Here is a 71,622-nt window from a genome sequence, read left to right on the forward strand (position 1 = left end):
CCCTCTGGCTGCTGGATGGAAAAATCATTGCAGGGGTCAAAATTGGAAGCAGAGAGACCCAGGAGGAGAGGCAATATTTTTAATTTTTTGTCGGGGGGGGGAGGTCATTATTTATTTATTTTTCTAGTGGAGGTGCTGGGCAAGCACTCTACCACTAAGCTATACCCTCCCCCCCCCAAGAGGCTATTGTCCTGGGCAGGCAAGAGGTGACAGCAGCATGGATGCGGTGTGAGCAGTGGAAGGAGAGAGAGCAAAGGCTTTGCCTGGCAACACCCACATGAGAGGTTCTGGGCAAGAGGGAAGGAGAGGGTGAGGGTGCCACATTCAGTGACAGCCACTTCCGGTTTTGTCTCTGGGCTCTAGACATGTCAGTGTCACTCACGGAGACTCCCCAGGGACATTAGGAGGAGAAGGCAGCAATTCCCTCTTAAAGCATGCAAACTGAAACCTCCACCTTGACCACCAGGTCTACATTCCTGGCAATGGGCTGATTCCAGAGAAGGTGTTTATCCCCAGGGTCCCTCTGCTGCTCCCACAACTGCCCCTCTAACAGGTTGCTGGGTTTTTTGCCTTCCCTTTCTCTCTCAGAGGGCCTCTCCCCCCAGGAAGCTGCCTCAGTGAGTAAAAGAAGCTCAGTGTGGGGGTGGGAGGGAGGCTGCAGGGCTGGGTGACCTTAGGCAAATCACTGCCCCATTCTGGTCTTCAGCTTTTCCTTTCCTATAAGGCTGGCATGATGATAAAGGGAGATGGCAGCCTATAGGTACTAGGGGGCAAAGATGCTGTGTAAGGACGAGGCACTATTTGCGGGGGGAGCGGGTCGTAAGGCAGAAGGAAGGGCTTGAGTTCTGTCATTCTGGGAGTCTCTTGCCAGATGCCTGCTGTGTTGCCATAGGGAAAGAGATGGTTCACTATCAAGCCCTAGACATTTTGGGGATCAAGGTCTGTTACCTGCATATCAGGACTACCTGCTGTAGGCCCTCCCTGTGCTCAGGATGAGTCCTGGGGGGAAGTTGGATCCTAGAAGCTTGGCCATGTAGCTTCAACCTTGCATCATGGCTGCTCCCTGGCTCTGGAGGGATTTGGGACTGGAGCCAATGTCTTCCCCTTTTCCTTCTCCAGGTCTGTTTCTTCATCTGGAAACTGGGGAGAAGATGCCTGACCAGAAAAAAAAAAACTGGATCAAAGGGAAGAAGGAAGGAGGCCAGGCTTGGGCCAGAGTTGGGTGCGGAATACAGGTTGAGAGCCGGTGAAAGAGCTGGGGGGAGAATCACAGAAGAGAGGCTGATTCAGGGCAGGTGTGTTGGGTGGAGCTCGGGAAGGCCACTGAGACCATTGAGGTAGGTTCAGAAAATTGACTAGATGTTGAGCTGTGGGCCTGGAGCACAAGGAGCTCACAGACCCAGGAAGAAACAGAGCCAAGAGGGTGCATGGCTTTGCCCTGGGACTAGAGCAGAGGCCACTGTGACCCCAAAGGGTCTAGCATGGAGTGGTCACAGCTGACAGGAGGGCAACAGGGTAAAGCCAGGTAGAAAGCAATACTTTGGCAGTTGTCAAGACATCACTCCTGGTGCTGGCCAGATAAGGCCAGTTTGCCCTGCCAATGTGCACCATACAGAGGACAGAGGGATGGAGAGAGAAGAGCCTGGAACCCTGGGACAGGGCAATGGCAGGAGAGCCCTTTAGGACAAGGAACAATGGACATTTCAGGAAAGATGCCTTGGGGGAGTTGCTTAGCCTCTCTGGGCCTGTCTCCTCATCTGGGTGCCAGGCTGCTGCGAAGATCAGGCCTGGAACTGTCTGGCCCAGAGCCAGCACATGAAGACCTGATGCTCAGGGTCTTCCCCTTTCAGGCGCTGCCTCAGTCCACGCAGCGCCCTCCAAGCCCAGGCAGCTGCAAGCAGCCAGCTTACTGCTCTGCTTCCATTCAGTCGCTGGGTGGCTGCATTTTTTAAAATCTTTTATGTGTTTTACTTTCTTTCCTGTTGTCAATCAAAACCCTGCTGAAGCTCGCAGAGCCGGGCAGGCTAAGAACGTGGGTGTGCTTGGCAGGCCCGGCTCGGGAGGGCTCACGGGGCTGCTCATCCAGCCGAAGAGCTGAATCTGCAAGGCAGGGGCGGGGGCCAGGCATCCCACATCTGCTCCCCACACTGCCCATCCTGGCCCTGGCTGCTGCCCAGGAGGAAGAGACAACCCAGCCAGGGAGACGAAGAAGGACAAGAGAGTGAGTGACTCTAGGCAAACAAAAAAAGGGCCCAGAGCAAGAGTAGAGAGCAAGGGTGGGGTTTGACATGGCAGCAGCCAAAGCTCCCAACCACAGAGACACCTCAGTGAAGACAGGCAAAGGGAGAGAAAAGAAGGGCTGAGGGCCTAGAAAGATGGAGAGTAAGGAGGCAGGAGCCCTTAGAGAGCCCAGTGAGTTGGGCAGAGAGCCCAGAGGAGACCCTGAAAGATTCAGAGGGTGGGAGAGACAGAAACAAGGAATGAAAGACAAAGCCCGGGAGTCAGAAGCAGTACAAGAAATGAGGAAAAACCATGCGGGGTTGGGAAACTCCAGTTTTGCTTTGTGCACTCTTGCGCCTTGGCGAGTGGGTCTGCCCCATGAACCTGCGATTAGCGGCTCTGCTGTCCTGGGCCAGTCAGCACCTAATGGAAGCCACCTGGCTGGCCGCAGGCCCTGGCCCTGCCCCAGCCCTGGGCCCCAGGGGCTCCCACAGAACCAACTTTATTTGTACATTTACAGTTGGGGGGGGGCAACACTGAGATCAGAGACCAGGACAGTGCACCTTTGTCCTCTATGAAACCAAGTAGTACCTCCTGCAAAGAAATCTTCCTGGCACAATACCTATAGCACCGTCTTCCCAGTGCACCCACATCAGGATGTTTTATCTCTGTGTGAATAGTCCAGAAGGGCAGAGGGAGCCCAGGGCCCCTGGAGAGCCCCTTGGTGGGGATCCCATGGAAAGGAGTCTGGGATTCAAGAGTGGATCACCTCTCTTGCCTCTAAGTCCCTACCGGGACCTGCAATCCCATGATCCTCTGCCAGCAGGACCAGCCACAGGGGCAGGGCCTGCTCCGGCAACCACTGGTCTCTAGCCTGTTTCTCTTCCTTGCTGCGGTCCCGGGGCAGAGGCTCCAGCAGTGCTGGCAAGTAGGAGGTATGATTACCCTCATTTCACAAATAGCTTCAGGGAGGCAGAGAAAGAGAGGAAGTGTGCTATTCAGGATCACACAGCAAGTCAGGTGCGGGGACAAAGACATTTGGGAGGAGAGATGAGTAATCAGGGATTTGTCCTGGAAAAGCAGGAGAGAAGGAGAGGGTGAGCTGGCTGTAAGGTGTGTGTGTGTGGTGGAGCAGTGGAGGGCCAGGAAGGAACCACCCCACCCAGAAGCAGAGGAGAAAGAAGGAGAAGAGATGAGGGAAGAAGCCCCTGACAGATGCTGATGGAAAGAGGCAAGTCCGGAGGCTGGGAGGAGGGGGCCCAGGGGACAGTGCTGTTCTCAGAGGATCACAAGTGGGCCTGGTCAGGGCAGGCGACAGCCGGTCTGCACCAGGGAGGTTGAATCCCAGCTAGTCACAGGCTCCTTACCCTGTGTGGGAGAGAAATTGGCCTGAGAAAAGAGGGAGGTTTGGGTCTGGACATCCTTCCTTTGGGGAGTGCACATAAACCAAGACACACACAGACACAGACACACACAAATACTCTCAAACATGAAAATCTAGGCTAGATTCTAGGCTGACTTGGTCCAACATAGGAAGATCGTTTCCAGAGTGCAGTATTAAACCTGGAAGGAGCCAGGGATCCTCTGACACATATAGAGGCACCATGAAGGCCTTTGATGGATGAGGGATATGAGGGGAAGGGGCTGCTCAAGGTCACAGCAAGAGCACAAGGGAACCTGGAGGACCTGGGGCCAGAATCTGCTTCTCCTGTGGCTGGAGGGACCAGGGAGCTCCAGGACCAAGCAAGAAGGCATCAAGATGCAAATATGTGGGAGCAGTAGTGGGGGGTGAGGGGGGCACTAGAATCACCCACATTTATCGAGCATTTATTATATGCTGTCATGTGCCATGTAATTCTCAGGGTGTGCCTTGTCCCTGCTAAATTTCACATAAATCAGATGTGGCAAGAATTGGAGTTAGCCCCATTTTTATTGATAAGGAAACTGAGATTCAGAGAGGTGAAGGGACACTCAGCTAGTAAGTAGAAGATCCAGGTTTGTCAGAGCCCAAGTTCAGGGCTTCAACCCTAGTGGGGAGTGAACCCCCATGATGGCCAGAGGAGGGAGGCAGGGCGGATGGGCTGGGACATTGGGATAGTGTCCTTATCAGTGCTGCCAGGATCCCTACCCCTTGGCCCACTGAGGAGGAGAGCCTGGGGATCATCTTTCCTGCAGCCCTCTCCTGGAAGCAGGGCACCCTACTGGCCAGGGCTGCCCACCAGACTGTGAGGACAGGAAGTTGTCATTCCTTCTGCAAAACAAAGATCACTGACCTCACCCGCAACAAGGCTGCATCTGGGCTCATGAGGTGGGGGGGCAGTACAGAGACGTGGTAAGCAGTGCACTGAATCCTCGGAGTCCAGCCTTTCATTGCCAGCCCTGCTGAGTGACACAAGTTCCTTTCCTGCTCGGGGCCTCAGTGCCCCTATCTGCACCACGAGGGGTGAGCTTGAGTTGCCAGAGGACTCAGCCAGCCCTGACAGTCTGAAAATCTATGACATAAGCACATGGAAAGAGAACTCACCGTCTCAGGCAGGCCACGCCAGGCAGCAGATAAAGAGCACTAGTGGAGCTGGAGCTCACTGGAAGCGAAGTCACCATGGGTTGGGTAGCTGGTGAGGATAGACGGACTTTCATTCACTCCTCCAAATGAGTGAGCACGTGCTGAGTCCCTACCATATGCCGGGCAGTCTGCTGGGTGTTGGTGATGTAGCAGGAAGCCCCTTTCCTCAAGGAACGGAACGACCTACCAGGTCAGACACACTGCCTGAGGAAGCAATGGAGTAACAGACGCTATGCCTGCCCAGCCCTGCCCTCTCTGTTGCTGTTGTTGGGTCTCTGTCTCTGTCTCTCTTCCTTCTCCTTTCCCCTCTCTTCTGGGCTTTGTCTCTCCCCTTGTCTCTCTGCTTTACCCTTTCTGTATCTCTGTCTGCCCTCCCCTTCTCTGAGTCTCATCGGTGATGGGAGTAGGAGGTGGGGCTCCAAGGGGTGGGAATTCCCACTTGGGCCCCTCCACCAGCCTGGATGAAGACATTGAGAAACCAAGAAAGAAGTATATTAGATAAGAGGATTGGCCAATCCCTGGCCTGGCAATCATGGCTCCAGGGTCATGGGCAGGTACAGTTGCCAGGCAGGGCACAATCAATGGGAGAATGGTCCAGTGCTAGAACTGACTCCCCACTCCCCGATCAAAAGGTAGGGTAGGGGTAGGGCTACAGCAGGGAGGATCAATCCCCGGGGAAGGCTGAGGAGTACAGACTGGGAGAGTAGAACCAGGCATGGGCTTTTGGACAGATGCCACTTGTTATTTTCATGCCTGGAATTCCGATGGGGACTACAGTTGAGGTGTCTGAGAGGAGACGAAAAGAGAGCCCTGGGAATGGAATTAGCCAGATGACCTGGGTTCAAGGCCCTAACTGAGTAACCTCGCTGAGCCTCAGTTTCTTCAAGTGTGAAATAGAGATAATGCCAGTCACCTAGAATGGGATCTAAATGACCCCAGCGAAGTACTAGTGTTTTCCAAATGAGAAGGATTGGCCGATCCCTTCCAGAGGGCCAGGACAACAGGCCACAGGACTAGGGAATGGAGTCAGACTTCAGGGGGCACTTCCTGGACTGGGGAAGGTGGAATTGGGGAGGAAAAATTTTGTGGATGAGGGATGAGAAGGCAAGAATAGTGTGGGAGGGTCAGTGTGGCGTTGAAGTCAGGAAAGTCTGTGCTGTGGCCACTGACTGGCCAATGGAGGCATCGGGTTCTGTAGGCTGGTGTAAAGCATTATTTATTGGCAGGGGGTCCTGCCCAGCACACCTCACTGGACACAGAGATAGTGTCCTGGTGGCAGCAAGAGCACGTGCTTTGGAGGCAGAGGGTCCAGGGTTCAAATCTTGGTTCAGTCTCTTCTCTGCCTTGGACACATCAGTTACCCTCAGAGCCCTCAGTTTCTTCATCTGTCAAACAGGCTCATCAGGCCTGGCTTATCAGGTTTGCATGGCTCTTGGTGGGTGCTAAACATGTGAGTTGAACAAGCCCCCTCTCTCCGTAAGTAGCCTCGGTGTCCCCATTTTCAGAGAATGGGGGTTGGACTAAATAAATGATCTATCAGGTCCCATTCTGCGCTAACGTGCAGAAACAAGCCGTGATTATCATCTGTGTTTTCTGATCATGTCCTGTGAGTCAGTCCCCAACAAGAACGTGATTGAGTGGGTGCTCCCTTAGTTGCTGAAGGATGGGGAAGGAGGGTGTGACAGGAACAACAGAGAGGAAGGGCCCAGGGGCCCTGACCCTCAGAGAAGGCTGCCAGTCTGCTTTCTCCCGCAAGAGGACCTTGTTCCAGCCCAGAGATAGCCCCTGACCAAGCCTGGCGCCACTGCTGAAGACCCCATTGACTGGGTGAGGCTGGAGGCACATCTGGGGCCAGGACTGGGCCTCGGGAGCTTGGCTACAGCAGCTGGGAGCCGAGAAGCCCCACCCACTCAAGCCCATGTGTTTCCCTTCCTCAGGAAGCAAAAAGAAAGACTTAAAGGATTTAGACCTCAGGGGGAAAAAAGAGAAGAGAATTAGAACCCAAATCCACATCTGGCCTGACAATATGTCTAACTCTAAGCTCTCTGCCCACCGAGGTGGAGGTGGAGGTGCGGGTTAGGGGAGGAGGCGGGGGGGGGGGGGGGGGGGGGGGGGGCGGGGTTGCCTGGGAAGCGGCGGGGTGGGGGGTGCGGGAGAGCAGCTGGTTCTCCCTCCAAGCTGCCTTTCTGGTGACATCACTGACAACAGAGGTTCCCACGTGGGGCAGGGGTGACCACTCCCATCTGGATCCACCCAGAGCAAGGAAAGAGGAAGGATGGGGCTTCTGAAGGAAGCTGCAGTTCCTGCTTTGACTCAGCTGGGAACCTCTCAGGACTTCATTCTCCCCAACTACAAAATGGGACCCACCCTGCTCCCTTGCACACAGAGCGATATTGTGATTAAGCCTCCTCTGCAGGGAAAGGTGAGCAGTGGACACACCTGTGACCCCTTGGAGTAAATGCCATGCACGTGGATGGTCCCAGCAGTAGTGTCTCCAAGCCTGTCCCTAGGGGAGGGGCAGCGGTGGACAGTCCCTCCGTGCTCCCTCCAGCCATTCCTATTTCTGACAGAGACTGACAGAATCGACACTGCTGGGGCCCCTCACACCTGCCCTACAGGGGACATGACTGGCCAGGATCACCCAGTGACACTGGACCAGTGGCAGGACTTACCCTTGGGTCTCCCGCCTCCCAGTCCAGGCAGGGCCCTTTCACCAGCCCCTTATTGCCTCCTGAAGGGTGCAAGGGAATGGGTTCTTCAGAGATAAAGGAGAATTGTCCCTTTGCATTGGCGGGGCGCAGGAGGGGTGGTTCTCAGTCCTTGAAACTTACGGTGCTTACCCTGTCACAGTCTGAGTCTGCACCCCAGCTCCTAGAGCCTCAGGCTGCTCAAGGCTAGAGTGGCCAGATAAAATGCAAGGCACCCTGGGGGAGGGTATAGCTCAGTGGTCAGTGGTAGAGTGTGTGCTTAGCACGCACGAGGTCCTGGGTCCAATCCCCAGTGCTTCCATTAAAAACAAACACATTGATAAAAAAAAAAATACAAGATACCCAGTTAAATTTAAATTTGAGATAAACAACGAATAATTTTTTAGTATAAGTATTTCCCAAATATTGCAGGGGACATACTTGTACTGAAAAGAAAAAAAAAAGTGCTGTTTATCCGAAATTGAGATTTGAACCCAGTGTCCCATATTTTTATTGGCTAAATTTGGCAGGCTGCCTTAAGGAACAGGAGAAGATGGCCACCTTAAGGTCTCTGGCCCATGGGGCAGGGACTTCCCACTTTCAAATCTGATCAGCTGGAACGGCTCACTGGCTGAGAGAACATGTTTAATTTGGTCGCTCATTAATTTGCACAGACCTCTCCCTTCATCCTCCTGGGCCTGGTGCTGCTCTAATGAGTTGAGGCTGGTAATGAACAAGAATCCCTTCATGTGGAACATCCCAGGCCCCTGGGCACTGGGTGGGTCCTTTGCTGGCACCTCAGCTGACCCACCTCAAGATCAGGTCTATGGCTTTGGGGCCTTCTGAAGGGAGGCCCTGCCTCTCAGGATGGCCCCGGTGGGGAGGTCTGAAGGGGGTCTGGGCGGCCACCCACCCCCCGACCCCACACTGATGAATTCAGCGAGTGTGGGGAGGATATGAAGGCTGAGAGGAAAGAGAGTAGGCCACTGACCCAGGTGACAGGCTGGGTGGCAAAGTCCCAACCCTTTACACTGGGACTTAGGAAACTGGGCAAGTAGATTCCAGTCTGCCAGGGCCACAGAAGAAGGCTGAGTCCAGGGCCTGGCAAAGAACTCAAGGCTACATTCCCCAAAGTGAACACTCCTCGGAGACATTCTGTGAAAAAGGGCTTTTGTGATCAAATTTGTTTGGCAAACAGTAGCTCGACACACACTGTCAATGATTTGCTGGGATGGTAGCTTACTGAAGGCTCTGAGAAGTCCTGCCGTAAACAAACACAACTGTTTACATTGGTATAACTTGGTGTTTCCCATATGTACATGACATTGAATTTTTTTTTTTTTTATCATAATGCCTCTTACCTCCCCAGGCACTCACGCGCTCTGGGAAACACTGATACAAGATGTTCTGTGGGCTGTGCCTCTGTTAGGAAATTGGCCACTGCCAAGTAGCCAGGTTCTCTGGGTCCTGGAAGCCACGCCTGCTGGATCCCATCACCCTGGCCTGGTGTCCAGGCTTCAGCTCAGCCCTGTGCCCCCTTACTTCCTTCATTTCATGTGAATCTTTTTTTTAGACTCTATCTGTGGCTATGACAATGCACATCTGTGTGTGCATATTCCTACATGTATCTTGCATGGGTACATGGAGGGCCGCCAGTGGCATGCCTACAAGTGTGGGCTATTCCAAAGAGCCCAAGAATGTCAAAGTTGAGAGAGACTGAGACTGAGTTTGATAGATTTTCTTTCCCAGTCCACTTCCTTGGGTAACTTCTTCCACCATTCCAGCCACAAAGAAACATTCTAGAAGTCAGCTAATGACAAAGTCTACACTGGTCACACCATCTGCTCTGGCTTATGGGCTGCTTCCTTTTAAGATTGTGAAGAGAGGTCCTCAGAGGGTGTACCTGACAGGCCTGGCCCGCACCCACTGAGGAAAGAGTAGCGGAGAAAAGCAAAGGCTTCATTCCAGTGCCAGTTTGAACGCTTCTACTTCTGATTATTTGAGAAGATTCTAGAAATGGCAACAACACCTCTACTTTCATTCAGTTCAGAACTGAATCTCAGCTCTACAAGGGCAGGGACTATGTCTGGCTGATCATCCCTGTGTTCCTAGTGCCTAACGCAAGGCCTGCTGTATAATCTGTGTGTGTGTGTGTGTGTGTGTGTGTGTGTGTGTCTGCGTGTGCACGTATTTTTATTGAGCCTTTTTATGTGCCAGGCATTGTCCTAAGAACTTCACGCAGAATGACTTATTGAATCCTCACAATCACCCTCGGAGGTAAGTGCTATTATTATACCCATTTTACAAATGCAAACACTGAGGTACCAGGGGTAAGGCACTCCAGGTCACAAAGCCAATAAAAAGTACAGGTAGGATTTGATCCGGGAAGTTCGATTCCAGAGCTCAAGCTCTGAAACACTCTTCCATACTGGTGGCTCAGTGAATAGCCGTTGGATGAATGGATGGCTGCGTGCATGTGTGAATGAATGACTAAAAGAGACATCTGATGACGGGGGCCCACAAGCTCCCAGCAGCCTGATGCTAAGCATCCAGCCCTGCCAGGGCATCCTTCCAGAAGCAACGTAGCACAGGGAGCAAGCCCTGCCAGCCACCCACACCAACATCACCTCTTTCTTCCCTCTAGGCCTTTGCCATCTTTTCCAGTCACCCTCCACCTTCCCTTCTGCTCCTCCCCAGCCACTCCCCAGCCTACCAGCTCCTAGGTCTGCCTGCTTGCCAAAGTCCCCGTCTCCTCTTCCTTGCCTGCGTGCATGCTTACGTGTGCCCCAGGAAGCCCACGAGCTGTAAAACAAAGCAGAGAGCTGCCTCACCCATGTGCTGTGCCTTTGATGTCCCTTTCCTGGCAGCTGCGTGGCACTGAGCCACCCTTCACAGGCTTGGGTCCCTCAGGGCAGCTGCAAGTCAAGAAGCTGCACACATAAAGGCCCAGGCCAAGAGGAACATGGGACATCAGAAACCTGGCAAGCAGGAGACCTGGGAGGGACAGCCAGCCTGCTGGACGGTACCTGGGCATACCTGAATCCTCAGGATCCAGGGGTTTCTCACTCAGCAGCCTTGTGTCCAGGATGTCTCCAGGGACTAGCTGTTAAAATGATTCACGAATAACGACACCCTCCCCTCACATTGGTATAGCAATTTAAAGGTGATGAAACACTTTGGCATTCATTCACCTAAGCAATCCGCATTATGGCAGAGTTGGTAAAAGCTTTGGAGTCATGATGCCTGGGTTTGAATGCTGCTCCCTAGCAGAGACACATAGGGAAAGTCACTTTTACCCCCAGAACCTCAGTATCCACATCTTTAAAACAAGGATGATAATAACAATGCCCAGCTCCTAGGGCTACTGAGGGTGTAACTGAGCCAATCAGCGTGCTGTACACAGAGTGGTGGCTGCTAGGCGGACATGTGCCATTTATCTAGTTTGTATATTGTGCCAGACATAGTGCTGAGTTCTTTCAGTCACGTGGTCTTTTCAACAATTCCGTGAAGGAGAAGAGGAAACAGGATTATGAAGGAGAAGTCACCTGGCCAGAGTCATAGAAGAAGTGGTAACATTGGGATTTGAACCCAAGTACATCTGTTACCAAAGCCTATGCTCTTTTGGGGAATTGAAACTCCAAAAGAGATAGCACTCATCTGGGTTGGCAACCAGGCTAGTTCAACCTCCAATCTGTTTCACAACCCCTTCAACATTGCCTTTGTCTCCTGGGTGAGACAGATTCAGGCATCTCCCATCACCCCACCTTCCCATCCGGTGCTATCACACCCAAATGGCCTGGAGGGGAGGGTGTTCTTCAAAGAAGATGGGATGCAGCCAAGTTTGAAGCTGGGCTCTGAGCAGAGGGACCCTGTTCCACATATCCACGTATTGGAATGTGAGGTGCCCAAGCGGGCAGGTGCCAGGCATACCTGCCTGCCTGCAGATACTGGTTATGTCTGGTCCATGCCGCCACTGGCCCACCTTGTTGGCCCCACAGATGCTTTTCCCATGACACGGGTTGGCACCTGACCCTCAGGAGGTGGGCTCCTGTTCACCATTCCTGGCTTAATTACCATGTGTCCTTGACTGGAATCACAAAGGCTGGGGGGAACTGCTCTTAAAGGCAAAAGCTGTGGAAACCAGAGGAGGAGGAGGAAGCAAAGAGTGGCTCCTTGGCCCCTCACCCTTCTTCCCATGGCTTGGGCTCCTTCTCTTCCCCACTTCCTGTCCCCTCTCTTGGCACACACCAGCCCTGCCCAGAGCTAGCATCACCTCTGAGCTCCACTGACCCCGCTGAAAGGGCTGAGAGCAGAGGTCCCTGTGCCTCTGTTCCCTGAGGTCCTTCCACAAGCTGGGACAGACTGGCTGGGCCACAATGTTTAGGAAGGAGAACTTCTGAAGGGAGGAGGGAACACCGAGTGAGCCCTGATCATGCCCTGGGGGCTGGACACGTGGGCCTTGGTTTCCCCCATGTAATCCTCACAGCCCTGCAAGGCAGGTATCATCGTCAACATTTTACAGAGGAAACAGCTGAGGTTTGGAGAGGCTAGTGATTCGCCGAGGGTCCGATAGACAGTAAGTGGTGGAGCCCGTGTTAAACTCAGGACCTGCTCCCAAGCCAGCAGACGCTTCCCGCCGTGCAGCGGTTCTTGGTGGGATGGGGAACTCGGCCAACTTCAGCTTAGCCGAGCTTGAGGAATGAGGCACTCTGGACTTCAGGCTTTGCCTGAGAGCTGAGGTTTGATTCCCGTGAGTGTGCACTTTAAAAAAAAAAGATAACTCATTTTCAGTGGAAGTGTTTAGGAAACGTGTTCCTTATCTTCCTTGCCTCCCCCAACAGACTATAATCAAGCTCTTTCTGCAGCTTTGGGGAACGTCACCATTAATCTCCCGGCGTTATTAGCACAGTTTCTTTCCCCTGCACGAAATGGCCCCAGTATGTTTGCCATCTTTGAGCTCTTGTACTTGGTTTGGGGTTGTTTTGTGTTTTACTAGTTTTGCTGCCTACTCCCCTGCTGTCAGGCCATCAGCTCTCACTTCTTGACACTTTTAGTGTGCCTGCTTCCAGCGGCCCCTCTGCCCTCCTTTTGATTTACTGCTTGTAATTTGCTGTGGGCTTGGGAACCAGATAACCAAGCCCGTTAGAGTAAACAGGAGGGGAAACACGACAGAGGGTCCTCCTGCAGGTAACCGACCCAAGCTGTGGCACGGCAGCCAAGACCTCAAGGCATGGCCCCAGCGCTCAGCCCTAAAGCCGGCAGCCCCACATCAATACCATCAGGGGCCCCCTTATCCTGACTTGCACCAGGGGTGACCTCCAGATGGGGGTGAGTCCAAGTCCAGCCCTTACTTAGCCTTAAACGGACGGGTCTCCCTGACCCTGGCCACACAATTGAGAGGCACATTCAAGACAGGAGGACGGCCAAATATTGCTGAACAGCAAAGTGTGATGTAATGGAGGGCCGTCCTGGCCTAGAGGCAGAGGGATGGGCAGGCCGGCCTCTGGAGACTTCTAGTATTCCTTTTTCTTACCCCTCTTCCAGAGGCCCTGCAGAAAATTCTGGATTAAGGAGGCTTTCTCTTTCAACCTCGTCCCTAGTCCTGCCCCGAGGGTGGGAGGACTCATTCCAGCGTCCATCACAGCATGAGGGACCACTGGAAGCTTCTGAGCCTGAGTAGGCTGGGCCCATCTCTGCCTCCATTCAGGCCTGGTCTCTCATGCTCCTAGAGTTGCCCCCCACCCCCAAACTCTGGCAGGAAATGGGCCGAGCTGGTCTAGGCCTGGCTTGCCACCTCAGCAGTCCAAGGCCCTGCCTCTCTCCCGCCTCCCCAGCCTGGGGGAGGGAGGCGCCACCGAGGGGGAAAGCACAGAGGCAGATTTAGGACTTGGGTGGAGTTTGAAGCCCCCAAAAGCCATTTTTCAACCTGAAAACTGAACCAAGCTGGTCTGGAATTGTGGCTGGAGGATAAATGTGGACCCCATGGTGTCATTTTATGGTCAATTTTCAGAGTGTAACTGCACTTTAAGCACTAACGCTGAGTAGCAGGAAAAAACTTCTTAACCGTAAGATCTATTAAGAGTGCAGAGCTAGCTCCCAGGGGCGAGGTGGGAATGCATAGACGTGAATCATTGGAAACAGGTCTAGCCCAGGCGCTTAGGGAATAACACAGCCCGAACTGGGCTGCAGGGAGGGAGGGAGGGGGCAGTGCTGGAAGGGCAAGAGGGCGCCTCTAGCTCCTTGGGTCCTGAAGGTGGCAGCCTCCGGTCTCTTTTCCCAGAGGCCCGGAGTCCTGCCTGAGTCCCGGAAACTACCCTCTCCTGGGCTGGCCTCCCAAGCAGGAACCCGGAAAAGGCAACACCTGGTGTAGGGGGCGGGCCTGGTGGGCGTGGTAAGGCGAGAAGGTTGGCTGGCCCTTGAGCTGGACCAGAGGGAGGTCTCTGTTTCCCCGGTCATCTTATTCTATGTCAATCACCAGCCTAAGTGAACTTCTCCACCATACCTGGCTAGCCCCCAGGGAAACAGGCCAAGAGGCTGGGGAGGGTCCAGGTTATTCGGGGTTTAATGCCTGCAGGGGGAATCAGAGTCAAGGGCAAGGAGGTTGGGGGAGGTGGTCGAAGAGTCCAGAGATGGTGGCTGGTGATAGCAGATAGTAGATGGAAGGGGAGGCTGGAGAACCAAGTGTTCTACAAGGTAACTTCCAGCTGGAAAAACTCTCTGACTCCAAGGGTTATGTACAGGAGTGAGGATGTGAACTGACTGCCAGACAGGACCTTTAACAAACTGAAGGTGAGCCTCCTTAGCGTAGGTCTCAGGGCCATAGTCTACCCATTGGAACACTTGCCAAGATCCCATCTGAGATGGAAGATTCTGGGCCAGGGCTGGCAAGCACGAGTGCCAGAGGACACCCATCTGGAGAAAACAAAAAGTGAAGCTCAGGCCTGGCAGTGAAGAAACCTCAGCAGAGCCACGATTTGCTGTGTGATCTTGGGCAAGTCTCTTGTCCTGTCTGGGCTGAAATGTACCCACTTATATCACGGTGGGGGAGGGGTGGGGGGAGTGGGGCAGGGTGTGGAATTTGAACCCAACCAATTCCTTTTAGCCTTAGAATAAATGGGTCTTACCAGCTAGAACATTCCAGGATTCCTAGGTCGGGTGTGCTCTGGGACAAGATTTACTGGGGCTGAAAAATGGAAATAGAAAGAAAGAAGGAAAACCCTCACTAGGTGCCATGGAACAGTGTAAGTGCTTTTTACAAAGAGGAGCTCATTTAACCCTCACCACAGCTCTGCTGAGTGCTAACGCCTCCATTTTACAGATGAGGACATTGAGGACAGGTTAGCAGACAGACTCAAGCACTAAACTGACTATGAAACCAAAGACACTCACTCGGCCTTCTTTCTGGTTCCTTTCTCGAAATGGGGGACCCTGCCTCCCCCACCCCTTCCCAGGACTCTGTTCCCCTTAGTGGCTTTCTCACGCTGGGTGAAGGCTGCCCTGCCGAAGCCAGTCGGCCTCCTTGAAGTGCCCTTCACCTTCCTGCAATCCCTCCCTCCCCTCCCCTCCTCTCTAGGGGACCTGAGCCAGGCTCGGGTTTCTCCATTTCCAGGCTAAGGCTCCTGCCTTGCTCTGGGCTCACTGGAGAGATCTTGCTGACGTTGCACTTTCCGCCCACCCTGGGGCCCTGGGCTCTGAATGGACAGATGAGGAGTCCTGTCTGCCCTGCCATGGTGGGAAAGGCCGGGCTCTTGCCCTTGACCCCTTGTGAGAGAAAAGGCACCCCAGTCCCACTGAGCAGGCCTGACTTTGACCCCACAGCCCTCTCTAAGCAGATCTGCGGCAGGCACGTTACTGAGGGCACTGAAGGAGTCAGGGCTGAGATCTCAGTCCTCAGGGCTGTACGTACAAATCAACTCTCAAAATCACCATGGAGTACTGACTCTGCCTGGCATCAGGCTAGTTTCTTCTTCAAGCTCTGTGTTTAGGAATCATAAAATTGCAAAGTGTTACAGCTAGATAGGCTCTTAGAAATCATTGAGGCCAAGGCCTTTTGGTTTTAGATGGGGCGCCTGAGGCCCAGAGAGGGCAAGGAGATGCTCAAAATAGCACAGCAAGACAGCCATGGTTCCTAACTCTTCCAGGTGACTGCTTTTCCCAGCTCAGCTCCCTGCGGGTCCTCCAGGGCCAGCTGTCTACCACCCTCTTTGGGGTGGCCCTGCTGAAGGCCCCACCCCTTGCCATGCTCAAGATCACCCCCTAGACACACACACACACACACACACACACACACACACACACACACACACACACACACACTGCCCTAGGGATTTAGGCCCTTGGGAGTGAAGTGGGAGGCACCCAGAGGCCCGGATGAAAAGCAGAGGCCAGGATGATGTTGGGACTGAAACTGTGCCACTAGGGTGGGAGGAGCATTCCAAGGCATTAGTGTGCCCACTTTTCCCTGTCTTAGAGCCTCAAGCCTACCCCTTGTATGCTCTGCTTGAAAGGATGGGAGAGGCTGATGGAAAACCCTCAAGCTTAACTGTTTGGGTTTCTAACGATGCTCGAAGCACTCCAGCAAAGTCACTAGCCCATCCCCAGACTTCTAGGCCACACCTGTCTCCTTGGCGTGTCCAAAGCCCAACCAGGCACCCCCTCCCATCCAGTTTTCCAGACCACAGCGGCTACCTGGCGAGCCAGGCGTGGTGGCCACAAGGGGGCACTGGCGCTCCGCAGCTCGGCTGGGCTCCGAGGCGCGCGTTCTCCCTGGCTTGGGGTGGGGGGCAGCAGGAGTTTGCGCCGGGCTCCCCCCACTCCTGGTACCCTCCCATTTCCTCTTGGAAGCCTCCCTAATCCTCTTCTGCTGAGGGTCACATCCCTGGGCCCAGGGACGAGGTGTTTCATTTTCAATTCGCCCCCGCTGCCCCTTGGGAAGCTCCATGAACGTGGGGAGGGGAGACCCCTGGGCCGCAGCCCTCTCTTCTGCCCCTCTGCAGACCCAGTCTCCTTGCTGCTCCCTTTGGCTTCCCTTTTGGGGCGGGGGTGTGGTTCTCGCTCCTACCTGCCTGCCCTCCATTCTCTTCCTGGACTGCCTTCTCCTTTCTCAGAGTCCTTGTTCCAATCTCTTCTTCGTGGTTTGGCCTTCTCTCCTTTCTGCTTTATCAACTTTCAGCTTTTCCTCCTTCCTCCTTTCCTCCCCCTCCTTCTCTCCCAGGACCTCTTCCTCTCTCCTCCCTTCTCCCCCAGCCTCCACTCTTCCCTTTCCCTTCTCCCATCTCTCCCTCTGCCCTTGCTCCGTGGTGGCCTCTCATGGCGTGGGCCTAGGTCCCAGCACGGCCTCTGCGGGCTGAGATGGGGAGTCGGGGGCAGGGGTGGGGGTGGCAATGGCTGCTGGAACCTGGGAGTGGAAGAGGCTCTGGGTCAGAAACTCCTCAGTTCACTTAGCAAATGCAGCCGCTGGGGGTAGGGGTGGGGGAAGATTTGGAATCCAGAGAGTGGGGCCTGCTCTGAGCTCTGGCCCTGACTGGCTTTGGAGCCCTGACTGTTCGTGTGGCCTTTCGCATAGGCTCCCTGGTCTTCAGTGGGCCCCTGAAGACAATGGTATTGCTGGATTTCTGAGGACTCTCCCAGCTTGGATTTTTTTTTTCATTTGTTAGCAGTGACTGTCAATTCCTGAAGGGAGGCCTGAGCACATCCCAGATTCCCCCCTGTCCTTGCCACTCCCCTCCTTTAGAATGCTAGGGACCCTTGGTGTGACAGATGGGGCTCTGCCAGGGTCTGTGGGTGGCACCGGGAGACTGGAACTGGGGTTGGGCGAGGGAGCAAACATCAGCAGGCTGGAATCTGTCTGGCATGCTTGCTCACTGAATTTGGGGGGCCTGGAAGCTCTTGGGGCAAATAATTGTAGAAAGTCAATGCTGGAAGAGGTCGGGGCAGAGGCAACTCAAACATAAATTATGGCCCATTCCACCCTGAGCTCTAATCCTGAGGTACAAACCCAAGGTGCAAGACCTGCCTTCCAGAATCCAACCTCCCTGCGGTACAAACAAGGAAGCCAAGGTCCAAAGAGGGGCAAAGACTTGCCCAAGTAGATGCAGCAAGGTGGTGGCAAGCTGAGGTTAGGCCCGAAGGCTCTGGCCTCCCAGCCAGGAGAGCCCTGGGGCTTTAAGGTTGTGGATATGGAGGTGAAGTGGAGGGAGCTGGGGCTGGGGTTTGAGGCTGCAGTGGGTAGGGCTGGGTTGCCTGCTCCCACCTCTTGTGATGGGCACATGCCCATCTGAGGAGTGAGGCAGACCTGGGGCAGGCAGTGGGCCCGCCACAGCTGGAGGGTAGCACCCCCACCTGACAGTGTGATTTATCACGTTCTCCCTTTCTCCCCTCAGCCCCCAACCTTCTTGCAGACCCTAGAGAGGGCCCAGCCTGACTTCGAGGCGATTCACCTGTTTTTGATTTGAGACTCAGGTGGACGTTTCTTTCTTCTCATCAAAGAAGTGGTGAGGGGGAGGCAGGGCCCCATCCATCACCCCAGCCTCTCAGCAGCCTCGGGGAGGGGGAGCAGAGGGGGGAGGGAAAATCCCAGGGATCTCGAAGCCTCCTCAATTCCCAAAGGGAACCTCCCAGACAGCGAGGCCGGGCATTACTGGCCCAGACATTTAGATCTTGGCCACAAATGCTCAGGAGAAACCGCCTAGTGCTTCCTCCATTGGTACTCTGGGTCTCTGGAGGTCCTACAGCCAATTTTTCTTTCCCAGTCCCTGCTGCCTGGGGTTGGAGGGAGGAGGGTCTGGAAGGGGCTTGGGCCCCAAACAAAGGCAGAACAAATATTTAGCACCCAGGGAAAGAGAGGGAGAGGGGAGGGAATTAATTTTGTTTTTATCTCCTACTCTGTGCCAGACCCTGTTCAACATGTTGTCTGTGTCATTTAACCCTCCCCACACTGCTCCATCCTCCAGAGAAGGAAACTGAGGCTCAGAGGGGGGAAGGGATTGAGCCAGGGTCAAATCACAAGGGATTAAGCAGTGGGGGCCAGGTTCAAGGTCACAGCTGTTTGGTTCCAAAGAGAAGGCAGAGGAGTGAGGTAAGGTATCTGGATGCTGGCCCCGCCAGAAAAGGGATGAGCTGTGGCACCAAGCTCCTATCCCGCCCCGACACATGCTCCTGTGGGCTTTAGCTCAAGGCCACTGCTAATCCACAGGGAGTCGTTGGGGTGATTAGAAGAAAGCCTGTGAATGACCCAGCCCCAGGGCTGGCCACAAGGCCTGATGCTAGGAGCAGGGCTGAATCTGAGCCTCCCTCTCTTCACCTGTGCCGGGCCCCCTTGAGCAGGGCTCAGCCTACACAACAATCTGCCACAGCCCTGCTCAGGATGAACTTTTGTTTAGAGGGGACTGAGCAAACCCAGGTCTGAAAGGGGAAGTGAGTGGCCTGATAGGCTTGACAGCAGCACACCATGATGCCCAATTCTCCTCCTCCTTCTCCCTCTTCCTGAACGTTCTCATCATCACCATCATCACCACCGTCTTCTCAGGCATCCTCATGATACTACAATTACTAATAACAGGGGCTCCATTGCAGCTCAGTCTGTTTGAAATTCTTGTCCTGAAGCAACCCATTTTCTCCCTGCTGGACTCTTTCCTCCTCATTACACCCCTCTCAGTTTTCAGCTTACAGAAGCCCATCCCCCTGGGGAAACGTGTTTGTAGCCCAGCCAGCTGGGCCATGGCCCTGGGTGGCGTGGCCTGGGGAGATCTGGGAGAGATAGAGGGAGCAGGGACACTGTGTGTGCTCAGGTATGCTGGCTTAGTTGCTGTGTGGCTTTGGGCAAACTATTCACCTCTCTGGGCCCAGCTCCCCATCCTCATGATACCAGTGGTCATCTCCAGCCTGACCTATAGGGGTACTAAAATCTCTGAGTCCAGCAGTCCTGCTCCTGTCTAGGTACCAAGTGAGGAGAACAAAGCACCTCTTGGGTCCCTCTTTGGGGCTTCCAGCCAGGCGGGACAGCAAAGGCAAGCTGGGCGAATGGAAAGCAAATCCCGGTTTTGCTGCTTCCCAGCTATGTGACCAGGGGCCGATCACTTCCCATCTCTGAACTTCAGTGTTTTCAACTGATCAATGAAGAACAATGTATCTTCCCTCCAAGGAAAGGGTGCTGTGCAGAATCAATAAAATAACGGGTGTAACTAGGACCTGTACAGTGATTCAGGCAGTAGGCATTCATTCATTCATTCAACAAACACTCCTTTAGTATTTACTAAGGCAAGTGGGATAGTGTAGTAAGAGTTCAGGCTCTGAAGCCAGACTACCTGGGTTCAAAACTCAGTTCTACCTTTTACTACCTGTGTGACCCCAGTTGAGTGACTTAACCTCTCTGTGCTCCAGTTACCCCATCTCTAAAAAGGGGCACCTACTTTGTAGGGATGTTGTAAGCATTAAATGAGTTAAATTCATCCATGTAAAGAATTTACTGCTTGGCAGTAATCTACAGTCGGAGCTCCTGAAATGTCATGACACAGTTCTAAATTCTGGGGTCCAGCGGGCCCAAGATGGATGAAGTCTCCACTGGTATGGAGCAGTCAATAAAGTTTGGTTCCTTTCCCTCTTCCTATCGTTTTCCCCTGTGCGGGGAATAAAGGAATGTCTTGGATGCCTCCTACTCAAAATCATTCTTTGCTCCCTCCCATCTTCCAATAATCCATAAATATTAAACAAATATTCACACATGCAATGAAGATTCATTGAGTGCCTTGTCTAGCTCGATGATGCTAGATGCTGAGGCTGTAGACATGAATATGACTCAGCCTTCATTCACTAGAGGTGCTCAGTCTATGAGAGAAAGAGAGAGAGGGAGAGACAGACAGAGAGGGAGAGAGAGACAGAGAGAGAGAGACAGAGGGAGAGAGACAGAGAGAAAGAGAGATTTTCCTAGGGCCAAGGGGGGAAACTTCACAGAGGGAGCAGCTTTACATTCTGAGATATTCCAGACAGAAGGAAGAGCATGAGCAAGGGCACAAAGGTGCTGTGACATGACCACCAGCCCAGCGTGGCCGGGGCACCAGCGGATGAGGAGGGACGCTTCTGATCTCTCTAAAGCACTCTTTGCCGGGCTTCTGCCCCAAGCCAGGCCCTGTGCTTGGTTTCCTCTACATGTTCCCTCATCATAAGGGAGGGGATGCTCACCTGCATCTGACACTGGAAGAAACAGACTCAGAGTGATAAAGGGACATGCTCAGGGCCACCCACCTAGCAAATGGCAAAAGTGAGGTAGGCCCCCCAACTCTGTCCCTTCTCTCAATACTCCTCTGCTGTCTATATATGGCATATCCGCCAGTGTGCTGATTTGCTCCAGGTAGCTGTGTGCGTGGAAGCCAGGGACGCTGAGGAGGGGATGCCGAGGAGGGGATGCCTGAGGGTCTGGGCCCACTGTGATGAGCCTGTGCCTCCCTGCCCCGTCCTGGGGACATGTGGGCAGCAGGAAATAGCAAGGCTTACTTGAGCCTATGTATCTCTCCTCCCCAGGAACTCACTATAAGGAAGACAGAGCCTTTCTCCCACCCCCTTACACACACACACATGCATACACACCATCCTGCCCTGCTCCTAAAAATATCAAACCAGTGGAGCTGCAAGGGAAATGAATGTTTGGCAGCAGAGCAAGTGGCCTAGGAGTGGTGTCAGGCTCCGTAAATATTTACCCGCTGGATTAGAGCAGAAGTTGGAAACATTAGGCAGCTGAAAATTTCTGTTTTAATAGTATGGCTGATAAATCCAAACTTTGGGGGGTGGTTTGTTTGGAAGTCTCAGCTTCTGGGAATTTCAGTGGGTAAACTATGGGCCTGGGGTGGCCGGGAACAGACCCGAGGAGTGTGGGTGTGGGCGGCTGGTGGGTCTGCCTGCAGGACCCAGAAGGCCCAGCATCTCAGGGTACAACCATTGGGAAGGTGCTGCATTAGTTCATCGGGAAGGTGCTGATGAATTCATCCATCCATCAAAGGAAGTAGTGGTGAACAAACATTACTGGACACCAACCATGTGCTATGTATTCCAAAGCGGGGCTTTACCGTTCAGTCCCGCCTTTCACATTCACTGTAATCCTGAATGGGAGCAAGTACTGTTTTTCACCCCCAGTAAGCTGAGGAAAATCAAGTCTCAGAGTGGGAAGGTAAGTTGCTCAAGGGCACCAGCTGGAAAGAACCAAAACAGGACTTTAAGCCCAGGTGTCTCTGACTCCAAAGCCATGTTCTTTCCATTGCACCTCACTACCCTCCCAGCTGCTGTGTGAAGTAGACACTCAATATATTGCTGAGAAATCTGTACCCAGGGGCCCAGAAACACAGAGATACATCTGACACAGCTCCTCCCTCCTGGTCTAGAAAGGGTGTAAGATATGTATCCAGATGGTTATAATTCCAGGAAGAAAGTGGCTGGTGCTGTAAGAGGATTGGATAAGGTGCTCTGGAGCTTCTGAGGAAGGCAGACTTTCTCAGCTTGGAGGGCAGAAAAGAGGCGGGTGTCCTAGGGAGGAGGGCCAGGACAGCTCCCTGTGTTACCAGAGGAGAATAATTTATTGTCTCATGCACGAAAGGATTCAAGAGTGAGGCATGGTAAAGTGAAAGTAAGTTTATTTAGAGAGATACACCCTCCACAGACAGAGTGCGGCCATCTCAGGAGGCAAGAGAGAGAGTGACCATGAGGCGCAGAGTTGTTGGTTTTTATGGGCTGGGTAACTTCATATGCTAACAAGTAGGAGGATTACTCCAACTCCATTGGGGAAAGGGCGGGCATTCCCAGGAATTGAGCCTCGCCCACTTTTTGACCTTTTATGGGCAGCCTGGGAACTGTCATGGTGCCTGTGGGTGTGCCATGAGGTTCAAGGTCTACTGAAAGTCGAATCTTCCACTATCTTGGTTCTAACCAGTTAGTCCTGTCCTCAATTGCTGTGTCATTCCTTCAATGGTTGTGCCCTGCCCCCTTCCCTCCTGTCTCTCCTGTAGGAAGTGGCGGTGGAGCTGGATCCTAACTGATGGGTAGGATTTGTAGAGGTGAAAGAAAGCAAGGCAGGTGTTCCAGGCAGCAGGGATAGCATGAGTGAAGGCATGGAGCAGGAATACTGAGTTTGGTTGAGCCCTAGCATGTATAAAGACAAGGGGTGGAAAGTAAGTTCCAGAAGGTGAATGGGAGCCAGATCATGAGGAGCTTCAAGCCACCAAAACTCCAACCCTTCAGAGCTGAGGGAGCCCAGGGTCCCAGGGCTCAGGCTATGCCTGGACTCTCCATTTTTCCTTCTGCCCTCAGGAAAAAGCCAAAAGAACTGTTTCTCTGTGAAATCTCCACCTCAACTTATCCACACACAGGAGAAAGCTCTGAGCACCATTCACCCTGGGGTGTGTGTGTGTGTGTGTGTGTGTGTAGGTGTGTGTAGTTGCACTTCTTTCCACCAAGCTTGCCTTCTGGCTGCTTCCAGCTCTAGCCAGCCCCCCATTTCATCCTGAGGCCAAGATCCCCACTCCCCATTGTGAGAGCTGAGGATAAGTGGCCCTGACAGGGTGGCAAACTTGGTTGGGAACAGGACAGTGAGGCTGGTTCAGGTGCGTGGGCATCCCTGACTCTGAGCAGAAAGGAGTTCCTGAAGAAGACTAGGATGGGCAGCTGGGCCCCCTGAACAGAGGGGCAGAGAAAGGTGATGGGGGACAGTTGTGGGAGATGAAAACACTGCTTGGTCACACAATAGGCCTGGGTGGAAATCCTCCTTCCTGTGTGTGACCTGGGAGAAGTCACTTCACTTTTCTGAGCCTCAGTTTCTGCATCTATCACACAGGAATGGTGACACCCATGCAGAGCCATGATGGGATGCCACTGGACACACAGTAACCACTCAGCTGATGTCAACCACATCATCGTGAATAAGTGGACACTTAGGTATCTCAACAAGGAGGGATCTTTGTATAGTAGGGAAAACTTCCAGAGAGCGGGATTAATTCCTGGAATGTATTCCCTGGGAGGCTTAAAAGAGGGAGGCCCCACCCACTCGAGACTGGAGAATGATCCAGAGAGCCTGTGGGTTTCCTTGTCCTGTCTAAACTCTATGTTTCACATCTCAGCAGAAAGAAATCCATTTTAGGTTTGGGGAGTTGGGGTGTAAGAACTTCTAACTTCTGCCTTAAGGTCCTAACACCAGGCCCAGCCACGTTACCCTCCCATCTCTCCCTTTTCCCAGGTCCTTTGGCCCTTGTTACGCCAAATGGGAATAAACAGGCCTGCACTGCATTCTGTGGGGTGAGAGAGAATGTCAGCAAAGAGGAGGTGACAGGCAGGGCTGTGCGCAGGGAGTGGGGGAAGGGGGCCAGGCAGCCCCGGGGAAGGTGTGAGTGAAAGGGAAGAAGCTGTTCTTTCGGGGCTCTGTCCTCCCTGGTCCCCAGCTAGATGGGGGGAGGGAGAGGGGAAGCAGGCCCAGAGGGATGGGAGGCCATCCCCAAATTTGGTAATTAGGCCTCTCTGTGTGGTTTTCCTGCTCCAGAAAATGTTAACTTATTGCAATTTGAAAAATGATCGAGCCAGGGCTGGGGACTCAGCAGCTGGTGCAAGGGAGAGAGAAATCTCTTTTTGTTCTGCAGGGAATTGGGCTGCAGCCCCCACCCCCACCCTGCTCCCCAGCCGGCCATCCTTCTCCTGGAGTGTCGAATGTCGACAGGCTCCTCCCAGGAGCGGCCTGCCTTCCTCGGGGGCTGAACCGGCCGGCATTTATCAAAAGCCTGGAAGCTTCCGAGGGAGAGAGGTGTATGGGGAGGTATGTGAGCTACCCCGGCTGGGGGTGGGGCCTCGATGATTCTCGGGCAGCCTCTGGGGTCACCGTGGGGGCTGCAGCCGAGGGCCTGAGCTAGGAAGGGAGGCCTAGAGAGGGGCAGCTGGCTGTAAGCAGTGTGGGAGCCTCCCGTCCTCTTCCTTGCTCCTGTCAAGCTCTGTCCCACCTGCCTGGCTGCCCCCCTCACCTCTATTGTTCAGCCAGACAAAAGATGATTATGGAAAAACAGCCTGCACCCAGCAGGCAGGCTCAGCAAATCAACAAATCCCCAAATCTCCTGCCGCTGCCGCCGCTGCTGCTGCTGCCTGGCAGGGGCCCCACTGGGCCGAGGACCCTGGTCGTCATTTGCACCCACCTATGGCATGGAGCACTGTCTGCTGTGCCCTCCAGGGACAGTTCCTGTCTCATCTCCCGGAGCCCAGACCTCCATTCTGTGAGCCTCTGCCCCACACAGGAGGCTCCAACGTGGCTGCTTCTTACCAGTCCTTGTCATCCCTCCTGCCCACATGGCTTTCAGTCCATTCATCGGCAGGCACTGTGGATGTCCCCTCTGTGCAGGGCGCTGTGCTGGGTACGAGGACACGAAGGTGAGCAAGGCACAGGCCCTGCCCTGAAGGCGGTTCTAAGAGGGGAAAGACACAGAAGCGGGAAAAGTGCTTTTAGACAACTCAGATCACTGCCTTCATCACTCACTCACTGTTTGCATCTGCATCAGCTTCGCGTCCACCTCCCCCAGCCCTCACTTCTCCCTCCTCTCCACGTCCCCCCACACCCGCCGCCACCGCCTCTTCCTGGCTCTCCTAGCTCCTAAGACTGTGCCTGCCAGCATCAACCCCAGTACTGTAGTCTTCATCACTGTCATCCCCATCATCACTATTTTTCAATTCCTCATTCCTGCAAATCTATTCCCTGCCCTCTAGGAATTTAGAGCCTGAAAACTGACAAGCCAAGAGGGCACAACTCTTCAGACACAAAAATAAAACCCCCTTTCATGCCTGTGTAGGAAAGTATGTACACCAGCGTCTTCAGTTCCAGCAACCTCTGGGGGGCTTCTGGAATCTCTCACATCTGGCTGGAGCTTGGCAATGAGATTCAGATCAGTTCCTGGCCTACAAAAATGTTCTTCATCCTGTCTCTCCTCCCAGTGGGTCAGCGTTAGCCCTTCTGCAGGCTGAGAGCCAAGGAGCCAAAGAAATCCAGCCCAGGGACTAAGGGTGGTGTCTGTTTGCATTTCAGCTGGAACCTGCCGGCAGCTGGCCAGTGTGGAATTCACAGCATTCCTGCTGGGCCTGGGCTTGGCTCAGGTGCCACCCATCCTGGCCTGGCAGACAGTATAGATAAGAGGGCTCCGGAGTTCCAGGGCTCCAGACAGAGCACCCCTTTGCTGAGTCACAGTGCCTCAATGGGCTTCCCAGAGGAGAATGGTAGGGGTCCCAGAAAGTCAGGGTTCAGGTGGGAAGCTTATCAGCACCAAGAGGGAGAGGCTGCCACTGGGCCAGGCCAGCTCGGGCTGTCAAGCAAGAACCTGTTGGAGATTTTTGCACACTCATGCAAAGTGACCTCCGCCAGCGTACAGGGTTCATGAAATGCTCTGTGTCTCTTAGGAGCCTCACTGACCACCACTAGAGGTAGGAAGGATAGGCAAAGACTCCTACTTTCCATTTGACAGATAAACAAACTGAAGCCCAGAAAAGCCTCAGCAAGCAATCCTGGTGGAGTTTAAGGCTTCTTCTTGCAGGCTGCCTGAGGCATTTTGTTTGTTTGTTTGTTTGTTTGTTGAGACCAGAGTACCAGAAATTTATTTAACTCTCCACTTTTCCCTCCACTTTTCCCAAAGCACAACTAGCCATACACACCGGGGGCAGGGCGGGGGGCAGTCTCCCAGCTCTGCTCTTGTGCATCAGGCCAGGCTGACCAGCACGAGGACACCCCAGAGCCCGGCTCAGAGATGGGGACACAGAGAGAAGAACAGGACAATCTGAGGGTGGAGGCTTCTGGCTGGAAGTCCCAGACCCCTAGTAGGAAGGGAGGAGGTATGTAGAGCAGACGGGGCCCCAAGAGCCACCAAAGGGCACAGGGGAGGACAGGCTAGAGGAATTCCTAGACCAGTAAGGAGAGACTTGACTGTGACATTGTCCAGGGCTTCCACGTGATACACAGAAGGTTGGAAGCCAGTATGACCTTGCTGGCCTCTCCCAGGTCCCCCAGTATCCTATGAAGAGCATCTGCAAAACTCAGCCAAGCTCTTAAGTTATTTTCTTTTGGCTAAGGAGGAGGCGACGTGAGGAAAGGGTTTTCACTAACCAAGTGGCTAAGAGAGGTGGTCCTTCTCCTTGCTGGCACCAGGCTACCCTAGCACCCAGGCCAGTGCCCTGTCCACTGAAGAGCCTCCCATGGCCCCCGGGCCAGGGGCAGGGCAGTGGGGTCCTCACCATGCCCCTCTTCTCTTAAGTCTCCAGGGTCTCCAGGCTCTCCTGCTTGACTGCCTTCCCTGCTGCTCTGTGCCAGCCCACTTCCTGTTATTCTCAGCTTGAACCTGCGGGTATCTGCTCCACACCTGCCACCGGGAGACCCTTGTCCCCGGCAAATGTGCCAACCCAGTGGTTTTCCAAGTAGGTTTGCAGACTGGCAGCATCAGCACCCCCTGGGACCTTATTAACCACACAAGCTCTCAGCTCGTTCCCAAATCTACTGAATCAGAGACTTTGGGGTAGGACCCAGCAATCTGTGTTTTAATAAGCCCTCCTGGTAATTCTGCTGTCTGCTAGAGTTTGAGAACCAGGAGCAGAAAGAGGGCAGTGGACCCAGGCCCACCTGGATTCAAATCTCAGCTCTGCCGTGACAGGCTGTGTAACTTAAATCAGGTCGGTACATCTCCTTAATCCTCAGTTGCCTCATCTGTGAAATGGAGATCATGGTACCTGGCTGCCTGAGACTAGCATTAATTTTATTCACTCTAAGGAAAACAAGGGTTCATGAACAATTAGAGCCAAAGCTGCGGGTCCCAGAATTCTTTAAGAGGGGGTCAGACGACCACACTGTGGAGTGAGTACATAGCGTGTTTAGTCAGGAGGCCTGTATGACCGGAATCCAGGATGTCCACTGTATATCCCACCTCCTTGGTTACCTCTGCCAACTCTACCAAGTGTCACACATGTCAAACCCTTAAGCCTTGGACTAGTTGTTTCTTCTGCCTGGAATTACTTATCCAAAGAGCCTGTGAAAATTATTCCTTCCCCATGAAGCTTTCTGAATCAGAAATTGCATTCAGTGCACCCCCACCCCAATCTGGTTTAAACAAACAGGGGTTTACAGTCTCTCAGGCAAGAAGTCTGGAGTTAGGCAGTTCAGGGATGGCACAGTGGCCCTGTGAAGTCAGGAAGGGCCTCAACTCCTTCTGGCTTTGGGCTTTCACATCCCACCTTCACTTGCCAGGTTCCATCAGGATTCAAAATGGCTCATGGAGCGCCAGTCATCACATTATCATTCTAGACAACAGAAAAGGGCAAGGGCACACATCCTAGCTGAGTCAGCTTACTTTTCAGCAGCTTTTCTAGAAGTCCCACATTCGTTTTCTGTTTCACTGGTCAGAATTTAGTCACATGGTGTACAAGAGCCTAGAATAGTCTTCTGGTGAGGTATTGCCACCATGGAGAACATTGAGGTTTTGTCATTAGGGGAAAGGAGGAGAGTGGATGCTGGCTGGAAACCCTGACAGCAGTCCTTATAACAGCTCCCCTTCTCCTCCCAGAAGAGTTGATCACCTCTAGCCCCATTTTCCCTCCTCCCTTCCAGCATTTGGGGCTCTGCATTGAAATCTAGCACCCAGCTGCAGTAAGTCCACCAGGCAGGAAGGAGTCCCCAGCTGCTGCTTCACTCAGCCCAGCTCAAAGGCAAGGCTTGAGTAGCGGCTTCAGTGAGCAAGCGTGAACACGAGGGTGCAGGGCCTCGCAGAGAGGGCTGGCTTAGATCAGCCTCAAGTTTGAATTGGAATCCTGCCATTCAGTGACTCTGTGACCTTAGCCAGTAGTAACATGACCTCTGAACACTTTCTAGGTGCCAGCCAAGTGGTTTTCATATATCATCTCATTTAATCCTCAGCAAGGTTGGTGTTCTTATTACCTCCATTTTAGAGCTGAGAAAATTGGAGGTTAAACAACTTGTCCAAGGTCCCCCAGCTCGTAAGATGTGGAACCAGGCTTCAAATCAGGCAGTCTAGGGAGTGGTGGGTATAGCTCAGTGGTAGAGTGCCTGCTTAGCATGCATGAGGTCCTAGGTTTAATCCTCAGTACCTCCATTAAAAAAATAAATAAGCCTAATTACCCCTCCTAAAATATAATTAAAAAATAATAAAAGAAAACATTACAAAATTTTTAAAAAATCAGGCAGTCTGAGCGAGAGCTCAGGCTCATCTCGACTGCATAGTCCAAGACTCGCCATACCTCAGGCTCCTCATTGGTGAAGAAGGTAGACATCTCCCTCACTTTGCAGGGTTGGCTCAGAGATTTAATGGCATGGCACATATGAACGTGCCTTCCATTTTGCCAGGCACCCTGAAAGCTCTTTCTTTTCTCCTTCTACTTCTGACAAAGGCCCGGTGCTGGCAGACCTGGATTTCCTTTGGAGGTCAGCGTTGCTGTCCCCCTTACTCCTGTCTTCCTGTCAGTGTCTAAGTCCCCTGAGCACAAGGATCTGCCCATCTCTGCACCAAGACAAGGTTATTGGCACAGACATCCTCCACCCAGGGGACAACCCACACTATAGCTATTTCTGCCTCCGAGAGGAGCTGCTCCTGGAGGATGGAGGTAGCCACACCCAGCTCTGAGAAGTGGTGGGGTTGATGTCACATTTTAGGATAGATGGAGGCCAGAGAGGGACTGTGGCCTGCCCCAGGTCACATGATGGGTCTGTGGCAGGGACAGGCTTCAAACAAGAAGTGGACAGTGAGCTGGATGCATCTCCTCCCCTTTCAGGGCCATTCATTTCTTGAGTGCCTCAGATTGCCTGGTCTGAAAGGAAACCTCCATCAGGATGGTGACATTTCAATCCTACTTGAGCTTTAAGATCCAGGCTCCATAGCACCTCCTCCAGGAAGTTGACATCTCCCTTACCTCTACTGTGCGACTCATGGGGCTGGTGGCTCTGCCTCCCTGATATCATGCTGATCGCACTATAATGGGATCATTCCTCCTCCAGACCAGGAGCCTTAGGAGGCCAGGGACTGTGTCCCACGGAGCTCTGCACACACGGGCCCTGCCATGGGCTGGTCCCACAGTAGGTGCTTGACAGATGTTTGATGATAGAATGAATTAATTAATTAATGAATGAGGAACACATGAATGAGGGACTGGGCATCCTTTCTCTTCACCTGGGCCCTAGGAGGCTGGGTGGGTGGTAACAAGCCAGGGCTGGCAGAAAAGTGTTTTTCCCTGGAACCACAAGAAAAGTGGAGAAAGAAAGTAACATTACAGGAAAGCCAATTCCCCGTGGCATTTGTTGCCCAAGTTTTGCTGCAGGAGAGAGGCGAGTGGCAAAACAGGTGTGTGAGCAGATAATACAATCTTCTTCCCTAACACCCACATTGTGAACCATGGAGCCAGCAGCCAGAATATTAAATCCCTGGTGCCTCCTAACAGTACCCATCAATATTTATTATAACAAGAGGCAAAGACTGCTATCAGCAAGAGGGAGAGGATATAATATATATATATGAAAGCAAGACACAACTTATTATTTCTACTTAGTTGCAAGAGAAGAAAAGAAGAAGAAGAAGGAGAAGGAAGGAGGAGAAGAAGAAGAATGACAATAATGATACGAGACAGCCTTGAAAAAGGAGCTTTGTTGATTTCCTTGTGCTGAGAAGATAGGTCCTTCAGCGAGAGCCTCACTTAGTCTCCATGTGTCCACCCCGCTGAGGTTTTGATGTTCCACTTTCATCAAGAATATTGAGCATGAAATGCCAACATTATGTGGGCTGTCTGGCAACAGTTGATGAAGAGATGGAGTGTGGAGCGGAAGAGTGCCAGAGACGCCTGCCTCCACTGCACGGGGACAAAGCGCTGGTTTAATTTGGCCCTTGGGAACAGTGACAGCCCAAGAGAGCAAAGCAGGGTACATCTGGGCCCTCTGCCACCCATCACCGTGGGAGGCCTGACTTGGGGGCCGGGTTGGGGGTGTTGAATGAGGCAGGATTACAGTGTGATCCTGAGGGTGGCGGAGGATCTGAGGTTCCAGTGCTGCAGACCCTTGGAAGGAGGGGTGGACCAGTGCACGCCTAGCCTTTTAAGATCACTGGATCATGAGGTTGGGAGCTGTGGGATTTGGCTTCTAGTTGCAAATTTTGAACTCCAAAGAACTGGCTCACAGAGCTCCCTGCGCTGGCAAGAATCCTCTTACTCAGCCAGTCCTGCTGCCTTGGGACACAACCAAAGGCATGTCCAGATGAGCTGGGTCTCAGCTTCTCACACCACAAAGGTTTGCAGTCTCCTCAGAGGTCAAGTCCATCTCCAAGCTTCAGGGTCCACTCCTCCTACCCCAGTCCCACACTTGAGAGGAATTTGGGGGCATTGTTGTCTTAGACATGTCTCGAAGTGCTATCCAGGGTGAGCCACAGGGGTATCCCGGGGCAGCTTGTTAGGAATGCAGAATCTCAGGCCCCACCCTAGAATCCACTGAATCCCAATAGTCATTTGATATGATCCCTGGGTGATTTGTCTTCACATTCAAGTTGGAGAAACTCTGCTTTTGAAGAATTGTTCTCAGCCTCAGGTGCACATGAGACTCACAAAGGAACTGTTGAAAAATGCTAATGCCCGGGCCACAGCACAAAGTGATAAAATTCCAGTCTCTGGGGATGCGACCTGAGCACAGGCACTTCTAAAGAGCTCCCAGACGATTTGAATGTGCAGCCAAGGTTGTGAACCCAGGACTCCTCACAGTCAAGGAGTCTTCCAGGTGTGGGACTACTGCAGGCTTCCCCTTGAAGCTCCAGCCCACTGGCTCTCCCTCTATCAGGCGAGAGAGGTAGCACCCACATGTCCTTCTCCCTAAGAATACTTTTGAGATGCCAGGGCCTTCCAGTGCCCCAGCCTTCATTCTTCCTGTGTCACTTCTGTAACAAGCCAGGAAGACTTCACAGAGGGGTAGTGGAACTGGGAAACCTCCTGGCCCCAGAGCTCACCTCCATCCTCATACCCAAGGGCACTAGATCCTGGTCAGAGGCTGCCCACACCCTTGGGTGCTCTCCCACAGGCCAAGTGTTCAGAACTGTGATGCCCCTTTCTGTGCCTCTCTATGGGACACTCTGATGTCTTGGGTTAATAGGACCCATAATGGACAGATCACCACCACTTTTATCCCATCTCCAGAAAAGCTGCCCTGTTGGTTTACAACTCGGGGGTGTTGAGAAGAGTTAGTACTGCCTTAATCCGAGGTATTCCTGAAGAAAATAATTAGTGATACAGGAAATGGGGCTCAAGAGGATGGCCGTGTCCCAGGTCTCAGTCGAGTCCCTGGGACGTGCCCTGCCAAATGAGGGTCCTTGGCTTCACTCAGGAAAGAGCAATGGCAGAGAGAATGTAGATTTATTCAGAGATGCACACTCCATAGACAAATCACAGGCCTTCTCAGAAGGCCAGAGAGGCCATGAGGTGTGAGGTTGTTAGTTTTTATGGGCTTGGTAACTTCATATGGAACAAGTGGGAAGATTATTCCAACTACTTTGGGAAAGGGTTTGGGATTCCCAGGAATTGGATCATCACCCGCTTTTTGACTTTTTATGATCAGCCTTGAAACTGTCATGGCACCTATGGGTGTGTCATTTAGCATGCTAATGTATTACAATGAGCTTATAATGAAGCCCAAGGTCTACTGAGAGTTGAATCTTCTGCCATCTTGGTGCTAATTGCTGTGTCGTTCTTTTAATGGTGGTGTCCTGCCGCCTTCTCTCCTGTCTCACTAGGACCATAGGGAAAAGATTATAAGGAGGTAATTCCTCAGATGATTTTCTTAAAGAGCTTTCCTAGAACTTAGACCTAACAATGGTCTGCCATGTGAGGTAATGAGCTCTCTGACACTAGAGGTGAGCAAGCAGGGACATCTGGGAGGGAAACTAGAAAAAGCCTGTCTCATCCAGTGGGAGTGGTGGTGGGGGCTGATCACTTCAAAAATCTCCAGCCCTGAGCACTTTCTTACAAGATCAATTGTCAAATAAAGATGAGAGGTGTGATCTAGTCCAAAGGCTTGTTCTAGAAAAGCTTGGGGGATCGTAAAATCTGGAGCAAGTCTACAGAAGAGAAAAAATGAAAACAGACTCTGTTCTAGTCCTCACACGGCCACTGACTGGCTGGGCTATGTGACCTTGGACAAATGTATTCCCATCTCTAGGTATCAAGCTGAGGGACTAAACTCCATGGGCTTGGGAGGTCCTGATAGCCAGGGCTGGCATTTTGCAGCTCTGGTGGATGCCATTTACCTAGACCACACTCTGTCCTAAGACTAGATGCTCTATGATTTGCGAGGGCCAGTGCAAAATAAAAATGCAAGCCCTCTTGATTAAAAATGAAGAATTTGTCGGGGGAGGGCATAGCTCAGTGGTAGAATGAGTGCTTAGCATACACAAGGTCCTGGGTTCAATCCCCAGTACTTCCATTTAAAAAATAACTAAATACCTAACTAAATAAATAAACCAAATTACAGCCCCTCCCCCCCAAAAAAACACACACACACAAACAAAAATGAAGAATTTTGAAGCAGGGAGAGCAGAGCATCACACCAAGTGTGAGGCCCTGTGGACTGCACCACTAGCACACCCAGGAAGCTGGCCCTGACAAGAGAAGGGAGTGAAGGCAGGCAGCAGGCGGGAGGGGCAGCAAGGCAGAGATGGGGCTTGGCTCGTACCTTAGCATTTCTGCTCCTGCTGCCCCCTTCAACCTCTGGAGCCTGGCAGCCCTACCTGAAGCCTTTAGCTGTTTAGTTAGGAGGGTGGGCAGGAAACCTAGGGAAGCCAGGGGCCTGCTGACCTGGGAGGACTGAATTAGGAGGAAATGATTTGAGAGGTAATCAATACGCTCAATTGCAGTTCATTAACATCTAATGAGTCCTTTAACTGCTCAGCCTCCACTGGGGCCTGGCCAGCACTGTCAACTCTCCCAGCTCCTGCTTTCCCTGCCATGTCATTTATTCTCCTAGAGGCTGATCCCAGGTGTGAGACAGCTGTGGTGGGGGTGGGGGGGAGGGAGGGACAGCGAGGGAGCACCTGACAGCCACTGACAGAATGCTGCGGCTGGAAGAGCCCTCAGGTTCATTCCAGTCCAATCAATATGTGATACAGTGAGAAAACCGCAGCCAGAGGAGTTAAGACTCAAAGCATGGAATTGGTTGTTTTTTATCTTGGGGTGGCATGTAATTAGGTTTATTTATTTATTTATTTTTAATGGCGGTGCTGGGGATTGAACCAAGGACCTCGTGCATGCTAAGCATGTGCTCTACCATGAGCTGTACACTCCCCTGCCTAAAACATGGAATTGGAATTGAGCACCACTGACCCTTAACCCATGGCTCTTTTCCCACTGCCTTGGCAGCAGAATGCCCACACTCACACTCCAGCCCCACTATATGTATACTGGCTGTGCCCCTTTACTTCTTAGAACCTCAGCTTCCCCATCTGTCAAATGGAGGCCATGATGTGCCTTCGGCAGGTGTGTGGTGTGGCTTAAGATGGAAACAGATGGGAAAAGCACTTTGCAAAGAGCAAAGAGCTCTTCAGATGTAAGACGTCTGTGCAGTTAGCATTTACCGAGGCCCTGGTTACCTGCCAGGTGCTGTGTTCCATGCTGGGGGCCAAGCTATGGGTCAAACAGCCCCGACTTCCCCCCAGGGAGACTGCTGTGCAAAGGGAGGTGTGCTTCAGCCAGGAAGGGGCAGGCAGGGAAGACTTTCTGGAGGAGGTGAGTTCATGGGAGGCAGAGGACATAAATTGGAGTTTTCAGTGGAGGAATGAGTGTCATATCTTCGAGAACACTCACATAGCGCTGACTACGTGTCAAATCCTGTTCTAAGTACCTTACAAATAATAACTCACGTAATCCTTACAATAAGTCTGTGAAGTTTCCTAGAGAAACTGAAGCCCAGAGAGGCAAAGTGACTCACTCAGGTCACAAAGCTAGTAAGTGGCAGAACTAGGATCCATACTCTGAAGAAGCTCACACTTCTAAAAATTTGAATTTTAGTTCATTTACAGTTTTGTGTTAGTTTAAGTGTACAGTATAGTGCTCAAGTTATATATATGTATATATACTATTTTTTGTATTTTTTTTCATACTTTTAATCACTAAGCCACACTGACTCTAACCCTGGTCAACTGTCCCTGTGGCAGCAATCATGTCCATAGTAGACCTGGTGGCAGGGAGAGCAAGGAGGAGTTGGGGGCAAAAGACCAAGTGAGAGATATTGAGAACCTGACCTTGGGCTGTGGCAGTGGAGTTGAGGAAGAGGTAACAACGGATGGGCAGTCTGGAGGTGGGAGAGTGGATTTGGGGATATTTTAACTTGAGCTTCTAATGTGATGACCTTCCTTCTTTGCGCACACACACTCATGAACTTGTGTGGGTCAAAGTCCACATTTAGAGTTCCCCTTCACTCTACTTGAGTTCACAGAATCTGTGGTGATTATCATTTTTATCCTCCATGGACTCCCTTTTCTCCTTCTTTGGGTAATAGATGCAGACTGCTTGGCCACAAGGATGAGCATGTGACCTAAGCCTGCCAATCAGAGTCCTTCCCTGAGACTCTCCTCATTGGTGGGGTTGGGAGGAACCATGTTTCCTCGCTGCTACCTAAGCTGTAAGAATTCGAGCACTGCTCCTGCCTTTTCTTGGCATGGCCCTGTGCCAGCTGTGCCTAAAGCCAGGTTTCCTGCTCCACCCAGGGGTCCGAACCCTCACAGATACCTGGGAGTCCTCCTTCAAGCCACCCTTTCCCTCACCCATGTACAATTTGTCTCCAAGTCCCATAGACCTGTCAACTGAAGAAAGGAGCCAAACCGAAAACCTAAAAGTTGCAAGTTATGTTTTATTTGGGACCTTACTGAGAACTGTAGCCTGGGAGACAACCTCAGATAGCTCTGACAAACTGCTCCGAAGAGGTAAGGTAGGAGCTAGGATATACAGGAGTTTCTGTTGAAAAGGAAAAAAAAAATGTAGTCAAACATCAAAAGATTATAGCTAATTAAGAAAAAACAGACATCTTTTCAAGTTAATGATTTTACTGCTCTTCTATGTATGGAAAGATGCTAGAGTTTGGGGTCACTGAAATTATTCTTTAGATATTCATCTTAACCATCTAGGGCCAGGATCCCGTATTTTCTCCATCCTAAATTCCCCTCAGGGTGCATTTTTGAGGGTGGCGGTGGCTGCAGTGGCTGATGGCTTGATGTTGGGCAACATTCCTTGCTCACTGGAATAGCAGGCCATAGTTTTGGTCACATACCTCCCTGATGATAGCTCCTGAGTTCTCTGCTTCTCCTTTCTTTCCCCACTGCCTCACAAGAGTGCAGACCCTTGTCACCTGTCTTGGATAGCTGTCATTAACTTCTAACAGCTCTCCCCCTTCTTCTAACTCCCTATGATATACCATTCCATGGCTAGAGGTCTCTGATAAGTCACACACTTAAGTCTGAACATGACTGGCATCTGTGACCCAGCATGTTAGACTTCTTACATCCTCGGCTTTTCCCATACTCTTCTTCTTCCTGGAAGGGCAATGAATGACGTTGCCCTGCAGACTTTGCTTTCTTCCATCCCTAATTCAAGCATGGCTGTCCCTTGAACTTCTCTGACCGGCAGGACTCTTCCTCTAGGCTTTCACCCAGGTGACATTCACTGATAATAATATTTGGTGTATTTCTTTCTAGTCTTTTTTTTGTTAATATAATTGAGGTCATATTGTTCTATGGTTTTGGGTTCTTCTTTTTCACTTCATGATCTCTCACTGGCGTCTCTCTATATCTTCAGAAATGCTTTGTAAGCCATCGTGTGGAATGTCTGCCTGACCATCTGCCTGGATTTCCTATGCATTTAGGACCTGAGCATTTCCAAGAGCTCCAGCCTTCCATGATCACTCTTAAAGCCAAATACCCTTAGTCTGAGAGCCCATCTGAAAGCAACTCTTTTGCCCCTTTCCTGTTTACCCATTTCTGTCCCCCTTTACCCTCAGAAGAATCTAATTACAGGAATGAAATCACTAAGCAATTGAAACTAATTCCTGACTTATGGTTTCCTGAATACACACCATGCCTTGATTAACCTGGTGATTCTTTACCTAGATAAAAAGAAGTAAGAATGAAGAATTAAGCAGCTAAATGATACACTCTCTACCCTCAACAGCCCCTTTAGTAATCTTGCAGGCAGACCATGTGGGCCAGATAACATCTGAAGAGAGGGTCAGCCAGTCTGCACCCAATGGACAATGCAGAATTCAACCACCTGCCTCAACGATTCACTGAGATTCTCCTCCTTTCCATTTTTCCCTTTAAAAAATGTCATGGCTGAGCAGAATCCTTGAATTTGGTCTCTGGACATGAGTCCACCTTCTCCCCAGACTGCCAGCTCTTCTGATTAAAGCACCTTTCTTTTCTATTGACACTTGCATCTGGATTATTGACTTTTGAGCAGCAAGCAGCTAAACATGAGTTTGGTAACACATTTGGGTGTCCAGAAAGCACAGAGCCCTGAGTTCACAATGCTCCAGGGATTCTGTCCTTCTGCTTGTCCTTTGTCCCCTGCAGCCCCTGTCCCCTCTGGCATCCTTATTCCTACTTCTCCCTCTGTGTTGCTTGCTCCGGTCATTTCTGTGCCCCAGGTCCACATGTGGACAACAGCCTGTGCCTCAAGTCCCCAACATACAGTTGCACCTGGCCTGTCATAGTTCACCAACTTTCTCAGTGACTTCAAGACAACACAGAGTAACTTTTCCCAAACTTCAGCTCATTGCAACCACCTTCAAGACTTGCTGTATTTATATTCCAGCTTTCCTAGTATTTCCCCAAATATGAATTTTTCTATCAGTACTCCCCCACCACCCTTTTAAATTTGAAACTTCACCCTAAGCAACTATCAAATGCCTTTTTCTTCCATGTACCACCTTGTGAACAGAACTTCTCTTGGGGTAACCTTGACATGGGGAACTCCAATTGGTAGCACCCTCATGGCTCTGTGAGAGTCTTTGACCTTTCCCTAGGGCTCACTGCTGGCAGCCAGGGTCTTTCATTCAGACTGCCGCCACTTTGCTGGGGCCCTGTCCTCCTCAAACCCAAGACTCTTTTCTTAGGTCCTTTCTATTCCCATGCTAGGGCTGTCATCGAAACCCCCCCACCACACCTGCCCCCGTGCTGTCTCAAAGCCAGGCCAAAGGAAGCTGAAAATCATTTACCATCACAAGGGATGCCGAGTAGCCCACAACTGAATCGGCCTTTTACATAATTAAGCAGAATGCCTACCAGCGCTGCTTAGAGCATTTGCATATGGAGTCAGGGCCTCCCCAAGACAATGAATAGGTACTTGAGGTACATCTGCATGACCAAGAGGCCTGCCAGCGGGTCCCCGAGTAAAACAAAGGCACGGTCTGCCCCCAGAACAAATTTTAGCGGCTCCCTTTAGAGACTCAGGCAACACCCCATGGGCAGTTGGAAAAAGAATTTGTGGTTTTGTCTCCTGCCTTCAGCCTTTGAGGATTCAGAAATGTTAAGGTCCAGCCTCAGAGGCTGCAGTCAGACAATTTTCACACTTCCCCCATTCGATCCAGGTCTTTGCTTTTATAAATAACAGCCGGGAGTGGGGGCACACTGGGGGCATACATTTTTGCTCCCATCCGCAATGATTTCTTTAGGACAAATATCTGGAAGTGGGATTTCTGGGTCACACAATGGTCACTTTTAAAAAGCTTCTTGTATCTCTCATCCAACTGCCCTTCTAAAAGGCCAGAGTGATTTGCGGCTGTTACCTACCCCCCCCACTGCCCCCCTCCCCAGAGCATGCGCTAAGGCTGGTTTCACAAAACCCTCCACAGCATCAAGTGTTATCATTTTTAATCCCTGCTAATTTGATAGGCCAAATATGGTATCTCATTGTTGCTCTAATTTGCATGTCTTTGCCTTCTAGTGGGGTGGAACATCTTTTCATATGTTTATTGGCCATTATTTTGTGAATTGCCTGTTCATCCAGGCCTTGTTGTCTTCCTCTCTCCGTCTCTTCCAAAGCCCAGGGCTAGCCAGGAATTAAACACGCCAGACAGTATTTTTAATTAATCTTTCTTAAACACAGCTCTGATCAGGTTACTCCTCTACTTAACAAAACCTCTGATGGCTCATTTCTGCCTACAGGATGAAGTCCAAATTCTTGCGCCTGGCCTTCCAGGCCAGTCACAGTCTGGCCCCTACCTATCTCCCCTCCCAGCCTGGCTCTAACACCCACGCTCTTCCCCAGCCACTGTGGACTACCTGATACAACCTCCTCCCCTACCACTGGCACCCTGAGACGCACAGCTCGGATGGCATTTTCTGTGCCAGTGTTTAATACCAGCCCCAGGTCAGATAGCGTTCCTCCTCCTCCTCCTCTCTGCTCCTGTAGCTGGTACAGATCTCCACCGAAACACAGGTGTGAGTGTCTGGCTCTTCCTCCCCCTCTTTGGACTGTGAGCTCTTGGATGGGGTGGAGGGCAGGGATCATGCCTCTCCTCTCTGGGGCCTCAGAACCTGAAAGGTGGGATGGGGGAAGGGTAGCTACCACGTACTGACACTTCTCACGGGCCAGGCACTGTGCTAGATGCATCTCTCTCTCTCTCTCTCTCTCTCTCTCTCTCTCTCACACACACACACACACACACACATGCGCGCGCGCGCGCACGCACACGAGCAAACTTGTAACTGATGAAACAAATCATTTTAACCCAAGTGACTATAGTTACTTCTGGCAACTGAGGGAGTGAGGCAAAGTTCATATAGGATATGTGAGGGGGATAAATCTCTATAGTGAGACCTTCCTCTCTAGGGCAAAGAGAAAAGATGAGAGAGAAAGGATGTGGTCCAGTTGAAGTGGGAGGAAAGGGGGCAGGGAACAACCATTGAAGGAATGACACAGCCATTGAGGACAGGACAAACTGGTTAGAACCAAGATGGCGGAAGACTTGACCTCCAGTAGACCTTGAGCGTCATGGCACACCCACAGGCAACATGACAGTTCCTAGGCTGACAATAAAAAGTCAATAAGTGGGTGGGGGTGTGTTTCCTGGAAATCCTCGCCCCCTCCCAAAGTGGTTGGAATAATCCTTCTGCTCATTAGCATATGAAATTACCGAGCCCATAAAACCTAAAAACCCTGCTCCTCATGGCTGCTCTCGCTCTGTTGCTCTCACCTTCCGAGATGGCCCGCAGTCCGTCTATGGAGTGTGTATCTACTTTTGCTATAAACTAACCACCCCACGCCTCTCAGCTTCTCTCCCTCTCATCTTTCTGAGATGGCCCACATTCTGCCTGTGGAGTGTGTATCTCCTAGCTATTTTCCCTTCTGAGTGAGACAGACCGCTGTCTGTCCATGTGGTATATATCCCTCTAAATAAACTTGCCTTCACTTTACTATCCCTTGCTCTTGATTTCTTTCCTGCAGGAGGCAAGGACTATTTCCCACCCTCAACACAGTGTCAAGTACAGCACGCTGATTTTGGGGCTGTGTTGGAGCAGGGGCTGGAGAAAGTCAAATTGCTCAGCATAATGAAGGGAAAGGGAAAGAATATATATATATATATACACATTTAGTTTATTTATTTATTTATTTATTTATTTATTTATTTATTTATTTATTCATTTTAAATTGAAGTATACTTGATTTACAATGTTGTGTTAGTTTCAGGTGTACAGCAAAGTGACTCAGTTTTATGTGTGTGTGTGTGTGTATATATATATATATATATATGTTCTTTTTCAAATTCTTTTCCATTAGAGGTTATTGCAAGATATTTATATATTATTTTGAGGTGAGGGAGGTAATTAGGTTTATTTATTTATTTACTTTTTAACGGAGGTACTGGGGATTGAACCCAGGATCTTGTGCATGCTAAGCACACACTCTACCACTGAGCTATACCTTCCCCCTATATTTATATATTATTTTTGAGTTCCTAGAGGGTAGCAAAGGAGTGAGGAGTGGAGATAAGCCTAGCAGAAGTGCTTACCTAAATGATAAAAATCACTCAAGAACTTTAAAATTTTTTGGCAGTATTTTTTATTGAAGTAGTCAGTTTCCAATGTTGTGTTACTTCTGGTGTACCGCATAGTGATTCAGATATATTCCTTTTCATATTATTTCATATTATTTTTCACTATAGGCCATTACAAGATCTTGAATATAGTTCCCTATGCTAGAGAGTAGGGCCTTGTTGTTCAGAACTTTTAAAAAAACAGTGTCTAAAACTCACTCAAAAGTTGCCTGTCATTCTATAACATAAGCCCCTCCATCTTGTCTAGCCTTCATTCAAGTCTGCCCGCCCCTACGCCCCCAGTGGGAGTATGTTCTGTGACAGTGAGGGCTGGAGATTGCACCATCTGTAGATGAAGCTCTTCAGGGCAACAGGCTCAGGGACAGAGGGCACTGGGAGAGGAGGCCTATGCACCAGAGTCCCACTGGGAGGGATGTACTCTTTCCCCAAGAACCGACACTTTTATGAGTCTCAAAGAAAAGCTACCTAAGTTGAGACCTAGATAATTAGACCTCACCCCTAGTGTCCTACCCTACCCCATGTGGTGAGGTTTCTTAACATGAAAGATGCTGAAATAAAGGTCAGGGAGGTGAGGTCGTTGGCAGGTGCTCAGGCTCCTAGGAAGCAGCAGCCTGGGGCACTGGACCTCACAGTGGGTGTTTGTGCCTCTGTGTCTTGCTGCTGGCACTGCCTGGCACAGGGGCAATATATCATCTATGCTTGCTGATTGGATTCAGTCTGTTCCAACCAACGTTTTCCAAAGCATTGATTGATTGTGTTTCTGGGTATGTGGACTAGGTGTTGAGGGGTTCGGGGAGGAGTGTAGAGGGTGCAGATGAGGGAGGCTATAGAAGCCATAAGGCATGTTTCCTGCCCTTTCTGAGTTGACAATTCAACAGGCAAAATCTGAACATATAAATGTCCAGTGGGGTACCAAGCAGCCATGATCAGAACAGCTAACATTTATTGAGTGTTTATTATAAACCAGGTACTATTCCAAGTGCTTTTCATGATGTATCCCATTTAATCATTATAACAACCCCAGATGAGAGAAACTGGGTCACAGAAGGCAACAAATTTGCCTAAGGTCACACAGCTAATAAGTTGCTAAACTGGTAGGGAGGAGGGTAGAGTGGTAGAGTGCATGCCTAGCATGCCTAAGGACTGGGTTCAATCTCCAGTACCTCCATGAAAAAAATTAATAGATAAACCTAATTACCTCCCCTTGCAAAAAACTGCAAAACAAACAAACAAACAAAACCCCCCACAAAAAGTAGCTAAGCCAGTATTCAAATCCAGGCAGCCTAGTTAGATTCCCTCACCTCTAACTTCTAACCTCTGTGCTCGGCTGCCTCCCTAAGCACCCTAACTGGGTGCAGGCACGTGATGTTGAAGGTTAAAGGTCACAGGAACCTGGGGGTGGACTGAGGTGGCCAAGGATAGCTCGGTCAGCCTGATGGGACTTCAGCTGGGCCTTGAGGACTGAGGAAGCATGGGCCACAAGGGGCAGGGAGGGTGTGAAGAGAGACCAGATATTATTGCAAGACCAGAGTCCATGGGTGGCACCCAGTTACAGAAGTACTCTGTGAGCCTAGTACAAAATTTTACAACAACAACAACAAAATTGGAATGATTTGCCAACATTGAGAAACCTCGATATTTTACCTTCAAGTTTTAGATTTCTGGCATCTCTCAATAAATTGAAGGATCTGGCGATACTGGGCCCTCATTCCTCATTCCTTGGGCACAAATGGTGGGGGTTGAAGAGTGGTACCTGCTGTAAAGAGTCTGGGGGCTAGGGCAGGGACGTGTCCTGTCTAGTTCTCCACACTTGCCACCACTCCTGGTTGTGTCCCAACTCAGCTGACTTCATTCGCTCCTTTCCTTACCCAGCCCCTACAAGTGAGTTTATGTCCTCCATAGAAACCAAGGCTGGTGAGGGACAGTGAGGAGCCCCCGGTGCTCAGTAAAAGTCAAAAGCTACCAGTCTGCCTGGAGAGGAAGGTTTCTTGCAGGAGTAATGAGTTCAAGGTTAGAAAGGGTAGTTGGAGTCAGTTGAGCATGGTCGCACCTCCCAGGCTGAAGAATTGGGATGTACAAACAGGCACTGGGGAGTAGGGAATCAATGTTGAGAGGGAGGAGGGCTACAGGGGAGGTGGCTGCTGGGATGGTCAGACGGGAGTGATGAGGACAGAGGTGGAGGGGAATCCTGCGGGAGCAGGAGACATTCCCAGCGAAGACTCACCAGTCTGTGGACTGAGATCCACTGACTGTCTGAAGGATGTGGGAGGGGAAAGACAAGACAGGGAGGATTTGGTGTGACCGAACTTGTCACCTGACTTGTCACTTGACTAAGAGAACAGAGGTGCCACGAGCAAAAATTGGATGAGATGGCTGGCAGAGGGGAGGGGACATGGAAGACTCAACGAATTTAGTGTAGGTGAATTTGAGGTGCTAGAGCAAATTCCAAATAAGGATGTCCTCCAGATAACTGAGGGGGTGGAACCGGAGCTTGGCAAAGTTGGAGGGCTGGAGAGAAATTTGAAAAAAGCTTTGTTAAGAAGGTCGCAGTGAGGTAGAAGGAGTAGAGTTTGTCAAAGCCCAGACCTTGGCAGGGTGGGAGTCAGGGGCTGACACGAGAGGAGGAGGAAGGCAAAGAAGGCTGTGTGTGTGTGTGTGTGTGTGTGTGTGTGTGTGTAAGGCATAACCAGAGCAGTCAGAAGAGAAACAAGACTTCAAGAAAGCCAAGGAAGGAGTTTTGAGAAGGAGCTTGCTGCATTTACCGGAGCCAGAGGCACAGAAGGCGCAGATGAAGTGGCCAATGGACTGGATGATTTCAAAGTACAGCCTCCTGCAGCCTTGTGGTCGGGGGATGATGCTTTCCCATCTCAACCCTCTTAAAATCAGCAGTCCAAAGGAGAAAAAAAAAGTACTAAGAGCCAGAAAACAACAACAACAACAACAACAATCAAGCAGTCCTCCTTGGTGTGGGGCCAGGATGGTCAGGACTGCTGGGGGATGTGTTCCAAAGGCTTGGATGGCAGAAGGCAGCCACATCAAGGGTTACATAGCTTTGGCCCCTGAAAGGCAACTGGTTGTGCCCGGATCCAGGATCCTCTCTCCAAACAGGTGAAAGGGAGAACTGGGGGATCTGAGAGTGGTTTTTGCTGGCCAAAGCATGCTGGTTCTCCGGCCTGGTTACACAGGGGGAATCCTCTGGAGAGATTTTTTTCAAAATAGGAAAGTCCAGCCCCTACCCACAGGGATTCTGACTTGATTGGTCTGGGGTGGGGCCTGGACATTCTAATTTTGGAAAAGCTCTCCAGGGGATTCTAAAGTGCAGCCAGAGGCCAAGAGATCCAGGTGGGGAATTGCATCTCCATCCCCCATCATTGATTCTACTTATAATACTTGAATTATTCTTCCGGTTACACACAACTATGAGAAATCCTATGTCACAGAAGGTGTATGGGAATTTGAAGGTCTTTTGCTACCCTCTTAACTTAAAAGGCATGGATTCACATACACCCCTGACTCAGGGTCACCATCAGCCCTGGGGTTTCGAGTCCTGTCACATGGTTTCCCAAAGCACATTAGATCCACTCCTATAGGAGATGCCTGAGGTTCGGCATATCTCACATCCTATATATAATGCTGTCACTGGACATTTGTTTTATTTTTTAATTAAAAATTTATTTTAAATTTATTTTTGTTTTTTGTTTGGGGGGTGTGACTAGGTTTATTTATTTACTTATTTATTTCGATGGAGGTACCGGGGATTGAACCCAGGACCTCGTGCATGCTAAGCATGCGCTCTACCACTGAGCTATACCCTCCCCTACCCTAGAGATTCGTTTTATTATGAAATATTTCAGACACGCAGGCCAGACGCAAGGAGGAAATATGTTAACAAACACTTGTGTACCCATCACCAAGCTTCGTCAAATCTTAACATTGTTCTACATCTTGTTTTAGGAATAAAACCACCCTGATAGAGATAAGGGTCCCGAGGTCCGCCTCTCCTGTTCCCTGCCCCTCCTCCTGCCCTTCCCAGAGGGAACCACTCACCTGAACCTAGCCTGCCTCCTTCCCCATTTTCCAGGGGAAGAAATGGAGGTTCAAGGAAGTGAAGGGACTTGCCCCAAGTCACACAAATAAGTAAGTCATAAGGACCAGAAGCCCCAGGATAAGGTACCAGGCAGTCACCTCCCAGCATGCTGGCCCTGCAGTGCCCCCATCTCGGGACCTCCCACCCTATCATTCTGTCAACACCTCCTTTACAGGCAGGGCCAGGCCAGTCCAGGCCCAGCACAGGCTGGGACCAAGCAGAGATTGTGGCCTTCTCCTCACATCTCCCAGTTCCTGTCCCACTCACAAGCCAGGCTTCCCTAGACCCCTGCCAATCCCTTCTCTGTTTCCTTTCTGGGTCACAGCTTAGTCCAGCTCTCCTTCCACTCCTAAGCCCCAGCAAAGAGCCTGTCTATGCTGCCCATTTCCACACAAGGCCACTGGGGGCTGGATGGAGGTAGGGGGCCTGCAGTTCTGTTCTGTGGGTCCTCCTGGCTTAATTAGCATGCTGCCTGGAACAGCAAGTCAGAAGTGGCAGGCAGGCGCCGAGACACTCCCCCTGGGCCCCAAACCACCGCCTGCCTCCCCCTCCTCCTCCTCTCTCCTTACCAGCAACAGAGGAGGCCTGTGTGCAGTGGGAAGGAAGGCAGTGGCCTTACACCTCCACCTCTGCGCTGAGGAATTGGGTGGGGAGAGGCGTGCAGCACATGCATAAACACGGGGAGATAATTGCTTCCCTCAAATGTGAAGGAAAGGGAGGGGGCAAGGAGGAAACGGCAATTCACTAAGCACCTACCCATATGCTGCCACGTGTTATTCTAGCTAATCCCCATGGCCACCCTATGTGGGAGATGTAGGCTCCCTGAGAGCAGAGGAGTAAACTGAGGCTGGGAGAGGTGGTATCTTGGGTCCTGGCCCCACAGGGAGCAACTGGGTGAGGGAACTGGAACCCAGGTTCACCTGTCTCCAGGTACCTTTCCAAAGACCCAACCTGACTCCACAAACCTACCCCTGCCCTGTTGTCCTCTTCTTCCAAAAAGCTCTCTTCTTTAGTGGAGGAGTGGCCAGTTCAGATGGAGAGCCAAAGTGGAAGAGAGTGGATGGGGCAATCGGCATAACCTAGTCTCCCCTCCCAAGTCCCTAATCTCTGAAAAGACCAGCTCCCACTCAGGAAACTTTGGGTTGAAAGTCTCTCCCCTCCCAGTCCCAACCCTACTCCATCCAGGGATTCTCACCTTAGGATGCTTCCTCCCACCTGATCCCATCTTGGCTCCCAGGGACCCTCTGGCCTTAGGCTGTAGGTCTCAGGGACAGTCCATGGTGCCGAAATGTGTGGATAATAGTGAAAGCCAGACTACAGCTATCTTTAGAGATATCAGGCACTGGGCAAAGAACTTGGCAAATGTCATTGACCTCATGACAACACCATTGGAGATACTCTTATTTCCCCCACTTTAAAGGCAAGGAAACAAATCACGGAGAAGCAAAGGAACTCGTTCTAGGAGCACCAGGCAGCTGGGCTCCAAAAACCATGCTCTGAGGGTCCCTGGAGGACAGGGCTGGCTGTGAGGAGGAGGGGATGGTGGTAGCTCCAGGAACGGGTTTGAGCGAATGAGGATGGTCATGGAACAGAATCCAGCAGCCTCTTGGCTTCTACAGGAAACCCTCCAGACTTGGCGATGGGGTTCCCGCTCTGACCCTGGAGTGTCTGCCAGCTCACCCCTTCCAGAAGCACTGCCAAACTGCTCCCTGGTGGCTAGTGGTGTTTGGAGCCATCTGCAGTATGTCCTTCTCGAGGAGCTGAGGCCATGGGGGTGAGATGCAGCTCAGGCCCCAGTCCCCTACCTGGTAAGGACAGAGCCTAGGGGAGGCCCAGCAGGTGGTAAGATTCCAGGTGGGATCCTAGCTTGCAGACTCCACTCCTGCACCCTCTCTCCTGATCTGGGCCTGAGGCCTCCAGGCTCTTAGAGAAAGATTGCTAAAATCAAATTGCAATTAACAGAGGCAATTATCCACCTATTAGAAAAAGTCCCCTGAGCCAGGCCTGTGCTGTGAGCTGCCTGGGCCTGACTGAGCAGCTGGGCCCCAAGGGAGGCCCCAGGGCAGGGTAGCAACCAAGGGTTACAGGGAGGCAGGCAGCACCTAAGCCTGGAGGGTGGCCTCTGAGGGAGCCTAAGAGGGGTCACTAGGAGCTTGGATCTGCACAGTTCCCTGAGGAGGGAGCCCTAGGCTTCAGCACTGGAGGGAGGACGCACGGGGGGAGGGGGAGGGGGGTTGCCCCACTTCTCCAGCGCCCTCGGCCCCTCCTCTCCAAAAGGCTTTCCTAGAGGGCCGACCTGGGGCAGTCTGTGTGTCTGGAAGAACAAAGGAAAGAAAAATCACACAATGACCCTCCAGGGAGAGCTGATAACATTTTCACTTGAAAATTACCAGAGAACAGATTGTCTTATGCAAATTATATGCAAATCACACTCCGGTTGATCCTTTCTGAGCACTACCCAGAGTTCTTCCAGCTCTTTCCCTGATAGAGTAGGATGGGGGAGGGGAAGGGCCCTCAGGGAAATCTGGGTTTAGGGTGAAATCTTGCCTGGAACCAGGCTGAATAAAGTGACCCCTTAGCTTTCTGCCCAGCACACTGTCTGTCCACTCTGAGTCTTGCTGCATTTATATAAACCCTACAGAAACCTCCCTGTACTTAAACCCCAAATCCAATGGGGGCTCAGGATGGCCTGTGTCATGGGGACCTCCCATTTGCAGAAGATATTTGAGGTAGGCTAGGTGGAGTAGAGTATTAGGCTAAGAATCAAGAAACCAGCTGAGAGCTCTCAAATCTCTCCAGGGCAGACCTCACTGCTGGGCTGCAAATGCAGCTTTTCTAGAACTAGATGACCTGCCACTCAGGCGGCCACATGTTTGTTCCCTCTGTGTTCCTGCTTCAGAGCCTGGCAAACTCATCTACCCAGTTGTTCAAGCCAGAGCCTGGGAATCATCCTCAACTCCCACCCATCCCCTGCACTGAATCCTTCCAGACTCATCTACCACCTACAAGTCTTAGGAGATTTGTCCCCTCTTCTCTGTTCCCCAGGGCCACAGCTGTAGTTTATCTGTCACCTCTTCCCTGATCTATTCCAGAGGCCTTCTGGGTGGGCTTCTGCTTCCAGGCCAGCCTCCACCCTGCTTTCACAGTGGCTCTTCCTACAAAGCCAACTGAGCACGCTTGCTGCAAACCTTCCAGGGGATCCCCAGGCCTAGCAAATCCAGTCTAGCCTCCTTGGGCTGGTGCACAAGACCTTTAAGGCACAGGCTGCAGGCTCATCTCCCACACTGGCCTCCACGTCCTCCGTGCTCCCCACCACGTGCCATCTTACCACCCACCAAGCACCCACATTCTGCCAGGTCTTCCCCACCTTCATGAGCCTTTCCTCCCCTAAAATATCTTCCCCCCTCGCTCCCACACTCCAGTGACACTATATCTATTCTTCATGTCTGGGAGACATTCACTGCCTGCCAGCGTTCCCCCACCACACACTTCACACACACACCCCTCCCAGCTGTCACTGCGTTTCTCCCTCCTTGATTCTCCCTTGGCATTTTTCCCATAACCAAAATGAATTCATATTTGTATCCCTAGCACCTAATCGATGATGAATGAATGAATGAATGAAGAAAGAAATGTGAATGAAGGAGTTGGTGAATTAATGGCACCTGGGTTTGATTCCTGGCTCTGCCATGGGTGAATTGCCTCTCTGAGCCTCAGGCTCCTTATCTGTAAATTGGGGTAGTAATGCTTACCTCATTGTGAGGATTCACCGAGGCAAGGCATGGAAAGTCACCTAGAGCTCCTGGGATCCACTAGATGCTCAAGAAACCCGAGATGAGAACACTTCTATAATGTTGGTGGGAATGTAAACTGGTGCAGCCACTATGGAGGACAGTATGGAGGTTTCCTAAAAAAATGAAAAATAGTTACCATATGATCCAGCAATCCCACTCCTGGGCATATATCTGGAGAAAATTCTAATTCGAAAAGTTACATGCACCCTAATGTTCACAGCAGCACTATTTACAACAGTCAAGACATGGAAGCAACCTAAATGTCCATCAACAGATGACTGGATAAAAAAGATGTGGTATATTTATACAGTGGAATACTACTCAGCCATAAAAAAGAATAATGTCATTTGCAGCAACATGGATGGAACTGGAGATCATCATACTAAATGAAGTAAGCCAGAAAGAGAAAGAAAAATACCATATGATATCACTTATATGTGGAAGCTAAAATATGACACAAATGAACTCATTTATGAAACAGAAACAGACTCATTGACATAGAAAACAAACTTATGATTATCAAAGGGGAAAGGAGAGGGAAGGATAAATTAGGAGTTTGAGCTTAGCAAATATAAACTATTATATACAAAATGATAAACAGCAAGGTCCTACTGCATAGTACAGGGCACTATACTCAATGTCCTGTAATAAACCATAATGGAAAAGAATATGAAAAAGAATATATATATGTATAACTGAATCATTTGGCTACACACTAGAAACTAACAGAACATTGTAAATCAACTATACTTCAATTAAAAAAATTTTTTTTAAAAAGCAACCCCAGGTGAATTCTCACCTGTCCAAAGTGAGAGTTGAGTTCAAGAACATGGGTCTTCTTAGCCAACATGGCCCAATGGCCACAGTCTCTATGGTCCTTGCCCGGGGATTCCCTCAGCCCTGGATCCAGCCTCCATTCCTAAAGGCTGTCTAGAGGCCCCCTGCCAAGTTGGTCACAGGTGCAAAGACACATCTCCTAGAGGAAGTCCTCAGACATCACTGGCATTCAGGGGAGGCCTTCTTGAGACTTCTGCCCACATGGCCAAAATCCTGTGATACAAGAGGCATATCAAATGAAGAAGGGGAAGGAACTCAAGGAACCAAACTTTCCTCTGCCAATAGGCACCTATATAAACGTGGGCCCCCTCTGGACCAAACATCTGCATCCTTCATGTGGGGCTGGTGATACATGTATGCCATTACTAGCTCGTTGTGAGAACGGAATGCAATTGTGTACATGACACGACTAGCACAGGGCTTGGCACACAGGGATAATAGCAGCTAGCATTTAATGAGCACTTACTACAGTCATAACATGAAATATGTCACACAGATTTGCTCATTTAATTCTCACAGTGACCCTGTGAGAATAAATACGACTATAATCACCTCCCTTTAATTGCCGTGTAACTTAAGGCCAAGAGAGGTGAAGCTATTTGCTCCTGGCTATGCAGCTTATAAGTGGTTGTAGCCGGTTTGTTGAAGTATAATTTACAGACCATACAATTTACCTATTTGAAGTGTACAAGTCAATGATTTTTAGTGTTTTCACAGGGCAGAGTGAGATTTAGAATTCAACTCTCTGATTCCAGATCCTGCTTGGGTAACCTGCCTGCGTACAGGCTAATGCTCACAGCCTATACAAATGAGCACCATTTCCCATGGGTCTTTACTCACCTCTGCATCTGCGATCGAAACCCCAGCCTTCCTCTGACAGAGTCCCTGCTCTTCCTGTCTTTTCAAGAGCTGTGGGCTGAGCACAGGAGTGAAGGAGATGGCCTTAGGAAGTAGCCTCTGATGCTTGCAGTGCCTTGGTCCTAGATGGACCTCCGGGGCTGTCCAGCCAGCTCCTCAATACCTACCCCTGTTTCACTTCAGTTTATCTAAGCTGAACCAGCTGAGCTGTTGCTTGTGCCCAGGTCTGGGCTTGGCTGGCAAAGACTCTGAAGGTGCAGCGAGGAAGGCAACTGGGCCTTTCCCCTCAGGGGCTGACACACAGTTTCCAAGCTCACCTCTGCTCAGGGATGTTGTGAGGCAGGTGGCAGCAAAGGGACTTCCAAGAAAGAATTCAAGGAGAGAGAGCTTCACAGAAAAAAGTTCCTTCAAGGAACACTGGAAGAGCTGATGGAACTGACTACTGCTGCTCAATAGAAATAGCATGCAAGCCACAAATGTGAGCCACAGATGTGCTTTTGAATTTTCTGGTAGCCACATTAAAAAAGGAAAAAGAAACTGGTGACATTTATTTTTATTTTTTTGGAGGGGGAGTGAAGTAATTAGTTTTATTTATTTATTTAATTTCTTTATTTATTATGGAGGTGCTGGGGATTGGACTCAAGACCTCGTGCATTCTAGGCATGGATTCTACCACTAGAGCTATACCCTCTGCCTGGTAACCTTCATTTTAATAATGCATTTTCTCAAAACCAATATAGCTAAAGTGTCATCATATCCCTCCTATACTATTGTTGGGAATGTCAATTGGTGCAGCCACTATGGAGAACAGTATGGCGGTTCCTTAAAAAGCTGAAAATAGAGTTACCATATGATCCCGCAATCACACTCCTGGGCATATATCTGGAGAAAACTCTAATTCAAAAAGATACATGCACCCCAGTGTTCATAGCAGCACTATTTACAATAGCCAAGACTTGGAAACAACCTAAATATCCAGTGACAGATAACTGGATAAAGAACCTGTGGTGTATATATATGTGTGTGTATAGATAGATAGATAGATAGATAGATAGATAGATAGATAGATACTATTCAGCCATGAAAAAGAATGAAATAATGTCATTTGCAGCAACATGGATGGACCTGGAGATCCTCATTCTAAGTGAAGTAAGCCAGAAAAAGAAAGAAAAATACCATATGATATTACTCATATGTGGAATCTAAAAAAAAAATGATACAAGTGAAATTATTTACAAAATAGAAAGAGACTCACAGACATAGAAAACAAACTTATGGTTACCAAAGGGGAAAGGGGAGGATAAGTTAGGAGCTTGGGATTAACAAGTACAAACTACCATATATAAAATAGATAATCAACAAGGTCCTACTATATAGCACAGGGAACTATAGTAGTAGTTTGTAATAACCTATACTGGAAAATAATCTGAAGAGGATATATATATGTATAACTGAATCTCTTTGCTGTACACTTGAAACATGTAAATCAACTATATTTTAATAAAAAATAAAAATAATAAAATATCAACACATAATCAATTGAGAAAAATTATGGAGACATTTAACATTCAATTTTCATATTGAATCTTCCAATTTTGGCATGTATTGTATACTTCCAGCACATCTCAGTTTGGACTAGCCACATTGCAAGTGTTCAAAACCTACATGGAGCTTATGGCCACTGTAATGGACAGCGCAGATGCAGACATTCAGAGAAGCTAGAAGGCAAGAAAGCACCATTTAGGGTGAGGAAACAGCACGGAAGTTGGGTGTATAATTGATGAGAGATTGATGTTTTGCTTGTTGGCTCACAATTTTTATTAATTGTGGTTTACATGATTATATTTTAAATACTAAAGTTTATATTTTTTGGTAGGTAATATATTCACACAGTCCAAAAATGTAAAGGCGAGCAGGTTAACATCTACAGCAAATACATTTACAGATTTACCCTCCTTTGTTTTATGTAAATGGTATCATATTAGAGCCACCGTTCTGTACTTGGCTTTTTCACCAATTACATCTTGGAGGCTGTTCCATGCCAGCCCCTAAAGTGCTTCCTCATTCTTTTTCATAACACAGGAATTAAGAAGGCTCCAACTGATGGACATCTAGGGTATTTCCAGTCATTTGCAATTAAATCAAGGCTGCAATGTTAGCAGATACAAACTACTATGTATAAAATAAATAAACAACAAGATCCTACTGTATAGCACAGGGAACTATAGTCAATAAAAACAAATAAACAAGAAGAAACAAACAAAAGAAACAAGGCTGTAATGAGTAATCTGTGCACATGTCATTCCTTGTGTGTACACGTATAGTGGTAGGATAAATTACTGGGAGTAGAATCTGGGGGTCCTGTTTTTCAAGGGTGGGTTCACAGCAGATGAACCAACCCTGACATACTTGGGGCTGTGCTGGGAAAGACCTCTCTGGCTTAGCATGGAGAAGGTGTTGGCAGGGGTAAGACAGGAGGCGGGGAGGCCTTCCGTCCGTCGACTGAATATTTACTTGGTGCATCTGCATACTGGGCATTTTGCTGGTGAACAAGATAGACTGGCCCCTGATCTCAAGCAGCTGATAGTTGAATGGAGAGGTTGGGAGGCAAGAGATGCCAGCAGCCTGGATTAGTGCAAGGGCAGTGTGGAGGGATGGGCGGATGCTTTAATGAAAGCCAGAATAGGGCACTGGACCAGGAGTCAAACAGACATGGTTGGCGCTGGGCTTTGGAGAAACCACCCTGGCAGCCGGTGAGAGAAAAGCAGGGCTGCCAGGAAGGAAGGCAGGAGGGCAGCAGAGCATGGTGAGTCTGTCTGGGTGTGTGTATGTACTGGAGGCAGATTGCCCAAGTTGGAATCCCAGCTTTGCCTTTTTTTAAGTGTATGCTATTGGACAAGGAACTTCACAGCTCCAGGATTCCATTTTTCCCATCTGTAAAATGGAGCCAAGAAGAGTAGAGCTCTCAGAGGGTTGTTGGTAGGAGGATGAAGTTGGTAGCCCAGAAGCTGGCATATTTAAAGCTTTTAGTAAAGGATAGATAGTGCTGGCATCTTGATGACTAAGGAAGTGGTAGTGAAAGGCACCAAACAAGGATGATAGGAGAGAGGCTTAGGAGTTGAAATGGACTGGGCTTGGTGATTTAGGGATTGATTAATGTGGGTGCAAAGAAGGGAGAGTGCGGAGCCCATCGTGACTCCCAGATGAGCAGCTGGAGGGTGAGATGGGGAAAACCGGAGGGTTCTGTCAATGACCAGCCATGCCCTGTGCTTACTTGGAACTTAGGACCTAGGCCACCGAGAGTTCTTCCATGAGAGGCTGAAGGAGAATAATGTATAGGAAAGCGAACCCTTGCTCAGTGGCACCCTGCTCTGTGCCCACGTGCTTCAAGGCTGCTGGGAGCTGGGGTACAGATGAGCATCTCCATCCGGTCCCACTGGCCCCCCTCCTTCCCTGCACTTGGTCTCCTCAGCAGTAGTCCAAGTTGGCATCCCTCTGCTGAGGCCCTGTCAGAATGTACCTACCCTGCCCACACAGGGCTCGCAGGGACCCTGCTGGCTCTTGGCCACCTACTCTGGGAATGACAGGGTAGCGGCAAAAGATGGGAAGATGCACTTGCACTGCGATGTAGCGTCTGAATGCCAGGTTTGCAGACTTAGTGTGCAAGGAAGTAGCAGGAGAGAATGGGCAGGTGGAAAGCCTTGGGGAGAATGGGGAGTCCCTGGACAGAGATGGGGGAGGGGTGTGGAGTCAAAAGAGAAAGGGACTTGGACAATTCTTCCCCCGGGCATGGCAACTAGGTGACATTTCTGAGAACCTCCAGTCACATTCTCCCAGCTCACTCCTGGTTCATTCGTGCTCTGAATCTCCATGATGTCCTGCTGGCTGCCTGTTTGTTCAAGGTCAGCTGAGATGCTGTGGGATCGACAGCATGGACTGAAGGGTGCTTGTCCCATAGGCACTCACAGGTCCTTGGGACCCCACGCCAGCCAAGGAAGTTAGAGGAACCCTAGGATCAGGCCCGATCTTATCCATGGAGCCTCTCCCAGTTTTCAGTGGCCTCTGGTGACGTGTCCCACAGTCCCCCTGCTCAGTGGAAATCACTGCAGCACTGGTTGGGCTTAGGCAGGAACTGAGGTTTCCCTTCCTCTGCAGATCGGGCCTCAGAAGCCAGCAGCTTTGCCACCAATGTGCCAGTTAGTGCTGCCCCCTTTTCTCAAGGCAGCCTCAGTGCCAGTTCTGAGCCAACTGCCCAGGGAGCTTGGCTGGGCCTCCTACCCCCACAGCAGCCGCTCCCCTCTGCCCACTCCTCCCTGGGTTTCTAGGTCAAGAAGCACTTACTGGATAAAACTCTCCAGAGCTCCTGGCGCTTGCAAAGGCAGGGCCTGTGTGCTCCTTTCTGCCGAGGGACTGTAGAGTTGCTGGGGGCTAGGGTAGGACCGGGGCCACGGGGAGGGAATGGCTTTACCCTTAGTGCCACTGAGATCTCTCTGCTGCTGTAGGTTGCTTTGGAAAATCCCAGAAGGGTGCACAGCAAAGTGGAGCGTGGACGAGGTTCTCCCAACCCTCTAAGGAGCCTAGGGCTTAGAATACCTCCAGCCCCCTCCTCCACCCACCAGCTCAAATCTCCATTTCTACTCCGAGCCTCCTCCTCAGATGTTTGCTCCCTGCATCTGGAGCCTCGAGGAGGACCACTTAGAGAGTAGGGTCTCCACTGTAGGCTGAGCAGCTCCCACTCCCCGTCTGACCCTGGGTTTGCCCTCACAGCTCAGAGCCTGCTGGCTGTCCCCCTACCATGCCCTGGCCTTAGGTTCTGGGCCTTCTCCACATCCCTCCCCACCTCAGTCTACCCTGCCAGCATCCTTAATGATTCCCAGCTGATTCCAGCCACATCCTCTCCCCAGGGCCCTGGCACGGAGCACAGGCTCTTCTCCAGTAGGCCCCTTGGAGCGTTAACCCCTGGCTGACTGAGCCCCTGGGCTCCACCAATCAGCCCGAACAGGGAACCTAAGAAAAAGAGAGACAAAATCTGAGAGAGTGGTCAGACTGTTCTGAGGGTAGCTTGGGCCATCCTTGACATCCTTCTCTCTGGAGAAGGCCCAAGGAATGGCGTCCAGCTGGCCAAACTCTCCTGGGCTTGCCCTTCGATTGGCAAACCTGCTCTCTATCTAATCCTGATGCTTCTTGCTGCAGCGTTCAGCCTTCTTCCTTTAAGTCTTGATCATGCTAGACTGAGAGCATGGGTTTGGCAGGCAGTCTGGGTTCAAACCCCACTTTTGTCACTTGATAACAGTGGGACCTTGGACAAGAGACTTTCTCCCTCAATGGCTCTGTTTCTTCATCTGTAAGATGGGGATAATGATAGCACCTACCTCATAGCACAGCTGAAGTGACCATATGGCTTAATCCACAGAACTACTTAAAACAGTGTCCAGCACAGACCACTCAACATTAGCCCTTGCTGTGTTATTATTGTGGACAGTGACAGGATGTCCTGTGAGGACAGGGACTGTACCTTTAGCGTCCTTGTACCCTCACCGCCCAGCACAGTTCCAGGCACATAGGAGATGTTCAGTACACGTTTGGCACATAACAGAATGAAATACAGGAAACAAGACTGTGCCCCATCTCAGCCATGGCCCTGGGGGTTCTCCAGGCCAAAGCACACAAGTGGGCACCAAGAACAGCCTCTGTTCTTTTGCTGGAGGCTAGAACCCACCCTGACCTGCCCCAGGCCTGTAAGCCCCCAGACCAATGGCTCACTGGGTAATCTAGTAGGGCCCAGAGAGGTTGTGCTTTAAAAGGCCCCTGGCAATCAACTGACCAGCCCAGTGGCTCATGCAGGCCACATCCTAGGTGATGGCTGGGCTGGGGGGAGACAAATAATTAAGATACGGGGGATGAAACAACCTAAATGTCCATCAACAGATGACTGGATAAAGAAGTTGTGGTATATTTATGTGATGGAATACTACTCAGCCATAAAAAAGAAAAAATAATGCCATTTGTAGCAACATGGATGGACCTGGAGATCGTCCTTCTAAGTGAAGCTAAGCCAGAAAAAGAAAGAAAAATACCATATGATATCACTCATATGTGGAATCTAAAAAAAGAGATACAAATGAACTTATTTACAAAACAGAAACAGACTCACAGACATAGAAAACAAACTTATGGTTACCAGAGGGGAAGGGGATGGGAAGGGATAAATTGGGAGATTGAGATTTGCATATACTAACCACTATATATAAAACAGATAAACAAAAAGTCCCACTGTATAGCACAAGGAACCATGTTCAATATCTTGTAGTAATCTATAACAAAAAAGAATAGGAAAACAAATGTATGTATGTGTATGTATGACTGAAACATTATGCTGTACACCAGAAATTGACATAGCATTGTAAACTGACTGTATTTCAATTTAAAAAAAAAAAGATATGTGGGATGGAGATGGGGAGTGTGGGGTTGCGGGAGGGGAAGCACGAGCTCAGAAGACAGCCTGACCTGGATTTGAATCCCAACTGCCATTTCCTGGCTGTCAAACCCTCAGAAAGTCACACAACCTTTCTGGCCTCAGTTTCCTCACTTGTGACACAGGGAGACTCACTCCTCCTCTCAGAGCCGGGCAAAGGTTCAATGAGAAAACCATGTCAAACAGGCAGCAGAGTGCCTGGCCCAGAACTGAGGCCAAGGTAGTCACTAGATGTTCCTGTCCTGACCTGGAGCCCTGAGAAGGGGAGCACTGGCTGGAGTTGGTGAGGCCTGCTGGGGTTCCATCGGATCTAACCCTTCTGCCCACAGGGGTTTCCAGATGGTGGTTCTGAGCAAGGTCCAGGCCAAGGGGCCACAGCCGGGGCCCCCAGCTGCCCATCCCCTACCCCCTGGCCTGGCAGGGTTCTTGGCCTCCTGCCACGGCCAACTATGTAAATAAACCAGCTTTTTGCTGGCTGGGAGCGAGACGGCCCTAAGTGACATTTCAAATTAGTTCTGCTATATTGGGCTTGAGCTCTGAAGGGCCTGGGCATTTTTCCTCCCTAGCTCATCCCTTTCTCTGTGTGGTAAAAGCTCTTAAAGCACACCCGGTGCAGGCAAAAGGCCAGGGCAGGGTGGGGGCAGGCCTTCTGAGGTGACCTGCCCAAGCACTTACCAGGCCTGGGGCCACAGCCTCCCTTCCTAGGGAGGTCAGGAGCTCTGCACCAGGGTGGCCCCCCCTTTCCACACCAGCCCTCCACGGCTGCCATGGCAACCCAGCCTCCTTGCACGGGGCTCACACACCAGCTGGCAGGAACGCTGAACGGAAGGAGAGCTGCGTTGTTGACCGAGGAGAGGGGGCTGGGCGTTGGAGGGGGCACGCGAGGGGTGGGCCAGCTGCAGGCCTGGCAGAGCTGAAAGGGAGATGTGCTGGCCACATGGCCTGCCGGCTCAGGCTGGGGCTGGGGCCGTGCCAGGAGATGAGACCATAGTCGGAGAGGAGAGCCAGGACCGTGGACACACGCCACTGTCTTTCTGGCAAAGCACTATGGCTTCCCTGCCGGGCCAAGGGCAGAGGGCACTGGATTCAAGTCCTTTCTTTCTGAGCAAGTCACCTTAGCCCACTTGGCCTCCATCTCTTTAGGCTTGAGGCTGAAGAGTGTGAAAGAACTCAGGCTGTGGAGCTGGACAGAGACTGTTTTACATCTCTGAGCCTCAGTCGCCTCCTCTATAAATAGGAAGACATGAGCTCATTGAGAGCAAGTAATAAGATGGGGGCAGGCAAAGCACGTGGCACAGCACTTGGCACATAGTAAGGGCTCAAGAAGCGGCAGCAACGATGATTACTGCTGCTATTCTTTTAATCTTATTCAATGTGACAGTTGCTGTACCTGTGTCTCCCATTAGACTGGAGAACCTGGAGGGCAAGAATGGGGACTTCTTCATCTCTCCATCCCCAGCAACTCCAGGCCCAGAGCAGATTCTGGGACAACTTGGGGGTTGAGGGGAGGTGGGATGACGCATGCACACCAGGAATGCCTTGGGCTAAATGGTTTCAAAACTCTTGTGGCTTGGACATTCTGTGCTTTTAACTCCATAAGTTCTAAGGAAGGGCTGCCCTAGAGTGTATAAACTTTGGGGAAAAATATATATATGTGTATAATATAGAAAGATATTTTTGTATGTGTGTTTGTAGGCCCCTGTTATATAAACAATTCAAGTTACCTCAAATCAGCATGTTAGCACCATTCTGGTAACCTAATCTCTCCCACAATCTGGCAAAAAATGTACTGTGCCAGCTTGGCCCCAGGGCCCCAGGAAGAGAGCACAGATGAAAAGCCAGGAGCTCCTGGGGGCATCTGGTCGACCTCATGCATGGAGTAACCAGAGAGTGTCTTCAAAGAGGAGAAAAAGGCCTACCTGGGTCCACGTTTAGGCTCAGAACACCCTCCCCAGGAGGCAGTGCTGGCCCTGGTTGGTACTCAGAACCCAAGGGGACATTAGCACATTTGGAGGAATGCCCTCCAAAGCACAGGGCCCCTTGAGGTGTGGGGCTAGGAGAGGGGCCCTGCTTAAGTGGGGTCATAGTATAGTTCCAAGGTGCTAGCCCAGTGAGCTGAACTAATCTGAGCTCTGGCCAAAGGAGCCTTAGCTCCTCCATGCTCAATATTGCTCATGTCTGGAATTCCAATTTTCTCTGCATCCTCCACCACATCTCATCCCAGCCCACTGGCCAGGAACTGCAGGGCTGAGCAGGGCTGAGCAAGAAAACCCTGTGATCAGCTAAGGGAAAAGATGGTAGGGGAGGAGGCAGTGAGACTAGCACACCAGGCTGTGGAGGAGGGGCTGCTGTCACAACAAACATGAGTTCCTGCAGGTCTATAGGCTCAGTCACCCACAGACAGGTGCTGGGGCAAACCCTCCTGGGCCCTCTGAAGGACTGGGAGAGGTTACCCTGAGGGCTGCCTGTGGAAACCAAACCAGGGAGGGCCTGATGGAAAGAATTTCCCAGGCTGGAAAATCACCACCACCACCTAGGGTCACCCACAGCCCAGGAGAGATGAACACAGCTACTCCTCATAGCAGCTTCCAGGTAGATCTTGGAAACCTGGCAAGAGTGAGAGAGGAGGGCTATAAAAGAGCATGCAACTGGATGGTGGATGGCAGGAGTATACAGACAACCAAGGGGGAAGGCTGGAGTGATCCACATGGTAATGGATTAGAATGGGAGATATTAGTGTGAACTCATGTTTAGCTTAATATGGATACAAATAAGGGGAAGGTATAGCTCAAGTGGTAGAATGTATGCTTAGCATGCATGAGGTCCTGGGTTCAATCCTCAGTACTTCTTATAAGAAAAAAAATAAATAAGTGAACCTAATTACCACCCCCCACCAAAAATTATGGATACAAATAGTTACCTAGAGAAGCACTTACTGATATGTGTATATACTAGTTAGTATACATACATGCATCTTTACTCTGTGAGTTGAGAAAGCCCAGTAGCAATGAACATACCTAGTGCCTGGATCTTGGTTTCTAATACCATTCTCTAAGAAAGGAACCAGAGTTCCTACCATAACTGGTTGGTTCCAGGGCTGGAGCAGGAAATAGACAAGGTGAGCCTGGCGCATCTTATAGTGCCAGAAGGGAAGGAAGTACCAAAAAAATAAAACCACCATGATGGGTGTATGTCAGAGGGACACAGGGGCAACTGAAAGAGCTTCCAAAGACCAAAGCTGGAATAATTTGAGCAACAGAATAAATAAGTATTGGATTATAACCCAAAGTGTAAAACCAATATCCAGGAGTCTATAGTGATATAAATAAGTGATTGACTAAATAAATAAATAAGGGAGAAGAGGAAAATCTCCCCCATGTAGAAGAATTGTAACATGGAAGCAACCTAAATGTCCCTTGACAGACGACTGGATAAAGAAGTTATGGTAACTGCTGGTGGGAATGCAGTTTGGTGAAGCCACTGTGGAAAACAGTATGGAGATTCCTCAATAGACTAGGAATAGACTTACCATATGACCCAGTCATCCTGCTCCTGGGCATATATCCAGAAGGAACCCTACTTCAAAAAGACTTCTGCACCCCAATGTTTATAGCAGCACTATTTACAATAGCCAAGACATGGAAAGAGCCTAAATGTCCATCAACAGATGACTGGATAAAGAAGAAGTGGTATATTTATACAATGGAATACTATTCAGCCACAAAAAGTGACAAGGTAACACCATTTGCAGCAACATGAATGTCCCTGGAGAATGTCATTCTAAGTGAAATAAGCCAGAAAGAGAATGAAAAATACCACATGAGATACCTCATATGTGAAATCTAAAAAAAAAAAAAAGAAAGAAAGAAAAGAAAAAGACAAATGAACATAAATACAAAACAAACAGACTCATAGACATAGAATACAAACTTGTGGTTGCCAGAGGGGAGGGGGGGTGGGAAGGGACAGACTAGGAATTCGAAATTTGTAGACACTGACAGGTATATATAGAATAGATAAACAAGATTATACTGTACAGCACAGGGAAATGTATACAAGATCTTGTGGTAGCTCATGGTGAAAAAGCATGCGACAATGAATATATGTATGTTCATGAATAACTGAAAAATTGTGCTCTACACTGGAAATTGACACAACATTATAAACTGACTATAGCTCAATAAAATAAAATTTTTAAAAAGTTATGATATATTTATACAATGGAATGCTACTCACCCATAAAAAAGAAAATGCCATTTGCAGCAACGTGCATGGATCTGGAGATTGTCATTCTAAGTGAAATAAGCCAGAAAGATAAAGAAAAATACTGTATGATATCAGCTATATCTGGAATCTAAAAAATAAATAAATAAAAAGGCACAAATGAACTCATTTATAAAACAGAAACAGACTCACAGGCATAGAAAGCAAACTAATGGTTACCGGGGGGAAAGGGAATAAGAAGGGGTAAATTGGAAGTTCAAGATTTGTAGATACTACTATTTATAAAACAGATATACAACAAGTTTCTACTGTATAGCACAAGGAACTATATTCAGTATCTTGCAGTAACCTATAATGAAAAATAATATGAAAAGGAATATATGTATGTATATGTATGACTGAAACACTATGCTGTACACCTGAAGTTGACACAACATTGTAAACTGACTATACTTCAAGTGAAAAAAAAAAGTATTGCAAATAATTTATGTTGATCCTCCTTCCACAAGGAGGAGGCATGTCTCTCCCCATTCTTCACTCCTTAAGTGCGGGCTGTGCATAGCAACTTCCTTCCAAAGAGTACAGTATGGAAAGGTACAAAAACAGGGTGTAACTTTCCAGAGGAGAGACGTGACAAACACACCACAGCCAGGTGATCATGGTCAGTGTCGACAGTGATAAGTCATGTTGAGAGCATGTCCCCTTGATATGATGTGATGAGAAGGACACTTTATCTCTGTGGACTTCCTCCCCAAACCCTTAACCCAAGTCTCACCATAAGAAAAACATCAGATAACTCTCTCAATTGAGGGCCATTCTACAAAATACCTGACCAGCACTCCTCAAAACTATGAAGGGTCACCAAAAACAAGGAAAGTCTGAGAAATTGCCCTAGCCAAGAGAAGTGAAGAAGACATGATGACAAGATGTAATGTGGTATCCTGGATGGGTCTGGAACAGACAAAGGACATTTGGTCATTTGGCTAAAACTAAGGGAATCTGACTTTAATACTAATCTACCACTGATTGCCACAAATATACTATACTAATGTCAGATGTTAAGAATGGGGAAATTGGGTATGGGGTATGTGGGAACTCTCTGTACTATCTTCTCAATTTTTCTGTACATCTTAAACTGTTCTAAAATTAAAAGCTTAGGTAAACAAAAAGAACTTGAAGTCTTGGGTTTGAATCCCATTTCTGCCCCACCTAACTGCATGGCTTTAAGGAAGTTCTGACCCTTTCTGAGGATGTTTCCACTTCTGTAAAGTGGGAAAAAGTTTCTCTCTGGGCTTCTAGAAGAACCAGAAGAGGTAATCTAATGCAATTTAAATACACACAGAGACAATCAATACATGCCAATTTCCTCCCTCTCTTAATGCTCACAGGAGTCCTTTGTGAAATAGATGAGACAACTGAGGCTCAGAGAAGCAGAGGAACCTGCCCAGGGTCACACAGCTGGGAAGTAGAGGAGGTGAGGTGTGACATTTCCTCTAAGGCCATCTGCCTATTGGTAGAGCTTGGGCTACTGTTGGACCTTTTGGGGTGTAGGTGGGAAAGCTAGCTGTCTGTCCGGAGGCTCCAGGGTCTCTGAGGGGCAGCTACTTCCTCTAAGAAACTGTACAAAAGAGTATGGTACAGTGGTCAGATGTACAGGATTTAAAATTAGGCTGCCTAGTTCAAGCCACTATTCTACTATTCCCAGCTGTGCGACTTGGGCAAGTTGTTTTTACTTCTCTGAACCTTAAAATGGACATTGATCATAGTTACTACCTTCTCAGCATTGTTGCTGTGAAGGTTAAACTTGTTAATTAGTGTACAGCGTTTAGGATAGTACCTGGCACGTAATGAGAGTTTGGTAAATCCTAGCTAAGAATGGTTAACGATGCCTTGGGTTCAATCATCCCGAAGTTCCTTCTAAATCTTCTATCATGGTGCATGAGGTGGAAGGGGTGCCAGGAATTATTTCCTTAAAAGTACCTAAAAGTTTTCACATAAAATGATAAACACTCATTTGCATATCAGTCCATGAACAAGCCCTTGGAATCCTGAAGTTTGAAGGAAGCTTCAAAAATCAACATCATTTTAGATGGAAAACTGAGGCCTGGAAAGGTAAAGGAACTGGTCCAAGGTCCCACTGCAAAGCAGTGCCTGAGTGGAGCCAAATGCAGAGTTTGTTTCCCTGTCCTAGACTCCTGCCACTACTAGTTTGCTGCTATGAGTTTTTACTGAATACCTTGATGGTCCCCAGTCCTGTACTTGACACCCTGGGGAACTAGAAGGAAAAAGTACATCAACCATGTCCCTGCTTTCACGGTTTTAAAAGTAATCTTCAGGGATAAGATCCTCATGTTCACCTGGAGAAGACAAAAATCAATATATATAGAAATGCTGGCTTAGGTGCCCTAGCCTGTGGCACTCAGGCTGTCAGCAGGGGTGAGATCAGGGAGGCTGCAAGGCTTCCTGGGGGAGTCAGTACTTGATCTGAACCTTGAAGACTGGCAGGCTGGACTCGAGCAAAGAACATGGGGCAGGGCACTTTGATGGGGGTGCAGAAGGAGAGAAGCCTAGTGGTGGTGTCTGGTAAACTGACTCTGTGTGTGGGGTGGGGGCGGGTGTGATTTGTACTGTTTGCCAATTTCTGTGGTGTAAATACTCCTGCAATGGCCACTCTGAAGCTACCGATAGTTTAATAATCTGCTTGTAAATTTCCTGAATCATTCACAAGAGCAGGCTGGTTTTCAGGGCAGTAGGAGCTTGGCCTTTCTAGGAGCAGGGTAGTGGGATGGAGTACTATACTAGTTGGCTAAGGTCGGGCTAGCTTGGGGAATAGCTGGGTGCCAGCCAGCAGGTCACATGCAGATTCAACTATCAGCTATTGAGCTGGGCTCTTTGCTGGGCTCCATGCCAAACATTTTACATGCATCAGCTCATTGGATCCTCACAATAGCTTTAAGAAGTGGCCATTCATTCATCGCTCCAACCATCCACCCATCCATCTGTCTATCTATCAAGTGTGTGTTGAGCACCTACTATGTGCCAAATGCTGTGAAAATCATAGTGGTGGTGACAAAGTCATTGCCCTAATGGTGCTGACATCTGAGTGGGAGGAAACAGGTAATAAACATGTTTTTTAAAGGAATAAAAAATAATTACCAATTGCAATGTTTGGATAGAAACCAAAAGAGTACTGAGATTGAGAACAAAGTGGGTACTGCTATTTAAGAGGGTGGCCAGGGACTATGTCTCTGAGGAGGTGACATTTAAGAATGAGAAGGGGACAGGGGGATGGGTATAGCTCAAGAGGTAGAGCACATGCTTAGCATGCACAAGGTCCTGGGTTCAATCCCCAGTACCTCCTCCAAGAATAGATAAATAAATGAACATAATTACTTGCTTAAAAAAAAAAAAGATTGAGAAGTGGCCAGCCACGCAAATGGCTTGGGTTATAGTGCTGAGGTGGCTGGAACAGCAAGTACAAAGTCCCTGAGGTAGAAGCAAGAGCAGGTTCTTCAAGAAACATTAAGGAGGCCGGAGTGGCAGAACTTGGTGAGTGAGAGCGTGCATCCTGAAATGAGGCAAGAGATCAGGGAAGCCTTGAAGGCCATGGTGAGGACTTTGAAGGACTTAAAATGGCGTTGTTAGCATGTGAGCCAGCAGCTCATTCTGGCTACGGGGTAAAGAATGAATTCCTAAGACGCTAAGCCAGTTAGGAGATAGTGTGTCCAGGAAAGAGTTGTGAAGTTAGGTCCAGCAGGGTGGTGGCTCAGACAGAGAGAAGCAGAGGGAAGAGCCTAAGATCATACACTGCTAAATGGCAGACCCTGGATTCAAATCCAAGCTCCACAACTCATGCTGCCTCCCATACCGCAAGTGGTCTCACAGAAGGACACCCAGATTGGCTGACTTGGCCTCAAAGCCTAGGAAAAATTTCTAAGTGGAGGCATGACAAGGTAGAAGAGAGCTGTTATCTCTTCATTACATTTTTCCACCTCAATGACTTGCTGTTCCAATGTTCCTAGACTTCCCTTGAATGTGAGCTTCTTGAGGACGGGGATCTGAGTCATCCCGGATTGTCAGCCCAGAGCTTTGACCTGAATCAAAGGAGAAGGAATTCCTGAATCAAAGGATGACCAACTCTTTCAGGTACCACTGCAAAGGGAGGACGCTGCCTATCCAAATCCTGCTTCTAGTGGCACGAACCTTCTGGGCCTGTCACCTGGAGGGGTAGCAGAGGCCAAAGACAGCAACCCTGGCTTTGGAATCAGATCCAGGCCCAGCTCCTCTGCTTCCCTGGTGGGAGTTCAGATCAGGGGCTTAACTTCTGTACATCTCAGTTTCCCCATCGAGGAAATGAGACCATGAATGGTTCTCGCCTCTGAAGGTCATCATGAGGATCAAATGAGATCTTGCAGAGAACAGGCTTGGTACAGTGCCCGGCATGTGGTAGGTTCCCAGGATGCTTTCTTCCTTCATCCCAGGTAGGGGAGGTGCCTGAGTTGTCACTGAGCTTGGGAGTCCTGTTGGGGGGTGGTTCCTGAGTACAACCATGGCTGGTAAACAGCTGAGACAAGGGAGTCTGGTGCGCCTTCTCCTCCCATTCCTCACCTGCCTTCCACTCCCTTATCCCCTCCTCTCCTCTCTATCTGGCCTCTGCCTTAAGCACCTGGGAGTTACCTAATTAGAACTAATTAGCTTCTCCTGCAATAAAACCCCAGCGATGGAAAGGTTCTGTAGCTCAGGCCTCTGGCAGCAATCATGTTAAGTAGATATTTATTTATCCCTTTATTAAGCAAGTCAATTAGCTTGTAGTATCTGAGCAATTGATTTTCAGGCCTGGGAGCTGGGCAAGTGTTATCAAGAGTCGAAGTTCCCAATTAAGGCTCTTTGGTGTCTTGTCCTTCCTGAGCCCCAGAGAAGCCAGGTCGCAGGACAGCAGGGTTGGAAGAGCCGTTGGACACATCTGCACAGATTGGAGACTGAGGCCCAGATTGGGGTGGGGACTTGCCTAAGGTCACACAGTGAGACACACATGACTCTCTGAGAAGGTAGAGGATGTTAAAGATTCCTCTAAATTGTACCCATTCCATGCAATGGGGACGCATGGGAAGATGAGATCACCGTTAGTTTTGGACAAGGTGGGTGGTCAGGGCAAACTTCATGAAGGAGGAGGCAGAATATGCACTTTAACAAGAGGATACTGGCTGGGGGAGGGCATTCCTGGTAGAAGGGATGGTGTGAGCAGAGGCACAGAAGTAGGGAGGCATACAGCACGTTTGAGAAACCTTAGTGTGCGGTTTGGTTGGCACTCTGGTAGTGCAAGGGCAGTAGAGTGGCCAAGAAGGCCTCAAGGAGAGTGGGGCTCGGGTCAGATGCTGAGGACTGGATGACAGCCGGCCAAGGTCAACATGTGACCATGGCACTGGAAGGCTAGCAGTGGGCAGCCCATTTTGGGATCTGGGCTCTAGATAGGGAGGATGGAGGCTGGACTACTGACAGAGAAGGAGCAGGTCTATGAAGGCGAGTTGCTGAATCACTCATTCATTCATTCATTTAAACCCCATTTGTCGAGTGCAGGCACTGGGCCCTTGGGATGCTTACAGTTGAATTAGGGAGGCAAACATGCTAAAGAAAGAATTCCAACCTGGCGTTATAAGAGCTGTGATAGAAGACAGTTCTCTTCCATCCTCCATTGATAGAGGAAGGGAGAGGTCAATTCTACCTGCTGTCCTCAGAAATATCTTCTCAAAGATACTGGCAGAAGCCCAGAGAATTGACCAGAGCTGGAGAGTTATAATTATCTAGCGTCTGCCTGGCACTTTTTGGCTTACACATCACTTTTACATACATATGTATTTTTTTAAACAGAGGTACTGGGGATTGAAACCAGGACCTTGTGCACGCTAAGCACATGCTCAACCACTGAGCTATATCCTCCCTCCTCCCTTAGTATATATGTTTTTAATCCTCCCTATAACTCTATGGGGCAGAGAGTAATAGCCCTATTTTACAGATGACAGAACTGAGGTTCAGCAGTGAAGCAAGAAGTAACACCACAGGCTAGAAAAGGCACAGCCTTTGGAATCTGTGAGATTTGTGTTCCAGCTCTAGTTCCATTACTTTCTAGTTGGGTGACAGTGTGTGAGAAACTTTACCTCTTGGAGCCTCAGTTTTCCTTCCCATAAAATGGGGAGAATACTTACATTTGATTCATTCAAGGAATAGTACTTGAGCATATAGCAAGTGCTCCACAAATGTCAGTTTACTTAATCTCAGCCCTTAAATGACTTGCTCAAGGTCATACAACTCATCAAAATTCAAATGCCCATCGACAGATGATTGGATAAAGAAGTTGTGGTATATTTATGCAATGGAATACTACTCAGCCATAAAAAGAATAAAATAATGTCATTTGTAGCAACATGGGTGGACCTGGAGATGGTCATTCTAAGTGAAGTAAGCCAGAAAGATAAAGAAAAATACCATATGATACCACTCATATGTGGAATCTAAAAAAAAAAGTCACAAATGAACATATTTACAAAACAGAAATAGACTCACAGACACAGACACAGAAAATAAACTTATGGTTACCAGAGGGGAAAGGGGGTGGGAAAGGATAAATTGGGAGTTTGAGATTTGCAGATAGTAACTACTATATATAAAACAGATAAACAACAAAATCCTACTGTATAACACAGGGAACTATATTCAATATCTTGTAGTAACCTACAGTGAAAAAGAATATGAAAACATATATAATCTGAAACATTATGCTGTACACCAGAAATTCACAAAACATTGTAAACTAACTATACTTCAATTTTTTTAAAAAAAGTAAAAACAAAAACCCTTAAACCTGGGCCCTTCAACTCTAAAACCTATTCTATCTGAGAGGTCCTGGTTGTCTCTTTAGAGGTGAGAGTAAGACTGGTGGGAAGGCTGACGAGGGAAGGTCTTGGCTATATAAGGATAAGAACCTACATTTTCTCATCTTCAAAGGAAGCTAGAAAGGGAAAGGCTAAGCTTACTCAAGCTGACAGCAAGGAGGATGGAGGCTAGACATTGGGATGATCTTGCTGACAAGGTTGTGAGTCACCAACCGGAAGAGCTGTGGCTTTGAGGGCCTGGGAGATCTCTAACAACAGGAATAATCCCAGTGAGTCTGAGCTGGGGCGAGGCAGCCCTGTCCAGAGGCAGAGGGAACAATGAGATCATCCAGGCTACAGACTGGAAAGAAACCAAATGGGTCATCTGGTCCAGCCCCTTGCCTCTGGGCAGAATTCTTCCAGAACCAGACAGATGAGAATCTCTCTTGCTTTTTAAGGTCTCCAGGGGAAGAGATTCCTCAGCCATCCTTGGCCATTCTAGAACAGGTTCTCACAGCTCACGCCCAGAAAGTTCTCTCTTTTGACTGATTACAATTTCTCCTGCTGCCATTCCCACCTTTAGTGGTACAGTGGGAGGGCTGCTGCCCCACTTCAGGTCACCTGTCCCTACTAAGCAGAGAGGAGTGATCATATCCCCTGTTTGTTGATGGGTAGCTGTCAACTCCCTTGGGAAGGCAAGGCCAGCATCTCAGACCCTCCAGAACGGTCCCACCAAGCTCTCTCAGCAGCGCCTTTGCCCAGGGACACAGGCCATCCTCATCCCCAAATAGGCTACCCCTGACCCCTTCCCCATGCTATTGTTGCCCCCTTCCCCCCTCTTAGCCTGCAAGGCATTCCTCCCTGGCTTGCAGCTGATTACACTCCAAACCATCCTTCAAGACTCAGTCAAAGGTCACTTCCCTCACAGAAACCTTTCTTCAGTGTTCCAGTGAGAGAAAACCATTCTTCTATTTCCATCTTGGATTTACTTCACTTTGCCTGACGGTGGAGGTAGTAGTGGTTGTGGGTCAAAAATGATGGGTCATCTCATAGGGTTCAACCCCAACTCTTTCTCTGCTTCTGCTGCACTACAGGAATTACTCTGTACTCATTTCAGCATACCCCTTGCCCCATGCCTGCTGCTTCCTCTCCCCCACAGCACCTGGAATGATGCTTTGTGCACCCAAGTGGCCAAAGCATGTTTCTTGAATTGGTTGAAGAGTCATGATCATAAAAGGATAATATTCAGCATAGCATCGCAAACAATAGGACCCATCCTTCGACTGGTTTATCTAGTCAGAACTTTGATTGCACTGTTTAAAGGAATTGGCCCATGTGGTGTTTGCTCTTATCCTGTCTCTCCCAAGGTTTTATGCTTAAAATTAGTATAATTTCCCCAGGGGAAACATTTAATATACTGGCATCAAGGACCAGGTCACTGCAAGATCTGTGTTAAAGCAGAGCACAACACAAAGAATTTATTAAAATAAAGCAAAATTATCAACGTGTCTCTTAAAAAAAGATAATATTTGGACGGGTCTTTACCAAAGTCCATTTTGTCTCACTTAACCTTCACAACCACCCTATGAAGAGGGCTTGTCCCATTTGAGGCACGATGAAGTGACTCGCCCAGGGTTGTGCAGCCATTGTGATCCAGGATCCCTGCCCTTTCCAGCTATGGTGAACCTTGGCCTGAACCCTGAGAGAATCCAAACTCCTCCCCAGGACTTCTGCCACTTCCAGACAGTTGGCTGCCCAGATTCTGCCTTCTTCAGTCAGCCCTGAGACCCAGATCCTTCACTCTTTGCCTCCAACATTCCGTGAGGGAAATGACTTGGCCAGAGAGTGCAGGGAGTAGGAGTCATGAGAAGGAGCCACCTGGCAGTGTACGGCCTCTTCCACCATCTTGGCAACCGCACTTCCTCCTGGCCCTTTTGGAATAACAGACAAACCCTCAGCTGGGCCCATTTCTGGGCCCTAGAGACTCAGGGTCTGGTCCAAAGCAGGATGACCAAGGTGACTTCTCAACAAAGAAGGTCTCCACTCAAATTCACCTCAGGCAGCTGAGGGGGTCATATTTTCTTTCTCTTCCAGTGTTTCTCCAGAGTTTTGCGCTTATATGGCTGGTGAGCAAGAGGATTTTAAGTGGCACCTAAATGAAGATTTATTATTGTCAATAGTGATATATTCATTTTAAGGTTTATTAGGAAAAAAGGCAAACAGCACACCACAAATCATTTCATGCATATCATTGATTAGTATGATACTAAGGTAGATATTCAAGTTTATTTTTCAGAAGTGAGTCCACTTAAAGAAAAATAGCAACTAAATAATGAAACACATGGGATGGGACTATGGCATAAGTCATGATGGTGGCACGTGAACTACTGACATTTGGGAAGTCTTGTACTCTTCCTTCTCAGAATTCTGGGAAGATCCAGCCACAGGGCAGCTCTGAGAAGGCTCACTGGGAGCAGTGCAAGGACGGAACATGTGGGCAAGGTTGGGCACCCTGAGGGAGGAGGGCTTGTGGACTCAAGTGGACCTGGCTAGCATTCCCAGCTTGACCTATTTCTAGAAATCTCCTTTTCTGCTTAGAGATCGTGTGCAATCTCCAAGAGAGGCTAGACTTCACTCACTTCTGTAGACCCAGCACCTAGCATAGAGCCTGGCACATAATCAGGGCTCAATAAATACTAATTAAGTGACTAACTAAGCTTTGAATTTCTCTTCCCTCATGGAAAGGGAGAAGAGTCCTTCTGACTGTAAAAGGCTATCGTGAGGATGAAATGAAAGAAAGTATCCCAAAGCCTTTTGCATTGGGCCCAACATAGAGTGGGCCTTCAATCAGTGGTGTGGGGAGGGACATTATTTTGTGGTAGCTACTGTGAGGACAGAGTATGACCCAGGCCTTGGAGGAGGTAAGGCAGGCAAGGAGAAACTATGGGTGAGGCCCTAGCATCTTGGCTCCTAGCTGAGCCTGGGGCCTCATTCGACCTGCACACACACTCATGTCCTCACACACCCTGAAAGGGACGACTCATTTGCTCAAACCTGGCGCTAAAGACTGGGCCTGGATTACCTCTTTGAGAGCTCTCTCCTCAGAATCGGGCCCAGGCACCAGAGCCAAACTGCTCCAGGCATGTGGTTTCACTGGCACCTGAGGGTCATCCCTTTGGCCCCCTTCCCTGCTGGATCCCCCGGTGGGATTTGAGTTCCTTCACCACATGGCCTGTCAGGCAGGCCTGACGTTGGTGCCCCCAGAGCAAAGAGCAATGGATCTCAGGCTCTGCAGAAGGAGGCCCTGGAAGGGATGGTGGGGGAGGGGCAAGGAGGCCCCCCACACCTGGGAAGGCCAATACCAGCAGACCTGTCTCCGAGGTCGGAAACCCCCCTGCGGCCCCAGGAGCACAAGAAGGGTCTGTTTCTGGGGCTAATGCAACAGGTCCTTCTGGGGGTGTGAGGTCTGGCTGTTTCAGGGCATGCAGAACCCAAGAGGGGGGCCAGCTCCCACAGAGAAAGGGGTTGTGTGCAACTGTTTACAGGTACCTCTCATTAGAGACATAGGCGGAGACACAGAATGTTAGAGCTAGGCCAGTGATTCCCAAAACAGGCTGCATCTGAACCCCCCTCCCCAGAGGCATGTGAAACAGACAGAGTTTCAGGCCCGGAATCACCAGGAGGTGGGGCAGTTCTGCAGTAGTTGTGATTTAGCCACATTTGTAAACTACTGGTATAGTTCACTTTCTTTAAAAAAAAAAAAAAGATATAAGTCATATACCATAAAATTCACTCTGTTAAAATGTATGGTTCTGTGGTTTTTAGTATGTGCCATCGTGTTACCATGATCTAATTCTAGAGCCTTTTCATCACCCTCAAAAGAAACCTTGTACCTATTAGCAGTCACTCCCCAATAGCCCTTACCCTCGGCCCCCACC

The 71,622-nt window shown here is 49.7% G+C and overlaps 1 long non-coding RNA gene across 1 annotated transcript; it reads left to right on the top strand.

Annotated features, from left to right (window-relative positions):
• Window positions 1-34,028: 34,028 nt before the first annotated feature.
• LOC116662121 lies at window positions 34,029-43,457 on the top strand. Its single transcript, XR_004318104.1, has 3 exons — window positions 34,029-34,039; window positions 38,896-38,898; window positions 43,377-43,457. It is a non-coding gene; the product is annotated as an uncharacterized LOC116662121 (long non-coding RNA).
• Window positions 43,458-71,622: the final 28,165 nt, after the last annotated feature.

This window comes from Camelus ferus, chromosome X (assembly GCF_009834535.1).
Source record: "Camelus ferus isolate YT-003-E chromosome X, BCGSAC_Cfer_1.0, whole genome shotgun sequence".
NCBI lineage: Eukaryota > Metazoa > Chordata > Mammalia > Artiodactyla > Camelidae > Camelus > Camelus ferus.